Source organism: Tenrec ecaudatus, unplaced genomic scaffold, assembly GCF_050624435.1.
Source record: "Tenrec ecaudatus isolate mTenEca1 unplaced genomic scaffold, mTenEca1.hap1 Scaffold_204, whole genome shotgun sequence".
NCBI classification, from domain to species: domain Eukaryota; kingdom Metazoa; phylum Chordata; class Mammalia; order Afrosoricida; family Tenrecidae; genus Tenrec; species Tenrec ecaudatus.
In genome coordinates, this window is record NW_027458296.1 from 185,242 (window position 1) to 250,346 (window position 65,105).

The window sequence follows — 65,105 nt, forward strand, 5'->3', positions numbered from 1 at the left end:
AGGCTAAGGCTAGGGCTCCCCTAGCCTTCAGGCTAGGGCACCCCTAGGCTTCAGGCTAGGGCTCCCCTAGGCTAAGGCTAGGGCTCCCCTAGCCTTCAGGCTAGGGCAGCCCTAGGCTTCAGGCTAGGGCTCCCCTAGGCTAAGGCTAGGGCTCCCCTAGGCTAAGGCTAGGGCTCCCCTAGCCTTCAGGCTAGGGCAGCCCTAGGCTTCAGGCTAGGGCTCCCAGGCTAAGGCTAGGGCTCCCCTAGCCTTCAGGCTAGGGCAGCCCTAGGCTTCAGGCTAGGGCTCCCCTAGGCTAAGGCTAGGGCTCCCCTAGCCTTCAGGCTAGGGCACCCCTAGGCTTCAGGCTAGGGCTCCCCTAGGCTAAGGCTAGGGCTCCCCTAGCCTTCAGGCTAGGGCACCCCTAGGCTTCAGGCTAGGGCTCCCCTAGGCTAAGGCTAGGGCTCCCCTAGCCTTCAGGCTAGGGCACCCCTAGGCTTCAGGCTAGGGCTCCCCTAGGCTAAGGCTAGGGCTCCCCTAGCCTTCAGGCTAGGGCACCCCTAGGCTTCAGGCTAGGGCTCCCCTAGGCTAAGGCTAGGGCTCCCCTAGCCTTCAGGCTAGGGCACCCCTAGGCTTTAGGCTCCCCTAGGCTAAGGCTAGGGCTCGCCTAGCCTTCAGGCTAGGGCACCCCTAGGCTTTAGGCTCCCCTAGGCTAAGGCTAGGGCTCCCCTAGCCTTCAGGCTAGGGCACCCCTAGGCTTTAGGCTCCCCTAGGCTAAGGCTAGGGCTCCCCTCGCCTTCAGGCTAGGGCACCCCTAGGCTTTAGGCTCCCCTAGGCTAAGGCTAGGGCTCCCCTAGCCTTCAGGCTAGGTCACCCCTAGGCTTTAGGCTAGGGCTCCCCTAGGCTAAGGCTAGGGCTCCCCTAGCCTTCAGGCTAGGGCACCCCTAGGCTTTAGGCTCCCCTAGGCTAAGGCTAGGGCTTCCCTAGCCTTCAGGCTAGGGCACCCCTAGGCTTTAGGCTCCCCTAGGCTAAGGCTAGGGCTCCCCTAGCCTTCAGGCTAGGGCACCCCTAGTCTTTAGGCTCCCCTAGGCTAAGGCTAGAGCTCCCCTAGCCTTCAGGCTAGGGCACCCCTAGTCTTTAGGCTCCCCTAGGCTAAGGCTAGGGCTCCCCTAGCCTTCAGGCTAGGGCACCCCTAGTCTTTAGGCTCCCCTAAGCTAAGGCTAGGGCTCCCCTAGCCTTCAGGCTAGGGCACCCCTAGGATGTAGGCTAGGGCTCCCCTAGGCTAAGGCTAGGGCTCCCCAAGCCTTCAGGCTAGGGCACCCCTAGGCTTTAGGCTAGGGCTCCCCTAGGCTAAGGCTAGGGCTCCCCTAGCCTTCAGGCTAGGGCACCCCTAGGCTTTAGGCTAGGGCTTCCCTAGGCTAAGACTAGGGCTCCCCTAGCCTTCAGGCTAGGGCACCCCTAGGCTTTAGGCTAGGGCTCCCCTAGGCTAAGGCTAGGGCTCCCCTAGCCTTCAGGCTAGGGCACCCCTAGGCTTTAGGCTAGGGCTCCCCTAGGCTAAGGCTAGGGCTCCCCTAGCCTTCAGGCTAGGGCACCCCTAGGCTTTAGGCTAGGGCTCCCCTAGGCTAAGGCTAGGGCTCCCCTAGCCTTCAGGCTAGGGCACCCCTAGGCTTTAGGCTAGGGCTCCCCTAGGCTAAGGCTAGGGCTCCCCTAGCCTTCAGGCTAGGGCACCCCTAGGCTTTAGGCTAGGACTCCCCTAGGCTAAGGCTAGGGCTCCCCTAGCCTTCTGGCTAGGGCACCCCTAGGCTTTAGGCTAGGGCTCCCCTAGGCTAAGGCTAGGGCTCCCCTAGCCTTCAGGCTAGGGCACCCCTAGGCTTTAGGCTAGGGCTCCCCTAGGCTAAGGCTAGGGCTCCCCTAGCCTTCAGGCTAGGGCACCCCTAGGCTTTAGGCTAGGGCTCCCCTAGGCTAAGGCTTGGGCTCCCCTAGCCTTCAGGCTAGGGCACCCCTAGGCTTTAGGCTAGGGCTCCCCTAGGCTAAGGCTAGGGCTCCCCTAGCCTTCAGGCTAGGGCACCCCTGGCTTTAGGCTCCCCTAGGCTAAGGCTAGGGCTCCCCTAGCCTTCAGGTTAGGGCACCCCTAGGCTTTAGGCTCCCCTAGGCTAAGGCTAGGGCTCCCCTAGCCTTCAGGCTAGGGCACCCCTAGGCTTTAGGCTCCCCTAGGCTAAGGCTAGGGCTCCCCTAGCCTTCAGGCTAGGGCACCCCTAGGCTTTAGGCTCCCCTAGGCTAAGGCTAGGGCTCCCCTAGCCTTCAGGCTAGGGCACCCCTAGGCTTTAGGCTCCCCTAGGCTAAGGCTAGGGCTCCCCTAGCCTTCAGGCTAGGGCACCCCTAGGCTTTAGGCTAGGGCTCCCCTAGGCTAAGGCTTGGGCTCCCCTAGCCTTCAGGCTAGGGCCCCCCTAGGCTTTAGGCTAGGGCTCCCCTAGGCTAAGTTAGGGCTCCCCTAGCCTTCAGGCTAGGGCACCCCTAGGCTTTAGGCTAGGGCTCCCCTAGGCTAAGGCTAGGGCTCCCCTAGCCTTCAGGCTAGGGCACCCCTAGGCTTTAGGCTAGGGCTCCCCTAGGCTAAGGCTAGGGCTCCCCTAGCCTTCAGGCTAGGGCACCCCTAGGCTTTAGGCTAGGGCTCCCCTAGGCTAAGGCTTGGGCTCCCCTAGCCTTCAGGCTAGGGCACCCCTAGGCTTTAGGCTAAGGCTCCCCTAGGCTAAGGCTAGGGCTCCCCTAGCCTTCAGGCTGGGGCACCCCTAGGCTTTAGGCTAGGGCTCCCCTAGGCTAAGGCTAGGGCTCCCCTAGCCTTCAGGCTGGGGCACCCCTAGGCTTTAGGCTAGGGCTCCCCTAGGCTAAGGCTAGGGCTCCCCTAGCCTTCAGGCTGGGGCACCCCTAGGCTTTAGGCTAGGGCTCCCCTAGGCTAAGGCTAGGGCTCCCCTAGCCTTCAGGCTGGGGCACCCCTAGGCTTTAGGCTAGGGCTCCCCTAGGCTAAGGCTAGGGCTCCCCTAGCCTTCAGGCTAGGGCACCCCTAGGCTTTAGGCTAGGGCTCCCCTAGGCTAAGGCTAGGGCTCCCCTAGCCTTCAGGCTAGGGCACCCCTAGGCTTTAGGCTAGGGCTCCCCTAGGCTAAGGCTAGGGCTCCCCTAGCCTTCAGGCTAGGGCACCCCTAGGCTTTAGGCTCCCCTAGGCTAAGGCTAGGGCTCCCCTAGCCTTCAGGCTAGGGCACCCCTAGGCTTTAGGCTCCCCTAGGCTAAGGCTAGGGCTCCCCTAGCCTTCAGGCTAGGGCACCCCTAGGTTTTAGGCTCCCCTAGGCTAAGGCTAGGGCTCCCCTAGCCTTCAGGCTAGGGCACCCCTAGGCTTTAGGCTCCCCTAGGCTAAGGCTAGGGCTCCCCTAGCCTTCAGGCTAGGGCACCCCTAGGCTTTAGGCTAGGGCTCCCCTAGGCTAAGGCTAGGGCTCCCCTAACCTTCAGGCTAGGGCACCCCTAGGCTTTAGGCTAGGGCTCCCCTAGGCTAAGTTAGGGCTCCCCTAGCCTTCAGGCTAGGGCACCCCTAGGCTTTAGGCTAGGGCTCCCCTAGGCTAAGGCTAGGGCTCCCCTAGCCGTCAGGCTAGGGCTCCCCTAGGCTAAGGCTAGGGCTCCCCTAGCCTTCAGGCTAGGGCACCCCTAGGCTTTAGGCTAGGGCTCCCCTAGGCTAAGGCTAGGGCTCCCCTAGCCTTCAGGCTAGGGCACCCCTAGGCTTTAGGCTCCCCTAGGCTAAGGCTAGGGCTCCCCTAGCCTTCAGGCGAGGGCACCCCTTGGCTTTAGACTCCCCTAGGCTAAGGCTAGGGCTCCCCTAGCCTTCAGGCTAGGGCACCCCTAGGCTTTAGGCTCCCCTAGGCTAAGGCTAGGGCTCCCCTAGCCTTCAGGCTACGGCACCCCTAGGCTTTAGGCTCCCCTAGGCTAAGGCTAGGGCTCCCCTAGCCTTCAGGCTAGGGCACCCCTAGGCTTTAGGCTAGGGCTCCCCTAGGCTAAGGCTAGGGCTCCCCTAGCCTTCAGGCAAGGGCACCCCTAGGCTTTAGGCTAGGGCTTCCCTAGGCTAAGGCTAGGGCTCCCCTAGCCTTCAGGCTGGGGCACCCCTAGGCTTTAGGCTAGGGCTCCCCTAGGCTAAGGCTAGGGCTCCCCTAGCCTTCAGGCTTGGGGACCCCTAGGCTTTAGGCTAGGGCTCCCCTAGGCTAAGGCTAGGGCTCCCCTAGCCTTCAGGCTGGGGCACCCCTAGGCTTTAGGCTAGGGCTCCCCTAGGCTAAGGCTAGGGCTCCCCTAGCCTTCAGGCTGGGGCACCCCTAGGCTTTAGGCTAGGGCTCCCCTAGGCTAAGACTAGGGCTCCCCTAGCCTTCTGGCTGGGGCACCCCTAGGCTTTAGGCTAGGGCTCCCCTAGGCTAAGGCTAGGGCTACCCTAGCCTTCAGGCTGGGGCACCCCTAGGCTTTAGGCTAGGGCTCCCCTAGGCTAAGGCTAGGGCTCCCCTAGCCTTCAGGCTGGGGCACCCCTAGGCTTTAGGCTAGGGCCCCCTAGGCTAAGGCTAGGGCTCCCCTAGCCTTCAGGCTGGGGCACCCCAAGGCTTTAGGCTAGGGCTCCCCTAGGCTAAGGCTAGGGCTCCCCTAGCCTTCAGGCTAGGGCACCCGTAGGCTTTAGGCTAGGGCTCCCCTAGGCTAAGGCTAGGGCTCCCCTAGCCTTCAGGCTAGGGCACCCCTAGGATTTAGGCTCCCCTAGGCTAAGGCTAGGGCTCCCTAGCCTTCAGGCTAGAGCACCCCTAGGCTTTAGGCTCCCCTAGGCTAAGGCTAGGGCTCCCCTAGCCTTCAGGCTAGGGCACCCCTAGGCTTTAGGCTCCCCTAGGCTAAGGCTAGGGCTCCCCTAGCCTTCAGGCTAGGGCACCCCTAGGCTTTAGGCTCCCCTAGGCTAAGGCTAGGGCTCCCCTAGCCTTCAGGCTAGGGCACCCCTAGGCTTCAGGCTAGGGCTCCCCTAGGCTAAGGCTAGGGCTCCCCTAGCCTTCAGGCTAGGGCACCCCTAGGCTTCAGGCTAGGGCTCCCCTAGGCTAAGGCTAGGGCTCCCCTAGCCTTCAGGCTAGGGCACGCATAGACTTCAGGCTAGGGCTCCCCTAGGCTAAGGCTAGGGCTCCCCTAGCCTTCAGGCTAGGGCACCCCTAGGCTGTAGGCTAGGGCCCACCTAGGCTAAGGCTAGGGCTCCCCTAGCCTTCAGGCTAGGGCACCCCTAGGCTTTAGGCTAGGGCTCCCCTAGGCTAAGGCTAGGGCTCCCCTAGCCTTCAGGCTAGGGCACCCCTAGGCTTTAGGCTAGGGCTCCCCTAGGCTAAGGCTAGGGCTCCCCTAGCCTTCAGGCTAGGGCACCCCTAGGCTTTAGGCTCCCCTAGGCTAAGGCTAGGGCTCCCCTAGCCTTCAGGCTAGGGCACCCCTAGGCTTTAGGCTCCCCTAGGCTAAGGCTAGGGCTCCCCTAGCCTTCAGGCTGGGGCACCCCTAGGCTTTAGGCTAGGGCTCCCCTAGGCTAAGGCTAGGGCTCCCCTAGCCTTCAGGCTGGGGCACCCCTAGGCTTTAGGCTAGGGCTCCCCTAGGCTAAGGCTAGGGCTCCCCTAGCCTTCAGGCTGGGGCACCCCTAGGCTTTAGGCTAGGGCTCCCCTAGGCTAAGGCTAGGGCTCCCCTAGCCTTCAGGCTGGGGCACCCCTAGGCTTTAGGCTAGGGCTCCCCTAGGCTAAGGCTAGGGCTCCCCTAGCCTTCAGGCTGGGGCACCCCTAGGCTTTAGGCTAGGGCTCCCCTAGGCTAAGGCTAGGGCTCCCCTAGCCTTCAGGCTGGGGCACCCCTAGGCTTTAGGCTAGGGCTCCCCTAGGCTAAGGCTAGGGCACCCCTAGCCTTCAGGCTGGGGCACCCCTAGGCTTTAGGCTAGGGCTCCCCTAGGCTAAGGCTAGGGCTCCCCTAGCCTTCAGGCTGGGGCACCCCTAGGCTTTAGGCTAGGGCTCCCCTAGGCTAAGGCTAGGGCTCCCCTAGCCTTCAGGCTGGGGCACCCCTAGGCTTTAGGCTAGGGCTCCCCTAGGCTAAGGCTAGGGCTCCCCTAGCCTTCAGGCTGGGGCACCCCTAGGCTTTAGGCTAGGGCTCCCCTAGGCTAAGGCTAGGGCTCCCCTAGCCTTCAGGCTGGGGCACCCCTAGGCTTTAGGCTAGGGCTCCCCTAGGCTAAGGCTAGGGCTCCCCTAGCCTTCAGGCTGGGGCACCCCTAGGCTTTAGGATAGGGCTCCCCTAGGCTAAGGCTAGGGCTCCCCTAGCCTTCAGGCTGGGGCACCCCTAGGCTTTAGGCTAGGGCTCCCCTAGGCTAAGGCTAGGGCTCCCCTAGCCTTCAGGCTGGGGCACCCCTAGGCTTTAGGCTAGGGCTCCCCTAGGCTAAGGCTAGGGCTCCCCTAGCCTTCAGGCTGGGGCACCCCTAGGCTTTAGGCTAGGGCTCCCCTAGGCTAAGGCTAGGGCTCCCCTAGCCTTCAGGCTGGGGCACCCCTAGGCTTTAGGCCAGGGCTCCCCTACGCTAAGGCTAGGGCTCCCCTAGCCTTCAGGCTAGGGCACCCCTAGGCTTTAGGCTAGGGCTCCCCTAGGCTAAGGCAAGGGCTCCCCTAGCCTTCAGGCTAGGGCACCCCTAGGCTTTAGGCTCCCCTAGGCTAAGGCTAGGGCTCCCCTAGCCTTCAGGCTAGGGCACCCCTAGGCTTTAGGCTCCCCTAGGCTAAGGCTAGGGCTCCCCTAGCCTTCAGGCTATGGCACCCTTAGGCTTTAGGCTCCCCTAGGCTAAGGCTAGGGCTCCCCTAGCCTTCAGGCTAGGGCACCCCTAGGCTTTAGGCTAGGGCTCCCCTAGGCTAAGGCTAGGGCTCCCCTAGCCTTCAGGCAAGGGCACCCCTAGGCTTTAGGCTAGGGCTCCCCTAGGCTAAGGCTAGGGCTCCCCTAGCCTTCAGGCTGGGGCACCCCTAGGCTTTAGGCTAGGGTTCCACTAGGCTAAGGCTAGGGCTCCCCTAGCCTTCAGGCTGGGGCACCCCTAGGCTTTAGGCTAGGGCTCCCCTAGGCTAAGGCTAGGGCTCCCCTAGCCTTCAGGCTGGGGGACCCCTAGGCTTTAGGCTAGGGCTCCCTAGGCTAAGGCTAGGGCTCCCCTAGCCTTCAGGCTGGGGCACCCCTAGGCTTTAGGCTAGGGCTCCCCTAGGCTAAGGCTAGGGCTCCCCTAGCCTTCAGGCTGGGGCACCCCTAGGCTTTAGGCTAGGGCTCCCCTAGGCTAAGGCTAGGACTCCCCTAGCCTTCACCCTAGGGCACCCCTAGGCTTTAGGCTCCCCTAGGCTAAGGCTAGGGCTCCCCTAGCCTTCAGGCTAGGGCACCCCTAGGCTTTAGGCTCCCCTAGGCTAAGGCTAGGGCTCCCCTAGCCTTCAGGCTAGGGAACCCCTAGGCTTTAGGCTCCCCTAGGCTAAGGCTAGGGCTCCCCTAGCCTTCAGGCTGGGGCACCCCTAGGCTTAGGCTAGGGCTCCCCTAGGCTAAGGCTAGGGCTCCCCTAGCCTTCAGGCTGGGGCACCCCTAGGCTTTAGGCTAGGGCTCCCCTAGGCTAAGGCTAGGGCTCCCCTAGCCTTCAGGCTGGGGCACCCCTAGGCTTTAGGCTAGGGCTCCCCTAGGCTAAGGCTAGGGCTCCCCTAGCCTTCAGGCTGGGGCACCCCTAGGCTTTAGGCTAGGGCTCCCCTAGGCTAAGGCTAGGGCTCCCCTAGCCTTCAGGCTGGGGCACCCCTAGGCTTTCGGCTAGGGCTCCCCTTGGCTAAGGCTAGGGCTCCCCTAGCCTTCAGGCTGGGGCAACCCTAGGCGTTAGGCTAGGGCTCCCCTAGGCTAAGGCTAGGGCTCCCCTAGCCTTCAGGCTGGGGCACCCCTAGGCTCTAGGCTAGGGCTCCCCTAGGCTAAGGCTAGGGCTCCCCTAGCCTTCAGGCTGGGGCACCCCTAGGCTTTAGGCTAGGGCTCCCCTAGGCTAAGGCTAGGGCTCCCCTAGCCTTCAGGCTGCGGAACCCCTAGGCTTTAGGCTAGGGCTCCCCTAGGCTAAGGCTAGGGCTCCCCTAGCCTTCAGGCTGGGGCACCCCTAGGCTTTAGGCTAGGGCTCCCCTAGGCTAAGGCTAGGGCTCCCCTAGCCTTCAGGCTGGGGCACCCCTAGGCTTTAGGCTAGGGCTCCCCTAGGCTAAGGCTAGGGCTCCCCTAGCCTTCAGGCTGGGGCACCCCTAGGCTTTAGGCTAGGGCTCCCCTAGGCTAAGGCTAGGGCTCCCCTAGCCTTCAGGCTGGGGCACCCCTAGGCTTTAGGCTAGGGCTCCCCTAGGCTAAGGCTAGGGCTCCCCTAGGCTTTAGGCTAGGGCTCCCCTAGGCTAAGGCTAGGGCTCCCCTAGCCTTCAGGCTGGGGCACCCCTAGGCTTCAGGCTAGGGCTCCCCTAGGCTAAGGCTAGGGCTCCCCTAGCCTTCAGGCTGGGGCACCCCTAGGCTTTAGGCTCCCCTAGGCTAAGGCTAGGGCTCCCCTAGCCTTCAGGCTGGGGCACCCCTAGGCTTTAGGCTCCCCTAGGCTAAGGCTAGGGCTCCCCTAGCCTTCAGGCTGGGGCACCCCTAGGCTTTAGGCTCCCCTAGGCTAAGGCTAGGGCTCCCCTAGCCTTCAGGCTGGGGCACCCCTAGGCTTTAGGCTCCCCTAGGCTAAGGCTAGGGCTCCCCTAGCCTTCAGGCTAGGGCACCCCTAGGCTTTAGGCTCCCCTAGGCTAAGGCTAGGGCTCCCCTAGCCTTCAGGCTAGGGCACCCCTAGGCTTTAGGCTAGGGCTCCCCTAGGCTAAGGCTAGGGCTCCCCTAGCCTTCAGGCTGGGGCACCCCTAGGCTTTAGGCTAGGGCTCCCCTAGGCTAAGGCTAGGGCTCCCCTAGCCTTCAGGCTGGGGCACCCCTAGGCTTTCGGCTAGGGCTCCCCTAGGCTAAGGCTAGGGCTCCCCTAGCCTTCAGGCTGGGGCACCCCTAGGCTTTCGGCTAGGGCTCACCTTGGCTAAGGCTAGGGCTCCCCTAGCCTTCAGGCTGGGGCAACCCTAGGCGTTAGGCTAGGGCTCCCCTAGGCTAAGGCTAGGGCTCCCCTAGCCTTCAGGCTGGGGCACCCCTAGGCTCTAGGCTAGGGCTCCCCTAGGCTAAGGCTAGGGCTCCCCTAGCCTTCAGGCTGGGGCACCCCTAGGCTTTAGGCTAGGGCTCCCCTAGGCTAAGGCTAGGGCTCCCCTAGCCTTCAGGCTGGGGCACCCCTAGGCTTTAGGCTAGGGCTCCCCTAGGCTAAGGCTAGGGCTCCCCTAGGCTTTAGGCTAGGGCTCCCCTAGGCTAAGGCTAGGGCTCCCCTAGCCTTCAGGCTGGGGCAACCCTAGGCTTCAGGCTAGGGCTCCCCTAGGCTAAGGCTAGGGCTCCCCTAGCCTTCAGGCTGGGGCACCCCTAGGCTTTAGGCTCCCCTAGGCTAAGGCTAGGGCTCCCCTAGCCTTCAGGCTGGGGCACCCCTAGGCTTTAGGCTCCCCTAGGCTAAGGCTAGGGCTCCCCTAGCCTTCAGGCTGGGGCACCCCTAGGCTTTAGGCTCCCCTAGGCTAAGGCTAGGGCTCCCCTAGCCTTCAGGCTGGGGCACCCCTAGGCTTTAGGCTCCCCTAGGCTAAGGCTAGGGCTCCCCTAGCCTTCAGGCTGGGGCACCCCTAGGCTTTAGGCTCCCCTAGGCTAAGGCTAGGGCTCCCCTAGCCTTCAGGCTAGGGCACCCCTAGGCTTTAGGCTAGGGCTCCCCTAGGCTAAGGCTAGGGCTCCCCTAGCCTTCAGGCTAGGGCACCCCTAGGCTTTAGGCTAGGGCTCCCCTAGGCTAAGGCTAGGGCTCCCCTAGCCTTCAGGCTAGGGCACCCCTAGGCTTTAGGCTAGGGCTCCCCTAGGCTAAGGCTAGGGCTCCCCTAGCCTTCAGGCTAGGGCTCCCCTAGGCTTTAGGCTAGGGCTCCCCTAGGCTAAGGCTAGGGCTCCCCTAGCCTTCAGGCTAGGGCTCCCCTAGGCTTTAGGCTAGGGCTCCCCTAGGCTAAGGCTAGGGCTCCCCTAGCCTTCAGGCTAGGGCTCCCCTAGGCTTTAGGCTAGGGCTCCCCTAGGCTAAGGCTAGGGCTCCCCTAGCCTTCAGGCTAGGGCTCCCCTAGGCTTTAGGCTAGGGCTCCCCTAGGCTAAGGCTAGGGCTCCCCTAGCCTTCAGGCTAGGGCACCCCTAGGCTTTAGGCTAGGGCTCCCCTAGGCTAAGGCTAGGGCTCCCCTAGCCTTCAGGCTAGGGCACCCCTAGGCTTTAGGCTAGGGCTCCCCTAGGCTAAGGCTAGGGCTCCCCTAGCCTTCAGGCTAGGGCACCCCTAGGCTTTAGGCTAGGGCTCCCCTAGGCTAAGGCTAGGGCTCCCCTAGCCTTCAGGCTAGGGCACCCCTAGGCTTTAGGCTAGGGCTCCCCTAGGCTAAGGCTAGGGCTCCCCTAGCCTTCAGGCTAGGGCACCCCTAGGCTTTAGGCTAGGGCTCCCCTAGGCTAAGGCTAGGGCTCCCCTAGCCTTCAGGCTAGGGCACCCCTAGGCTTTAGGCTAGGGCTCCCCTAGGCTAAGGCTAGGGCTCCCCTAGCCTTCAGGCTAGGGCACCCCTAGGCTTTAGGCTAGGGCTCCCCTAGGCTAAGGCTAGGGCTCCCCTAGCCTTCAGGCTAGGGCACCCCTAGGCTTTAGGCTAGGGCTCCCCTAGGCTAAGGCTAGGGCTCCCCTAGCCTTCAGGCTAGGGCACCCCTAGGCTTTAGGCTAGGGCTCCCCTAGGCTAAGGCTAGGGCTCCCCTAGCCTTCAGGCTAGGGCACCCCTAGGCTTTAGGCTAGGGCTCCCCTAGGCTAAGGCTAGGGCTCCCCTAGCCTTCAGGCTAGGGCACCCCTAGGCTTTAGGCTAGGGCTCCCCTAGGCTAAGGCTAGGGCTCCCCTAGCCTTCAGGCTAGGGCACCCCTAGGCTTTAGGCTAGGGCTCCCCTAGGCTAAGGCTAGGGCTCCCCTAGCCTTCAGGCTAGGGCACCCCTAGGCTTTAGGCTCCCCTAGGCTAAGGCTAGGGCTCCCCTAGCCTTCGGGCTAGGGCACCCCTAGGCTTTAGGCTAGGGCTCCCCGAGGCTAAGGCTAGGGCTCCCCTAGCCTTCGGGCTAGGGCACCCCTAGGCTTTAGGCTAGGGCTCCCCGAGGCTAAGGCTAGGGCTCCCCTAGCCTTCGGGCTAGGGCACCCCTAGGCTTTAGGCTAGGGCTCCCCGAGGCTAAGGCTAGGGCTCCCCTAGCCTTCGGGCTAGGGCACCCCTAGGCTTTAGGCTAGGGCTCCCCGAGGCTAAGGCTAGGGCTCCCCTAGCCTTCGGGCTAGGGCACCCCTAGGCTTTAGGCTAGGGCTCCCCGAGGCTAAGGCTAGGGCTCCCCTAGCCTTCGGGCTAGGGCACCCCTAGGCTTTAGGCTAGGGCTCCCCGAGGCTAAGGCTAGGGCTCCCCTAGCCTTCGGGCTAGGGCACCCCTAGGCTTTAGGCTAGGGCTCCCCGAGGCTAAGGCTAGGGCTCCCCTAGCCTTCGGGCTAGGGCACCCCTAGGCTTTAGGCTAGGGCTCCCCGAGGCTAAGGCTAGGGCTCCCCTAGCCTTCGGGCTAGGGCACCCCTAGGCTTTAGGCTAGGGCTCCCCGAGGCTAAGGCTAGGGCTCCCCTAGCCTTCGGGCTAGGGCACCCCTAGGCTTTAGGCTAGGGCTCCCCGAGGCTAAGGCTAGGGCTCCCCTAGCCTTCGGGCTAGGGCACCCCTAGGCTTTAGGCTAGGGCTCCCCGAGGCTAAGGCTAGGGCTCCCCTAGCCTTCGGGCTAGGGCACCCCTAGGCTTTAGGCTAGGGCTCCCCGAGGCTAAGGCTAGGGCTCCCCTAGCCTTCGGGCTAGGGCACCCCTAGGCTTTAGGCTAGGGCTCCCCGAGGCTAAGGCTAGGGCTCCCCTAGCCTTCGGGCTAGGGCACCCCTAGGCTTTAGGCTAGGGCTCCCCGAGGCTAAGGCTAGGGCTCCCCTAGCCTTCGGGCTAGGGCACCCCTAGGCTTTAGGCTAGGGCTCCCCGAGGCTAAGGCTAGGGCTCCCCTAGCCTTCGGGCTAGGGCACCCCTAGGCTTTAGGCTAGGGCTCCCCGAGGCTAAGGCTAGGGCTCCCCTAGCCTTCGGGCTAGGGCACCCCTAGGCTTTAGGCTAGGGCTCCCCGAGGCTAAGGCTAGGGCTCCCCTAGCCTTCGGGCTAGGGCACCCCTAGGCTTTAGGCTAGGGCTCCCCGAGGCTAAGGCTAGGGCTCCCCTAGCCTTCGGGCTAGGGCACCCCTAGGCTTTAGGCTAGGGCTCCCCGAGGCTAAGGCTAGGGCTCCCCTAGCCTTCGGGCTAGGGCACCCCTAGGCTTTAGGCTAGGGCTCCCCGAGGCTAAGGCTAGGGCTCCCCGAGGCTAAGGCTAGGGCTCCCCTAGCCTTCAGGCTAGGGCACTCCTAGGCTTTAGGCTAGGGCTCCCCGAGGCTAAGGCTAGGGCTCCCCGAGGCTAAGGCTAGGGCTCCCCTAGCCTTCAGGCTAGGGCACCCCTAGGCTTTAGGCTAGGGCTCCCCGAGGCTAAGGCTAGGGCTCCCCTAGCCTTCAGGCTAGGGCACCCCTAGGCTTTAGGCTAGGGCTCCCCGAGGCTAAGGCTAGGGCTCCCCTAGCCTTCAGGCTAGGGCACCCCTAGGCTTTAGGCTAGGGCTCCCCGAGGCTAAGGCTAGGGCTCCCCTAGCCTTCAGGCTAGGGCACCCCTAGGCTTCAGGCTAGGGCACCCCTAGGCTTTAGGCTAGGGCTCCCCTAGCCTTCAGGCTAGGGCACCCCTAGCCTTCAGGCTAGGGCACCCCTAGGCTTTAGGCTCCCCTAGGCTAAGGCCAGGGCTCCCCTAGCCTTCAGTCTAGGGCACCCCTAGGCTTTAGGCTCCCCTAGGCTAAGGCTAGGGCTCCCCTAGCCTTCAGGCTAGGGCACCCCTAGGCTTTAGGCTCCCCTAGGCTAAGGCTAGGGCTCCCCTAGCCTTCAGGCTAGGGCACCCCTAGGCTTTAGGCTCCCCTAGGCTAAGGCTAGGGCTACCCTAGGCTAAGGCTAGGGCTACCCTAGCCTTCAGGCTAGTGCACCCCTAGGCTTTAGGCTCCCCTAGGCTAAGGCTAGGGCTCCCCTAGCCTTCAGGCTAGGGCACCCCTAGGATTTAGGCTCCCCTAGGCTAAGGCTAGGGCTCCCCTAGCCTTCAGGCTAGGGCACCCCTAGGTTTTAGTCTAGGGCTCCCCTAGGCTAAGGCTAGGGCTACCCTAGCCTTCAGGCTAGGGCACCCCTAGGCTTTAGGCTCCCCTAGGCTAAGGCTAGGGCTCCCCTAGGCTAAGGCTAGGGCTCCCCTAGCCTTCAGGTTAGGGCAACCCTAGGCTTTAGGCTCCCCTAGGCTAAGGCTAGGGCTCCCCTAGCCTTCAGGCTAGGGCACCCCTAGGCTTTAGGCAAGGGCTCCCCTAGGCTAAGGCTAGGGATCCCCTAGCCTTCAGGCTAGGGCACCCCTAGGCTTTAGGCTAGGGCTCCCCTAGGCTAAGGCTAGGGCTCCCCTAGCCTTCAGGCTAGGGCACCCCTAGGCTTTAGGCTAGGGCTCCCCTAGGCTAAGGCTAGGGCACCCCTAGGCTTTAGGCTAGGGCTCCCCTAGGCTAAGGCTAGGGCTCCCCTAGCCTTCAGGCTAGGGCACCCCTAGGCTTTAGGCTAGGGCTCCCCTAGGCTAAGGCTAAGGCTCCCCTAGCCTTCAGGCTAGGGCACCCCTAGGCTTTAGGCTAGGGCTCCCCTAGGCTAAGGCTAGGGCTCCCCTAGCCTTCAGGCTAGGGCACCCCTAGGCTTTAGGCTAGGGCTCCCCTAGGCAATGGCTAGGGCTCCCCTAGCCTTCAGGCTAGGGCACTCCTAGGCTTTAGGCTAGGGCTCCCCTAGGCTAAGGTTAGGGCTCCCCTAGCCTTCAGGCTAGGGCACCCCTAGGCTTTAGGCTCCCCTAGGCTAAGGCTAGGGGTCCCCTAGCCTTCAGGCTAGGGCATCCCTAGGTTTTAGGCTCCCCTAGGCTAAGGCTAGGGCTCCCCTAGCCTTCAGGCTAGGGCACCCCTAGGCTTTAGGCTCCCCTAGGCTAAGGCTAGGGCTACCCTAGGCTAAGGCTAGGGCTCCCCTAGCCTTCAGGCTAGGGCACCCCTAGGCTTTAGGCTCCCCTGGGTTAAGGCTAGGGCTCCCGTAGCCTTCAGGCTAGGGCACCCCTAGGCTTTAGGCTCCCCTAGGCTAAGGCTAGGGCTCCCCTAGCCTTCAGGCTAGGGCACCCCTAGGCTTTAGGCTCCCCTAGGCTAAGGCTAGGGCTACCCTAGGCTGAGGCTAGGGCTCCCCTAGCCTTCAGGCTAGGGCACCCCTAGGCTTTAGGCTCCCCTAGGCTAAGGCTAGGGCTCCCCTAGCCTTCAGGCTAGGGCACCCCTAGGCTGTAGGCTAGGGCTCCCCTAGGCTAAGGCTAGGGCTCCCCTAGCCTTCAGGCTAGGGCACCCGTAGGCTGTAGGCTAGGGCTCCCCTAGGCTAAGGCTAGGGCTCCCCTAGCCTTCAGGCTAGGGCACTCCTAGGCTGTAGGCTAGGGCTCCCCTAGGCTAAGGCTAGGGCTCCCCTAGCCTTCAGGCTAGGGCACCCCTAGGCTGTAGGTAGGGCTCCCCTAGGCTAAGGCTAGGGCTCCCCTAGCCTTCAGGCTAGGGCACCGCTAGGCTGTAGGCTAGGGCTCCCCTAGGCTAAGGCTAGGGCTCCCCTAGCCTTCAGGCTAGGGCACCCCTAGGCTGTAGGCTAGGGCTCCCCTAGGCTAAGGCTAGGGCTCCCCTAGCCTTCAGGCTAGGACACCCCTAGGCTGTAGGCTAGGGCTCCCCTAGGCTAAGGCTAGGGCTCCCCTAGCCTTCAGGCTAGGGCACCCCTAGGCTGTAGGCTAGGGCTCCCCTAGGCTAAGGCTAGGGCTCCCCTAGCCTTCAGGCTAGGGCACCCCTAGGCTGTAGGCTAGGGCTCCCCTAGGCTAAGGCTAGGGCTCCCCTAGCCTTCAGACTAGGGTACCCCTAGGCTGTAGGCTAGGGCTCCCCTAGGCTAAGGCTAGGGCTCCCCTAGCCTTCAGGCTAGGGCACCCCTAGGCTGTAGGCTAGGGCTCCCCTAGGCTAAGGCTAGGGCTCCCCTAGCCTTCAGGCTAGGGCACCCCTAGGCTGTAGGCTAGGGCTCCCCTAGGCTAAGGCTAGGGATCCCCTAGCCTTCAGGCTAGGGCACCCCTAGGCTGTAGGCTAGGGCTCCCCTAGGCTAAGGCTAGGGCTCCCCTAGCCTTCAGGCTAGGGCACCCCTAGGCTGTAGGCTAGGGCTCCCCTAGGCTAAGGCTAGGGCTCCCCTAGCCTTCAGGCTAGGGCACCCCTAGGCTATAGGCTAGGGCTCCCCTAGGCTAAGACTAGGGCTCCCCTAGCCTTCAGGCTAGGGCACCCCTAGGCTGTAGGCTAGGGCTCCCCTAGGCTAAGGCTAGGGCTCCCCTAGCCTTCAGGCTAGGGCACCCCTAGGCTTTAGGCTCCCCTAGGCTAAGGCTAGGGCTCCCCTAGCCTTCAGGCTGGGGCACCGCTAGGCTTTAGGCTAGGGCTCCCCTAGGCTAAGGCTAGGGCTCCCCTAGCCTTCAGGCTGGGGCACCCCTCGGCTTTAGGCTAGGGCTCCCCTAGTCTAAGGCTAGGGCTCCCCTAGCCTTCAGGCTGGGGCACCCCTCGGCTTTAGGCTAGGGCTCCCCTAGGCTAAGGCTAGGGCTCCCCTAGCCTTCAGGCTGGGGCACCCCTCGGCTTTAGGCTAGGGCTCCCCTAGGCTAAGGCTAGGGCTCCCCTAGCCTTCAGGCTGGGGCACCCCTCGGCTTTAGGCTAGGGCTCCCCTAGGCTAAGGCTAGGGCTCCCCTAGCCTTCAGGCTGGGGCACCCCTAGGCTTTAGGCTAGGGCTCCCCTAGGCTAAGGCTAGGGCTCCCCTAGCCTTCAGGCTGGGGCACCCCTAGGCTTTAGGCTAGGGCTCCCCTAGGCTACGGCTAGGGCTCCTCTAGCCTTCAGGCTGGGGCACCCCTAGGCTTTAGGCTAGGGCTCCCCAAGGCTAAGGCTAGGGCTCCCCTAGCCTTCAGGCTGGGGCACCCCTAGGCTTTAGGCTAGGGCTCCCCTAGGCTAAGGCTAGGGCTCCCCTAGCCTTCAGGCTGGGACACCCCTAGGATATAGGCTAGGGCTCCCCTAGGCTAAGGCTATGGCTCCCCTAGCCTTCAGGCTGGGGCACCCCTAGGCTTTAGGCTAGGGCTCCCCTAGGCTAAGGCTAGGGCTCCCCTAGCCTTCAGGCTGGGGCACCCCTAGGCTTTAGGCTAGGGCTCCCCTAGGCTAAGGCTAGGGCTCCCCTAGACTTCAGGCTGGGGCACCCCTAGGCTTTAGGCTAGGGCTCCCCTAGGCTAAGGCTAGGGCTCCCCTAGCCTTCAGGCTGGGGCACCCCTAGGCTTTAGGCTCCCCTAGGCTAAGGCTAGGGCTCCCCTAGCCTTCAGGCTGGGGCACCCCTAGGCTTTAGGCTCCCCTAGGCTAAGGCTAGGGCTCCCCTAGCCTTCAGGCTAGGGCACCCCTAGGCTTTAGGCTCCCCTAGGCTAAGGCTAGGGCTCCCCTAGGCTAATGCTAGGGCACCCCTAGGCTTTAGGCTAGGGCTCCCCTAGGCTAAGACTAGGGCTCCCCTAGCCTTTAGGCTAGGGCACCCCTAGGCTTTAGGCTAGGGCTCCCCTAGGCTAAGGCTAGGGCTCCCCTAGCCTTCAGGCTAGGGCACCCCTAGGCTTTAGGCTAGGGCTCCCCTAGGCTAAGGCTAGGGCTCCCCTAGCCTTCAGGCTAGGGCACCCCTAGGCTTTAGGCTAGGGCTCCCCTAGGCTAAGGCTAGGGCTCCCCTAGCCTTCAGGCTAGGGCACCCCTAGGCTTTAGGCTAGGGCTCCCCTAGGCTAAGGCTAGGGCTCCCCTAGCCTTCAGGCTAGGGCACCCCTAGGCTTTAGGCTAGGGCTCCCCTAGGCTAAGGCTAGGGCTCCCCTAGCCTTCAGGCTAGGGCACCCCTAGGCTTTAGGCTAGGGCTCCCCTAGGCTAAGGCTAGGGCTCCCCTAGCCTTCAGGCTAGGGCACCCCTAGGCTTTAGGCTCCCCTAGGCTAAGGCTAGGGCTCCCCTAGCCTTCAGGCTAGGGCATCCCTAGGCTTTAGGCTCCCCTAGGCTAAGGCTAGGGCTCCCCTAGCCTTCAGGCTAGGGCACCCCTAGGCTTTAGGCTCCCCTAGGCTAAGGCTAGGGCTACCCTAGGCTAAGGCTAGGGCTCCCCTAGCCTTCAGGCTAGGGCACCCCTAGGCTTTAGGCTCCCCTAGGCTAAGGCTAGGGCTCCCCTAGCCTTCAGGCTAGGGCACCCCTACGCTTTAGGCTCCCCTAGGCTAAGGCTAGGGCTCCCCTAGCCTTCAGGCTAGGGCACCCCTAGGCTTTAGGCTCCCCTAGGCTAAGGCTAGGGCTCCCCTAGCCTTCAGGCTAGGGCACCCCTAGGCTTTAGGCTCCCCTAGGCTAAGGATAGGGCTACCCTAGGCTGAGGCTAGGGCTCCCCTAGCCTTCAGGCTAGGGCACCCTTAGGCTTTAGGCTCCCCTAGGCTAAGGCTAGGGCTCCCCTAGCCTTCAGGCTAGGGCACCCCTAGGCTTTAGGCTCCCCTAGGCTAAGGCTAGGGCTCCCCTAGCCTTCAGGCTAGGGCACCCCTAGGCTTTAGGTTAGGGCTCCCCTAGGCTAAGGCTAGGGCTCCCCTAGCCTACAGGCTAGGGCACCCCTAGGCTTTAGGCTCCCCTAGGCTAAGGCTAGGGCTCCCCTAGCCTTCAGGCTAGGGCACCCCTAGGCTTTAGGCTCCCCTAGGCTAAGGCTAGGGCTCCCCTAGCCTTCATGCTAGGGCACCCCTAGGCTTTAGGCTAGGTCTCCCCTAGGCTAAGGCTAGGGCTCCCCTAGCCTTCAGGCTAGGGCACCCCTAGGCTTTAGGCTCCCCTAGGCTAAGGCTAGGGCACCCCTAGGCTTTAGGCTCCCCTAGGCTAAGGCTAGGGCTCCCCTAGCCTTCAGGCTAGGGCACCCCTAGGCTTTAGGCTAGGGCTCCCCTAGGCTAAGGCCAGGGCTCCCCTAGCCTTCAGGCTAGGGCACCCCTAGGCTTTAGGCTAGGGCTCCCCTAGGCTAAGGCCAGGGCTCCCCTAGCCTTCAGGCTAGGGCACCCCTAGGCTTTAGGCTAGGGCTCCCCTAGGCTAAGGCCACGGCTCCCCTAGCCTTCAGGCTAGGGCACCCCTAGGCTTTAGGCTAGGGCTCCCCTAGGCTAAGGCCAGGGCTCCCCTAGCCCTCAGGCTAGGGCACCCCTAGGCTTTAGGCTAGGGCTCCCCTAGGCTAAGGCCAGGGCTCCCCTAGCCTTCAGGCTAGGGCACCCCTAGGCTTTAGGCTAGGGCTCCCCTAGGCTAAGGACAGGGCTCCCCTAGCCTTCAGGCTAGGGCACCCCTAGGCTTTAGGCTAGGGCTCCCCTAGGCTAAGGCCAGGGCTCCCCTAGCCTTCAGGCTAGGGCACCCCTAGGCTTTAGGCTAGGGCTCCCCTAGGCTTAGGCCAGGGCTCCCATAGCCTTCAGGCTAGGGCACCCCTAGGCTTTAGGCTAGGGCTCCCCTAGGCTAAGGCCAGGGCTCCCCTAGCCTTCAGGCTAGGGCACCCCTAGGCTTTAGGCTAGGGCTCCCCTAGGCTAAGGCCAGGACTCCCCTAGCCTTCAGGCTAGGGCACCCCTAGGCTTTAGGCTAGGGCTCCCCTAGGCTAAGGCCAGGGCTCCCCTAGCCTTCAGGCTAGGGCACACCTAGCCTTCAGGCTAGGGCACCCCTAGGCTTTAGGCTAGGGCTCCCCTAGGCTAAGGCCAGGGCTCCCCTAGCCTTCAGGCTAGGGCACCCCTAGGCTTTAGGCTAGGGCTCCCCTAGGCTAAGGCCAGGGCTCCCCTAGCCTTCAGGCTAGGGCACCCCTAGGCTTTAGGCTAGGGCTCCCCTAGGCTAAGGCCAGGGCTCCCCTAGCCTTCAGGCTAGGGCACCCCTAGGCTTTAGTCTAGGGCTCCCCTAGGCTAAGGCCAGGGCTCCCCTAGCCTTCAGGCTAGGGCACCCCTAGGCTTTAGGCTAGGGCTCCCCTAGGCTAAGGCCAGGGCTCCCCTAGCCTTCAGGCTAGGGCAACCCTAGGCTTTAGGCTAGGGCTCCCCTAGGCTAAGGCCAGGTCTCCCCTAGCCTTCAGGCTAGGGGAGCCCTAGGCTTTAGGCTAGGGCTCCCCTAGGCTAAGGCCAGGGCTCCCCTAGCCTTCAGGCTAGGGCACCCCTAGACTTTAGGCTAGGGCTCCCCTAGGCTAAGGCCAGGGCTCCCCTAGCCTTCAGGCTAGGGCACCCCTAGGCTTTAGGCTCCCCTAGGCTAAGGCCAGGGCTCCCCTAGCCTTCAGGCTAGGGCACCCCTAGGCTTTAGGCTAGGGCTCCCCTAGGCTAAGGCCAGGGCTCCCCTAGCCTTCAGTATAGGGCACCCCTAGGCTTTAGGCTCCCCTAGGCTAAGGCCAGGGCTCCCCTAGCCTTCAGGCTAGGGCACCCCTAGGCTTTAGGCTAGGGCTCCCCTAGGCTAAGGCCAGGGCTCCCCTAGCCTTCAGGCTAGGGCACCCCTAAGCTTTAGGCTAGGGCTCCCCTAGGCTAAGGCCAGGGCTCCCCTAGCCTTCAGGCTAGGGCACCCCTAGGCTTTAGGCTAGGGCTCCCCTAGGCTAAGGCCAGGGCTCCCCTAGCCTTCAGGCTAGGGCACCCCTAGGCTTTAGGCTAGGGCTCCCCTAGGCTAAGGCCAGGGCTCCCCTAGCCTTCAGGCTAGGGCACCCCTAGGCTTTAGGCTAGGGCTCCACTAGGCTAAGGCCAGGGCTCCCCTAGCCTTCAGGCTAGGGCACCCCTAGGCTTTAGTCTAGGGCTCCCCTAGGCTAAGGCCAGGGCTCCCCTAGCCTTCAGGCTAGGGCACTCCTAGGCTTTAGGCTAGGGCTCCCCTAGGCTAAGGCCAGGGCTCGCCTAGCCTTCAGGCTAGGGCACCCCTAGGCTTTAGGCTAGGGCTCCCCTAGGCTAAGGCCAGGGCTCCCCTAGCCTTCATGCTAGGGCACCCCTAGGCTTTAGGCTAGGGCTCCCCTAGGCTAAGGCCAGGGCTCCCCTAGCCTTCAGGCTAGGGCACCCCTAGGCTTTAGGCTAGGGCTCCCCTAGGCTAAGACCAGGGCTCCCCTAGCCTTCAGGCTAGGGCACCCCTAGGCTTTAGGCTAGGGCTCCCCTAGGCTAAGGCCAGGGCTCCCCTAGCCTTCAGGCTAGGGCACCCCTAGGCTTTAGGCTCCCCTAGGCTAAGGCCAGGGCTCCCCTAGCCTTCAGGCTAGGGCACCCCTAGGCTTCAGGCTAGGGCTCCCCTAGGCTAAGGCCAGGGCTCCCCTAGCCTTCAGGCTAGGGCACCCCTAAGCTTTAGGCTAGGGCTCCCCTAGGCTAAGGCCAGGGCTCCCCTAGCCTTCAGGCTAGGGCACCCCTAGGCTTTAGGCTAGGGCTCCCCTAGGCTAAGGCCAGGGCTCCCCTAGCCTTCAGGCTAGGGCACCCCTAGGCTTTAGGCTAGAGCTCCCCTAGGCTAAGGCCAGGGCACCCCTAGCCTTCAGGCTAGGGCACCCCTAGGCTTTAGGCTAGGGCTCCCCTAGGCTAAGGCCAGGGCTCCCCTAGCCTTCAGGCTAGGGCACCCCTAGGCTTTAGTCTAGGGCTCCCCTAGGCTAAGGCCAGGGCTCCCCTAGCCTTCAGGCTAGGGCACCCCTAGGCTTTAGGCTAGGGCTCCCCTAGGCTAAGGCCAGGGCTCCCCTAGCCTTCAGGCTAGGGCACCCCTAGGCTTTAGGCTAGGGCTCCCCTAGGCTAAGGCCAGGGCTCCCCTAGCCTTCAGGCTAGGGCACCCCTAGGCTTTAGGCTAGGGCTCCCCTAGGCTAAGGCCAGTGCTCCCCTAGCCTTCAGGCTAGGGCACCCCTAGGCTTTAGGCTAGGGCTCCCCTAGGCTAAGGCCAGGGCTCCCCTAGCCTTCAGGCTAGGGCACCCCTAGGCTTTAGGCTAGGGCTCCCCTAGGCTAAGGCCATGGCTCCCCTAGGCTTCAGGCTAGGGCACCCCTAGGCTTTAGTCTAGGGCTCCCCTAGGCTAAGGCCAGGGCTCCCCTAGCCTTCAGGCTAGGGCACCCCTAGGCTTTAGGCTAGGGCTCCCCTAGGCTAAGGCCAGGGCTCCCCTAGCCTTCAGGCTAGGGCACCCCTAGGCTTTAGGCAAGGGCTCCCCTAGGCTAAGGCCAGGGCTCCCCTAGCCTTCAGGCTAGGGCACCCCTAGGCTTTAGACAAGGGCTCCCCTAGGCTAAGGCCAGGGCTCCCCTAGCCTTTAGGCTAGGGCACCCGTAGGCTTTAGGCAAGGGCTCCCCTAGGCTAAGGCCAGGGCTCCCCTAGCCTTCAGGCTAGGGCACCCCTAGGCTTTAGGCTAGGGATCCCCTAGGCTAAGGCCAGGGCTCCCCTAGCCTTCAGGCTAGGGCACCCCTAGGATTTAGGCTCCCCTAGGCTAAGGCTAGGGCTCCCCTAGCCTGCAGGCTAGGGTACCCCTAGGCTTTAGGCTCCCCTAGGCTAAGGCTAGGGCTACCCTAGGCTAAGGCTAGGGCTCCCCTAGCCTTCAGGCTAGGGCAACCCTAGGCTTTAGGCTCCCCTAGGCTAAGGCTAGGGCTCCCCTAGCCTTCAGGCTAGGGCACCCCTAGGCTTTAGGCAAGGGCTCCCCTAGGCTAAGGCTAGGGCTCCCCTAGCCTTCAGGCTAGGGCACCCCTAGGCTTTAGGCTAGGGCTCCCCTAGGCTAAGGCTAGGGCTCCCCTAGCCTTCAGGCTAGGGCACCCCTAGGCTTTAGGCTAGGGTTCCCCTAGGCTAAGGCTAGGGCACCCCTAGGCTTTAGGCTAGGGCTCCCCTAGGCTAAGGCTAGGGCTCCCCTAGCCTTCAGGCTAGGGCACCCCTAGGCTTTAGGCTAGGGCTCCCCTAGGCTAAGGCTAGGGCTTCCCTAGCCTTCAGGCTAGGGCACACCTAGGCTTTAGGCTAGGGCTCCCCTAGGCTAAGGCTAGGGCTCCCCTAGCCTTCAGGCTAGGGCACCCCTAGGCTTTAGGCTAGGGCTCCCCTAGGCTAAGGCTAGGGCTCCCCTAGCCTTCAGGCTCGGGCACCCCTAGGCTTTAGGCTAGGGCTCCCCTAGGCTAAGGCTAGGGCTCCCCTAGCCTTCAGGCTCGGGCACCCCTAGGCTTTAGGCTAGGGCTCCCCTAGGCTAAGGCTAGGGCTCCCCTAGCCTTCAGGCTAGGGCACCCCTAGGCTTTAGGCTCCCCTAGGCTAAGGCTAGGGCTCCCCTAGCCTTCAGGCTAGGGCACCCCTAGGCTTTAGGCTCCCCTAGGCTAAGGCAAGGGCTCCCCTAGCCTTCAGGCTAGGGCACCCCTAGGCTTTAGGCTCCCCTAGGCTAAGGCCAGGGCTCCCCTAGCCTTCAGGCTAGGGCACCCCTAGGCTTTAGGCTAGGGCTCCCCTAGGCTAAGGCCAGGGCTCCCCTAGCCTTCAGGCTAGGGCACCCCTAGGCTTTAGGCTCCCCTAGGCTAAGGCCAGGGCTCCCCTAGCCTTCAGGCTAGGGCACCCCTAGGCTTTAGGCTAGGGCTCCCCTAGGCTAAGGCCAGGGCTCCCCTAGCCTTCAGGCTAGGGCACCCCTAAGCTTTAGGCTAGGGCTCCCCTAGGCTAAGGCCAGGGCTCCCCTAGCCTTCAGGCTAGGGCACCCCTAGGCTTTAGGCTAGGGCTCCCCTAGGCTAAGGCCAGGGCTCCCCTAGCCTTCAGGCTAGGGCACCCCTAGGCTTTAGGCTAGGGCTCCCCTAGGCTAAGGCCAGGGCTCCCCTAGCCTTCAGGCTAGGGCACCCCTAGGCTTTAGGCTAGGGCTCCCCTAGGCTAAGGCCAGGGCTCCCCTAGCCTTCAGGCTAGGGCACCCCTAGGCTTTAGGCTAGGGCTCCCCTAGGCTAAGGCCAGGGCTCCCCTAGCCTTCAGGCTAGGGCACCCCTAGGCTTTAGTCTAGGGCTCCCCTAGGCTAAGGCCAGGGCTCCCCTAGCCTTCAGGCTAGGGCACCCCTAGGCTTTAGGCTAGGGCTCCCCTAGGCTAAGGCCAGGGCTCCCCTAGCCTTCAGGCTAGGGCACCCCTAGGCTTTAGGCTAGGGCTCCCCTAGGCTAAGGCCAGGGCTCCCCTAGCCTTCAGGCTAGGGCACCCCTAGGCTTTAGGCTAGGGCTCCCCTAGGCTAAGGCCAGGGCTCCCCTAGCCTTCAGGTTAGGGCACCCCTAGGCTTTAGGCTAGGGCTCCCCTAGGCTAAGGCCAGGGCTCCCCTAGCCTTCAGGCTAGGGCACCCCTAGGCTTTAGGCTAGGGCTCCCCTAGGCTAAGGCCAGGGCTCCCCTAGCCTTCAGGCTAGGGCACCCCTAGGCTTTAGGCTCCCCTAGGCTAAGGCCAGGGCTCCCCTAGCCTTCAGGCTAGGGCACCACTAGGCTTTAGGCTAGGGCTCCCCTAGGCTAAGGCCAGGGCTCCCCTAGCCTTCAGGCTAGGGCACCCCTAGGCTTTAGGCTAGGGCTCCCCTAGGCTAAGGCCAGGGCTCCCCTAGCCTTCAGGCTAGGGCACCCCTAGGCTTTAGGCTAGGGCTCCCCTAGGCTAAGGCCAGGGTTCCCCTAGCCTTCAGGCTAGGGCACCCCTAGGCTTTAGGCTAGGGCTCCCCTAGGCTAAGGCCAGGGCTCCCCTAGCCTTCAGGCTAGGGCACCTCTAGGCTTTAGGCTAGGGCTCCCCTAGGCTAAGGCCAGGGCTCCCCTAGCCTTCAGGCTAGGGCACCCCTAGGCTTTAGGCTAGGGCTCCCCTAGGCTAAGGCCAGGGCTCCCCTAGCCTTCAGGCTAGGGCACCCCTAGGCTTTAGGCTAGGGCTCCCCTAGGCTAAGGCCAGGGCTCCCCTAGCCTTCAGGCTAGGGCACCCCTAGGCTTTAGGCTAGGGCTCCCCTAGGCTAAGGCCAGGGTTCCCCTAGCCTTCAGGCTAGGGCACCCCTAGGCTTAGGCTAAGGCCAGGGCTCCCCTAGCCTTCAGGCTAGGGCACCCCTAGGCTTTAGGCTAGGGCTCCCCTAGGCTTAGGCCAGGGCTCCCCTAGCCTTCAGGCTAGGGCACCCCTAGGCTTTAGGCTAGGGCTCCCCTAGGCTAAGGCCAGGGCTCCCCTAGCCTTCAGGCTAGGGCACCCCTAGGCTTTAGGCTAGGGCTCCCCTAGGCTAAGGCCAGGGCTCCCCTAGCCTTCAGGCTAGGCCACCCCTAGGCTTTAGGCTAGGGCTCCCCTAGGCTAAGGCCAGGGCTCCCCTAGCCTTCAGGCTAGGGCACACCTAGCCTTCAGGCTAGGGCACCCCTAGGCTTTAGGCTAGGGCTCCCCTAGGCTAAGGCCAGGGCTCCCCTAGCCTTCAGGCTAGGGCACCCCTAGGCTTTAGGCTAGGGCTCCCCTAGGCTAAGGCCAGGGCTCCCCTAGCCTTCAGGCTAGGGCACCCCTAGGCTTTAGGCTAGGGCTCCCCTAGGCTAAGGCCAGGGCTCCCCTAGCCTTCAGGCTAGGGCACCCCTAGGCTTTAGGCTAGGGCTCCCCTAGGCTAATTCCAGGGCTCCCCTAGCCTTCAGGCTAGGGCACCCCTAGGCTTTAGGCTAGGGCTCCCCTAGGCTAAGGCCAGGGCTCCCCTAGCCTTCAGGCTAGGGCAACCCTAGGCTTTAGGCTAGGGCTCCCCTAGGCTAAGGCCAGGTCTCCCCTAGCCTTCAGGCTAGGGGACCCCTAGGCTTTAGGCTAGGGCTCCCCTAGGCTAAGGCCAGGGCTCCCCTAGCCTTCAGGCTAGGGCACCCCTAGACTTTAGGCTAGGGCTCCCCTAGGCTAAGGCCAGGGCTCCCCTAGCCTTCAGGCTAGGGCACCCCTAGGCTTTAGGCTCCCCTAGGCTAAGGCCAGGGCTCCCCTAGCCTTCAGGCTAGGGCACCCCTAGGCTTTAGGCTAGGGCTCCCCTAGGCTAAGGCCAGGGCTCCCCTAGCCTTCAGTATAGGGCACCCCTAGGCTTTAGGCTCCCCTAGGCTAAGGCCAGGGCTCCCCTAGCCTTCAGGCTAGGGCACCCCTAGGCTTTAGGCTAGGGCTCCCCTAGGCTAAGGCCAGGGCTCCCCTAGCCTTCAGGCTAGGGCACCCCTAAGCTTTAGGCTAGGGCTCCCCTAGGCTAAGGCCAGGGCTCCCCTAGCCTTCAGGCTAGGGCACCCCTAGGCTTTAGGCTAGGGCTCCCCTAGGCTAAGGCCAGGGCTCCCCTAGCCTTCAGGCTAGGGCACCCCTAGGCTTTAGGCTAGGGCTCCCCTAGGCTAAGGCCAGGGCTCCCCTAGCCTTCAGGCTAGGGCACCCCTAGGCTTTAGGCTAGGGCTCCACTAGGCTAAGGCCAGGGCTCCCCTAGCCTTCAGGCTAGGGCACCCCTAGGCTTTAGTCTAGGGCTCCCCTAGGCTAAGGCCAGGGCTCCCCTAGCCTTCAGGCTAGGGCACTCCTAGGCTTTAGGCTAGGGCTCCCCTAGGCTAAGGCCAGGGCTCGCCTAGCCTTCAGGCTAGGGCACCCCTAGGCTTTAGGCTAGGGCTCCCCTAGGCTAAGGCCAGGGCTCCCCTAGCCTTCAGGCTAGGGCACCCCTAGGCTTTAGGCTAGGGCTCCCCTAGGCTAAGGCCAGGGCTCCCCTAGCCTTCAGGTTAGGGCACCCCTAGGCTTTAGGCTAGGGCTCCCCTAGGCTAAGGCCAGGGCTCCCCTAGCCTTCAGGCTAGGGCACCCCTAGGCTTTAGGCTAGGGCTCCCCTAGGCTAAGGCCAGGGCTCCCCTAGCCTTCAGGCTAGGGCACCCCTAGGCTTTAGGCTCCCCTAGGCTAAGGCCAGGGCTCCCCTAGCCTTCAGGCTAGGGCACCCCTAGGCTTCAGGCTAGGGCTCCCCTAGGCTAAGGCCAGGGCTCCCCTAGCCTTCAGGCTAGGGCACCCCTAAGCTTCAGGCTAGGGCTCCCCTAGGCTAAGGCCAGGGCTCCCCTAGCCTTCAGGCTAGGGCACCCCTAGGCTTTAGGCTAGGGCTCCCCTAGGCTAAGGCCAGGGCTCCCCTAGCCTTCAGGCTAGGGCACCCCTAGGCTTTAGGCTAGAGCTCCCCTAGGCTAAGGCCAGGGCTCCCCTAGCCTTCAGGCTAGGGCACCCCTAGGCTTTAGGCTAGGGCTCCCCTAGGCTAAGGCCAGGGCTCCCCTAGCCTTCAGGCTAGGGCACCCCTAGGCTTTAGTCTAGGGCTCCCCTAGGCTAAGGCCAGGGCTCCCCTAGCCTTCAGGCTAGGGCACCCCTAGGCTTTAGGCTAGGGCTCCCCTAGGCTAAGGCCAGGGCTCCCCTAGCCTTCAGGCTAGGGCACCCCTAGGCTTTAGGCTAGGGCTCCCCTAGGCTAAGGCCAGGGCTCCCCTAGCCTTCAGGCTAGGGCACCCCTAGGCTTTAGGCTAGGGCTCCCCTAGGCTAAGGCCAGGGCTCCCCTAGCCTTCAGGCTAGGGCACCCCTAGGCTTTAGGCTAGGGCTCCCCTAGGCTAAGGCCAGGGCTCCCCTAGCCTTCAGGCTAGGGCACCCCTAGGCTTTAGGCTAGGGCTCCCCTAGGCTAAGGCCAGGGCTCCCCTAGCCTTCAGGCTAGGGCAACCCTAGGCTTTAGGCTAGGGCTCCCCTAGGCTAAGGCCAGGTCTCCCCTAGCCTTCAGGCTAGGGGACCCCTAGGCTTTAGGCTAGGGCTCCCCTAGGCTAAGGCCAGGGCTCCCCTAGCCTTCAGGCTAGGGCACCCCTAGACTTTAGGCTAGGGCTCCCCTAGGCTAAGGCCAGGGCTCCCCTAGCCTTCAGGCTAGGGCACCCCTAGGCTTTAGGCTCCCCTAGGCTAAGGCCAGGGCTCCCCTAGCCTTCAGGCTAGGGCACCCCTAGGCTTTAGGCTAGGGCTCCCCTAGGCTAAGGCCAGGGCTCCCCTAGCCTTCAGTATAGGGCACCCCTAGGCTTTAGGCTCCCCTAGGCTAAGGCCAGGGCTCCCCTAGCCTTCAGGCTAGGGCACCCCTAGGCTTTAGGCTAGGGCTCCCCTAGGCTAAGGCCAGGGCTCCCCTAGCCTTCAGGCTAGGGCACCCCTAGGCTTTAGGCTAGGGCTCCACTAGGCTAAGGCCAGGGCTCCCCTAGCCTTCAGGCTAGGGCACCCCTAGGCTTTAGTCTAGGGCTCCCCTAGGCTAAGGCCAGGGCTCCCCTAGCCTTCAGGCTAGGGCACTCCTAGGCTTTAGGCTAGGGCTCCCCTAGGCTAAGGCCAGGGCTCGCCTAGCCTTCAGGCTAGGGCACCCCTAGGCTTTAGGCTAGGGCTCCCCTAGGCTAAGGCCAGGGCTCCCCTAGCCTTCATGCTAGGGCACCCCTAGGCTTTAGGCTAGGGCTCCCCTAGGCTAAGGCCAGGGCTCCCCTAGCCTTCAGGCTAGGGCACCCCTAGGCTTTAGGCTAGGGCTCCCCTAGGCTAAGACCAGGGCTCCCCTAGCCTTCAGGCTAGGGCACCCCTAGGCTTTAGGCTAGGGCTCCCCTAGGCTAAGGCCAGGGCTCCCCTAGCCTTCAGGCTAGGGCACCCCTAGGCTTTAGGCTCCCCTAGGCTAAGGCCAGGGCTCCCCTAGCCTTCAGGCTAGGGCACCCCTAGGCTTCAGGCTAGGGCTCCCCTAGGCTAAGGCCAGGGCTCCCCTAGCCTTCAGGCTAGGGCACCCCTAAGCTTTAGGCTAGGGCTCCCCTAGGCTAAGGCCAGGGCTCCCCTAGCCTTCAGGCTAGGGCACCCCTAGGCTTTAGGCTAGGGCTCCCCTAGGCTAAGGCCAGGGCTCCCCTAGCCTTCAGGCTAGGGCACCCCTAGGCTTTAGGCTAGAGCTCCCCTAGGCTAAGGCCAGGGCACCCCTAGCCTTCAGGCTAGGGCACCCCTAGGCTTTAGGCTAGGGCTCCCCTAGGCTAAGGCCAGGGCTCCCCTAGCCTTCAGGCTAGGGCACCCCTAGGCTTTAGTCTAGGGCTCCCCTAGGCTAAGGCCAGGGCTCCCCTAGCCTTCAGGCTAGGGCACCCCTAGGCTTTAGGCTAGGGCTCCCCTAGGCTAAGGCCAGGGCTCCCCTAGCCTTCAGGCTAGGGCACCCCTAGGCTTTAGGCTAGGGCTCCCCTAGGCTAAGGCCAGGGCTCCCCTAGCCTTCAGGCTAGGGCACCCCTAGGCTTTAGGCTAGGGCTCCCCTAGGCTAAGGCCAGTGCTCCCCTAGCCTTCAGGCTAGGGCACCCCTAGGCTTTAGGCTAGGGCTCCCCTAGGCTAAGGCCAGGGCTCCCCTAGCCTTCAGGCTAGGGCACCCCTAGGCTTTAGGCTAGGGCTCCCCTAGGCTAAGGCCATGGCTCCCCTAGGCTTCAGGCTAGGGCACCCCTAGGCTTTAGTCTAGGGCTCCCCTAGGCTAAGGCCAGGGCTCCCCTAGCCTTCAGGCTAGGGCACCCCTAGGCTTTAGGCTAGGGCTCCCCTAGGCTAAGGCCAGGGCTCCCCTAGCCTTCAGGCTAGGGCACCCCTAGGCTTTAGGCAAGGGCTCCCCTAGGCTAAGGCCAGGGCTCCCCTAGCCTTCAGGCTAGGGCACCCCTAGGCTTTAGACAAGGGCTCCCCTAGGCTAAGGCCAGGGCTCCCCTAGCCTTTAGGCTAGGGCACCCGTAGGCTTTAGGCAAGGGCTCCCCTAGGCTAAGGCCAGGGCTCCCCTAGCCTTCAGGCTAGGGCACCCCTAGGCTTTAGGCTAGGGATCCCCTAGGCTAAGGCCAGGGCTCCCCTAGCCTTCAGGCTAGGGCACCCCTAGGATTTAGGCTCCCCTAGGCTAAGGCTAGGGCTCCCTTAGCCTGCAGGCTAGGGTACCCCTAGGCTTTAGGCTCCCCTAGGCTAAGGCTAGGGCTACCCTAGGCTAAGGCTAGGGCTCCCCTAGCCTTCAGGCTAGGGCAACCCTAGGCTTTAGGCTCCCCTAGGCTAAGGCTAGGGCTCCCCTAGCCTTCAGGCTAGGGCACCCCTAGGCTTTAGGCAAGGGCTCCCCTAGGCTAAGGCTAGGGCTCCCCTAGCCTTCAGGCTAGGGCACCCCTAGGCTTTAGGCTAGGGCTCCCCTAGGCTAAGGCTAGGGCTCCCCTAGCCTTCAGGCTAGGGCACCCCTAGGCTTTAGGCTAGGGTTCCCCTAGGCTAAGGCTAGGGCACCCCTAGGCTTTAGGCTAGGGCTCCCCTAGGCTAAGGCTAGGGCTCCCCTAGCCTTCAGGCTAGGGCACCCCTAGGCTTTAGGCTAGGGCTCCCCTAGGCTAAGGCTAGGGCTTCCCTAGCCTTCAGGCTAGGGCACACCTAGGCTTTAGGCTAGGGCTCCCCTAGGCTAAGGCTAGGGCTCCCCTAGCCTTCAGGCTAGGGCACCCCTAGGCTTTAGGCTAGGGCTCCCCTAGGCTAAGGCTAGGGCTCCCCTAGCCTTCAGGCTCGGGCACCCCTAGGCTTTAGGCTAGGGCTCCCCTAGGCTAAGGCTAGGGCTCCCCTAGCCTTCAGGCTCGGGCACCCCTAGGCTTTAGGCTAGGGCTCCCCTAGGCTAAGGCTAGGGCTCCCCTAGCCTTCAGGCTAGGGCACCCCTAGGCTTTAGGCTCCCCTAGGCTAAGGCTAGGGCTCCCCTAGCCTTCAGGCTAGGGCACCCCTAGGCTTTAGGCTCCCCTAGGCTAAGGCAAGGGCTCCCCTAGCCTTCAGGCTAGGGCACCCCTAGGCTTTAGGCTCCCCTAGGCTAAGGCCAGGGCTCCCCTAGCCTTCAGGCTAGGGCACCCCTAGGCTTTAGGCTAGGGCTCCCCTAGGCTAAGGCCAGGGCTCCCCTAGCCTTCAGGCTAGGGCACCCCTAGGCTTTAGGCTCCCCTAGGCTAAGGCCAGGGCTCCCCTAGCCTTCAGGCTAGGGCACCCCTAGGCTTTAGGCTAGGGCTCCCCTAGGCTAAGGCCAGGGCTCCCCTAGCCTTCAGGCTAGGGCACCCCTAAGCTTTAGGCTAGGGCTCCCCTAGGCTAAGGCCAGGGCTCCCCTAGCCTTCAGGCTAGGGCACCCCTAGGCTTTAGGCTAGGGCTCCCCTAGGCTAAGGCCAGGGCTCCCCTAGCCTTCAGGCTAGGGCACCCCTAGGCTTTAGGCTAGGGCTCCCCTAGGCTAAGGCCAGGGCTCCCCTAGCCTTCAGGCTAGGGCACCCCTAGGCTTTAGGCTAGGGCTCCCCTAGGCTAAGGCCAGGGCTCCCCTAGCCTTCAGGCTAGGGCACCCCTAGGCTTTAGGCTAGGGCTCCCCTAGGCTAAGGCCAGGGCTCCCCTAGCCTTCAGGCTAGGGCACCCCTAGGCTTTAGTCTAGGGCTCCCCTAGGCTAAGGCCAGGGCTCCCCTAGCCTTCAGGCTAGGGCACCCCTAGGCTTTAGGCTAGGGCTCCCCTAGGCTAAGGCCAGGGCTCCCCTAGCCTTCAGGCTAGGGCACCCCTAGGCTTTAGGCTAGGGCTCCCCTAGGCTAAGGCCAGGGCTCCCCTAGCCTTCAGGCTAGGGCACCCCTAGGCTTTAGGCTAGGGCTCCCCTAGGCTAAGGCCAGGGCTCCCCTAGCCTTCAGGTTAGGGCACCCCTAGGCTTTAGGCTAGGGCTCCCCTAGGCTAAGGCCAGGGCTCCCCTAGCCTTCAGGCTAGGGCACCCCTAGGCTTTAGGCTAGGGCTCCCCTAGGCTAAGGCCAGGGCTCCCCTAGCCTTCAGGCTAGGGCACCCCTAGGCTTTAGGCTCCCCTAGGCTAAGGCCAGGGCTCCCCTAGCCTTCAGGCTAGGGCACCACTAGGCTTTAGGCTAGGGCTCCCCTAGGCTAAGGCCAGGGCTCCCCTAGCCTTCAGGCTAGGGCACCCCTAGGCTTTAGGCTAGGGCTCCCCTAGGCTAAGGCCAGGGCTCCCCTAGCCTTCAGGCTAGGGCACCCCTAGGCTTTAGGCTAGGGCTCCCCTAGGCTAAGGCCAGGGTTCCCCTAGCCTTCAGGCTAGGGCACCCCTAGGCTTTAGGCTAGGGCTCCCCTAGGCTAAGGCCAGGGCTCCCCTAGCCTTCAGGCTAGGGCACCTCTAGGCTTTAGGCTAGGGCTCCCCTAGGCTAAGGCCAGGGCTCCCCTAGCCTTCAGGCTAGGGCACCCCTAGGCTTTAGGCTAGGGCTCCCCTAGGCTAAGGCCAGGGCTCCCCTAGCCTTCAGGCTAGGGCACCCCTAGGCTTTAGGCTAGGGCTCCCCTAGGCTAAGGCCAGGGCTCCCCTAGCCTTCAGGCTAGGGCACCCCTAGGCTTTAGGCTAGGGCTCCCCTAGGCTAAGGCCAGGGTTCCCCTAGCCTTCAGGCTAGGGCACCCCTAGGCTTTAGGCTAGGGCTCCCCTAGGCTAAGGCCAGGGCTCCCCTAGCCTTCAGGCTAGGGCACCCCTAGGCTTTAGGCTAGGGCTCCCCTAGGCTTAGGCCAGGGCTCCCCTAGCCTTCAGGCTAGGGCACCCCTAGGCTTTAGGCTAGGGCTCCCCTAGGCTAAGGCCAGGGCTCCCCTAGCCTTCAGGCTAGGGCACCCCTAGGCTTTAGGCTAGGGCTCCCCTAGGCTAAGGCCAGGGCTCCCCTAGCCTTCAGGCTAGGCCACCCCTAGGCTTTAGGCTAGGGCTCCCCTAGGCTAAGGCCAGGGCTCCCCTAGCCTTCAGGCTAGGGCACACCTAGCCTTCAGGCTAGGGCACCCCTAGGCTTTAGGCTAGGGCTCCCCTAGGCTAAGGCCAGGGCTCCCCTAGCCTTCAGGCTAGGGCACCCCTAGGCTTTAGGCTAGGGCTCCCCTAGGCTAAGGCCAGGGCTCCCCTAGCCTTCAGGCTAGGGCACCCCTAGGCTTTAGGCTAGGGCTCCCCTAGGCTAAGGCCAGGGCTCCCCTAGCCTTCAGGCTAGGGCACCCCTAGGCTTTAGGCTAGGGCTCCCCTAGGCTAAGGCCAGGGCTCCCCTAGCCTTCAGGCTAGGGCACCCCTAGGCTTTAGGCTAGGGCTCCCCTAGGCTAAGGCCAGGGCTCCCCTAGCCTTCAGGCTAGGGCAACCCTAGGCTTTAGGCTAGGGCTCCCCTAGGCTAAGGCCAGGTCTCCCCTAGCCTTCAGGCTAGGGGACCCCTAGGCTTTAGGCTAGGGCTCCCCTAGGCTAAGGCCAGGGCTCCCCTAGCCTTCAGGCTAGGGCACCCCTAGACTTTAGGCTAGGGCTCCCCTAGGCTAAGGCCAGGGCTCCCCTAGCCTTCAGGCTAGGGCACCCCTAGGCTTTAGGCTCCCCTAGGCTAAGGCCAGGGCTCCCCTAGCCTTCAGGCTAGGGCACCCCTAGGCTTTAGGCTAGGGCTCCCCTAGGCTAAGGCCAGGGCTCCCCTAGCCTTCAGTATAGGGCACCCCTAGGCTTTAGGCTCCCCTAGGCTAAGGCCAGGGCTCCCCTAGCCTTCAGGCTAGGGCACCCCTAGGCTTTAGGCTAGGGCTCCCCTAGGCTAAGGCCAGGGCTCCCCTAGCCTTCAGGCTAGGGCACCCCTAAGCTTTAGGCTAGGGCTCCCCTAGGCTAAGGCCAGGGCTCCCCTAGCCTTCAGGCTAGGGCACCCCTAGGCTTTAGGCTAGGGCTCCCCTAGGCTAAGGCCAGGGCTCCCCTAGCCTTCAGGCTAGGGCACCCCTAGGCTTTAGGCTAGGGCTCCCCTAGGCTAAGGCCAGGGCTCCCCTAGCCTTCAGGCTAGGGCACCCCTAGGCTTTAGGCTAGGGCTCCACTAGGCTAAGGCCAGGGCTCCCCTAGCCTTCAGGCTAGGGCACCCCTAGGCTTTAGTCTAGGGCTCCCCTAGGCTAAGGCCAGGGCTCCCCTAGCCTTCAGGCTAGGGCACTCCTAGGCTTTAGGCTAGGGCTCCCCTAGGCTAAGGCCAGGGCTCGCCTAGCCTTCAGGCTAGGGCACCCCTAGGCTTTAGGCTAGGGCTCCCCTAGGCTAAGGCCAGGGCTCCCCTAGCCTTCAGGCTAGGGCACCCCTAGGCTTTAGGCTAGGGCTCCCCTAGGCTAAGGCCAGGGCTCCCCTAGCCTTCAGGTTAGGGCACCCCTAGGCTTTAGGCTAGGGCTCCCCTAGGCTAAGGCCAGGGCTCCCCTAGCCTTCAGGCTAGGGCACCCCTAGGCTTTAGGCTAGGGCTCCCCTAGGCTAAGGCCAGGGCTCCCCTAGCCTTCAGGCTAGGGCACCCCTAGGCTTTAGGCTCCCCTAGGCTAAGGCCAGGGCTCCCCTAGCCTTCAGGCTAGGGCACCCCTAGGCTTCAGGCTAGGGCTCCCCTAGGCTAAGGCCAGGGCTCCCCTAGCCTTCAGGCTAGGGCACCCCTAAGCTTCAGGCTAGGGCTCCCCTAGGCTAAGGCCAGGGCTCCCCTAGCCTTCAGGCTAGGGCACCCCTAGGCTTTAGGCTAGGGCTCCCCTAGGCTAAGGCCAGGGCTCCCCTAGCCTTCAGGCTAGGGCACCCCTAGGCTTTAGGCTAGAGCTCCCCTAGGCTAAGGCCAGGGCTCCCCTAGCCTTCAGGCTAGGGCACCCCTAGGCTTTAGGCTAGGGCTCCCCTAGGCTAAGGCCAGGGCTCCCCTAGCCTTCAGGCTAGGGCACCCCTAGGCTTTAGTCTAGGGCTCCCCTAGGCTAAGGCCAGGGCTCCCCTAGCCTTCAGGCTAGGGCACCCCTAGGCTTTAGGCTAGGGCTCCCCTAGGCTAAGGCCAGGGCTCCCCTAGCCTTCAGGCTAGGGCACCCCTAGGCTTTAGGCTAGGGCTCCCCTAGGCTAAGGCCAGGGCTCCCCTAGCCTTCAGGCTAGGGCACCCCTAGGCTTTAGGCTAGGGCTCCCCTAGGCTAAGGCCAGGGCTCCCCTAGCCTTCAGGCTAGGGCACCCCTAGGCTTTAGGCTAGGGCTCCCCTAGGCTAAGGCCAGGGCTCCCCTAGCCTTCAGGCTAGGGCACCCCTAGGCTTTAGGCTAGGGCTCCCCTAGGCTAAGGCCAGGGCTCCCCTAGCCTTCAGGCTAGGGCAACCCTAGGCTTTAGGCTAGGGCTCCCCTAGGCTAAGGCCAGGTCTCCCCTAGCCTTCAGGCTAGGGGACCCCTAGGCTTTAGGCTAGGGCTCCCCTAGGCTAAGGCCAGGGCTCCCCTAGCCTTCAGGCTAGGGCACCCCTAGACTTTAGGCTAGGGCTCCCCTAGGCTAAGGCCAGGGCTCCCCTAGCCTTCAGGCTAGGGCACCCCTAGGCTTTAGGCTCCCCTAGGCTAAGGCCAGGGCTCCCCTAGCCTTCAGGCTAGGGCACCCCTAGGCTTTAGGCTAGGGCTCCCCTAGGCTAAGGCCAGGGCTCCCCTAGCCTTCAGTATAGGGCACCCCTAGGCTTTAGGCTCCCCTAGGCTAAGGCCAGGGCTCCCCTAGCCTTCAGGCTAGGGCACCCCTAGGCTTTAGGCTAGGGCTCCCCTAGGCTAAGGCCAGGGCTCCCCTAGCCTTCAGGCTAGGGCACCCCTAAGCTTTAGGCTAGGGCTCCCCTAGGCTAAGGCCAGGGCTCCCCTAGCCTTCAGGCTAGGGCACCCCTAGGCTTTAGGCTAGGGCTCCCCTAGGCTAAGGCCAGGGCTCCCCTAGCCTTCAGGCTAGGGCACCCCTAGGCTTTAGGCTAGGGCTCCCCTAGGCTAAGGCCAGGGCTCCCCTAGCCTTCAGGCTAGGGCACCCCTAGGCTTTAGGCTAGGGCTCCACTAGGCTAAGGCCAGGGCTCCCCTAGCCTTCAGGCTAGGGCACCCCTAGGCTTTAGTCTAGGGCTCCCCTAGGCTAAGGCCAGGGCTCCCCTAGCCTTCAGGCTAGGGCACTCCTAGGCTTTAGGCTAGGGCTCCCCTAGGCTAAGGCCAGGGCTCGCCTAGCCTTCAGGCTAGGGCACCCCTAGGCTTTAGGCTAGGGCTCCCCTAGGCTAAGGCCAGGGCTCCCCTAGCCTTCAGGCTAGGGCACCCCTAGGCTTTAGGCTAGGGCTCCCCTAGGCTAAGGCCAGGGCTCCCCTAGCCTTCAGGTTAGGGCACCCCTAGGCTTTAGGCTAGGGCTCCCCTAGGCTAAGGCCAGGGTTCCCCTAGCCTTCAGGCTAGGGCACCCCTAGGCTTTAGGCTAGGGCTCCCCTAGGCTAAGGCCAGGGCTCCCCTAGCCTTCAGGCTAGGGCACCCCTAGGCTTTAGGCTCCCCTAGGCTAAGGCCAGGGCTCCCCTAGCCTTCAGGCTAGGGCACCCCTAGGCTTCAGGCTAGGGCTCCCCTAGGCTAAGGCCAGGGCTCCCCTAGCCTTCAGGCTAGGGCACCCCTAAGCTTCAGGCTAGGGCTCCCCTAGGCTAAGGCCAGGGCTCCCCTAGCCTTCAGGCTAGGGCACCCCTAGGCTTTAGGCTAGGGCTCCCCTAGGCTAAGGCCAGGGCTCCCCTAGCCTTCAGGCTAGGGCACCCCTAGGCTTTAGGCTAGAGCTCCCCTAGGCTAAGGCCAGGGCTCCCCTAGCCTTCAGGCTAGGGCACCCCTAGGCTTTAGGCTAGGGCTCCCCTAGGCTAAGGCCAGGGCTCCCCTAGCCTTCAGGCTAGGGCACCCCTAGGCTTTAGTCTAGGGCTCCCCTAGGCTAAGGCCAGGGCTCCCCTAGCCTTCAGGCTAGGGCACCCCTAGGCTTTAGGCTAGGGCTCCCCTAGGCTAAGGCCAGGGCTCCCCTAGCCTTCAGGCTAGGGCACCCCTAGGCTTTAGGCTAGGGCTCCCCTAGGCTAAGGCCAGGGCTCCCCTAGCCTTCAGGCTAGGGCACCCCTAGGCTTTAGGCTAGGGCTCCCCTAGGCTAAGGCCAGTGCTCCCCTAGCCTTCAGGCTAGGGCACCCCTAGGCTTTAGGCTAGGGCTCCCCTAGGCTAAGGCCAGGGCTCCCCTAGCCTTCAGGCTAGGGCACCCCTAGGCTTTAGGCTAGGGCTCCCCTAGGCTAAGGCCATGGCTCCCCTAGGCTTCAGGCTAGGGCACCCCTAGGCTTTAGTCTAGGGCTCCCCTAGGCTAAGGCCAGGGCTCCCCTAGCCTTCAGGCTAGGGCACCCCTAGGCTTTAGGCTAGGGCTCCCCTAGGCTAAGGCCAGGGCTCCCCTAGCCTTCAGGCTAGGGCACCCCTAGGCTTTAGGCAAGGGCTCCCCTAGGCTAAGGCCAGGGCTCCCCTAGCCTTCAGGCTAGGGCACCCCTAGGCTTTAGGCAAGGGCTCCCCTAGGCTAAGGCCAGGGCTCCCCTAGCCTTTAGGCTAGGGCACCCGTAGGCTTTAGGCAAGGGCTCCCCTAGGCTAAGGCCAGGGCTCCCCTAGCCTTCAGGCTAGGGCACCCCTAGGCTTTAGGCTAGGGATCCCCTAGGCTAAGGCCAGGGCTCCCCTAGCCTTCAGGCTAGGGCACCCCTAGGATTTAGGCTCCCCTAGGCTAAGGCTAGGGCTCCCCTAGCCTGCAGGCTAGGGTACCCCTAGGCTTTAGGCTCCCCTAGGCTAAGGCTAGGGCTACCCTAGGCTAAGGCTAGGGCTCCCCTAGCCTTCAGGCTAGGGCAACCCTAGGCTTTAGGCTCCCCTAGGCTAAGGCTAGGGCTCCCCTAGCCTTCAGGCTAGGGCACCCCTAGGCTTTAGGCAAGGGCTCCCCTAGGCTAAGGCTAGGGCTCCCCTAGCCTTCAGGCTAGGGCACCCCTAGGCTTTAGGCTAGGGCTCCCCTAGGCTAAGGCTAGGGCTCCCCTAGCCTTCAGGCTAGGGCACCCCTAGGCTTTAGGCTAGGGTTCCCCTAGGCTAAGGCTAGGGCACCCCTAGGCTTTAGGCTAGGGCTCCCCTAGGCTAAGGCTAGGGCTCCCCTAGCCTTCAGGCTAGGGCACCCCTAGGCTTTAGGCTAGGGCTCCCCTAGGCTAAGGCTAGGGCTCCCCTAGCCTTCAGGCTAGGGCACACCTAGGCTTTAGGCTAGGGCTCCCCTAGGCTAAGGCTAGGGCTCCCCTAGCCTTCAGGCTAGGGCACCCCTAGGCTTTAGGCTAGGGCTCCCCTAGGCTAAGGCTAGGGCTCCCCTAGCCTTCAGGCTCGGGCACCCCTAGGCTTTAGGCTAGGGCTCCCCTAGGCTAAGGCTAGGGCTCCTCTAGCCTTCAGGCTCGGGCACCCCTAGGCTTTAGGCTAGGGCTCCCCTAGGCTAAGGCTAGGGCTCCCCTAGCCTTCAGGCTAGGGCACCCCTAGGCTTTAGGCTCCCCTAGGCTAAGGCTAGGGCTCCCCTAGCCTTCAGGCTAGGGCACCCCTAGGCTTTAGGCTCCCCTAGGCTAAGGCAAGGGCTCCCCTAGCCTTCAGGCTAGGGCACCCCTAGGCTTTAGGCTCCCCTAGGCTAAGGCCAGGGCTCCCCTAGCCTTCAGGCTAGGGCACCCCTAGGCTTTAGGCTAGGGCTCCCCTAGGCTAAGGCCAGGGCTCCCCTAGCCTTCAGGCTAGGGCACCCCTAGGCTTTAGGCTCCCCTAGGCTAAGGCCAGGGCTCCCCTAGCCTTCAGGCTAGGGCACCCCTAGGCTTTAGGCTAGGGCTCCCCTAGGCTAAGGCCAGGGCTCCCCTAGCCTTCAGGCTAGGGCACCCCTAAGCTTTAGGCTAGGGCTCCCCTAGGCTAAGGCCAGGGCTCCCCTAGCCTTCAGGCTAGGGCACCCCTAGGCTTTAGGCTAGGGCTCCCCTAGGCTAAGGCCAGGGCTCCCCTAGCCTTCAGGCTAGGGCACCCCTAGGCTTTAGGCTAGGGCTCCCCTAGGCTAAGGCCAGGGCTCCCCTAGCCTTCAGGCTAGGGCACCCCTAGGCTTTAGGCTAGGGCTCCCCTAGGCTAAGGCCAGGGCTCCCCTAGCCTTCAGGCTAGGGCACCCCTAGGCTTTAGGCTAGGGCTCCCCTAGGCTAAGGCCAGGTCTCCCCTAGCCTTCAGGCTAGGGCACCCCTAGGCTTTAGTCTAGGGCTCCCCTAGGCTAAGGCCAGGGCTCCCCTAGCCTTCAGGCTAGGGCACCCCTAGGCTTTAGGCTAGGGCTCCCCTAGGCTAAGGCCAGGGCTCCCCTAGCCTTCAGGCTAGGGCACCCCTAGGCTTTAGGCTAGGGCTCCCCTAGGCTAAGGCCAGGGCTCCCCTAGCCTTCAGGCTAGGGCACCCCTAGGCTTTAGGCTAGGGCTCCCCTAGGCTAAGGCCAGGGCTCCCCTAGCCTTCAGGTTAGGGCACCCCTAGGCTTTAGGCTAGGGCTCCCCTAGGCTAAGGCCAGGGCTCCCCTAGCCTTCAGGCTAGGGCACCCCTAGGCTTTAGGCTAGGGCTCCCCTAGGCTAAGGCCAGGGCTCCCCTAGCCTTCAGGCTAGGGCACCCCTAGGCTTTAGGCTCCCCTAGGCTAAGGCCAGGGCTCCCCTAGCCTTCAGGCTAGTGCACCACTAGGCTTTAGGCTAGGGCTCCCCTAGGCTAAGGCCAGGGCTCCCCTAGCCTTCAGGCTAGGGCACCCCTAGGCTTTAGGCTAGGGCTCCCCTAGGCTAAGGCCAGGGCTCCCCTAGCCTTCAGGCTAGGGCACCCCTAGGCTTTAGGCTAGGGCTCCCCTAGGCTAAGGCCAGGGCTCCCCTAGCCTTCAGGCTAGGGCACCCCTAGGCTTTAGGCTAGGGCTTCCCTAGGCTAAGGCCAGGGTTCCCGTAGCCTTCAGGCTAGGGCACCCCTAGGCTTTAGGCTAGGGCTCCCCTAGGCTAAGGCCAGGGCTCCCCTAGCCTTCAGGCTAGGGCACCCCTAGGCTTTAGGCTAGGGCTCCCCTAGGCTAAGGCCAGGGCTCCCCTAGCCTTCAGGCTAGGGCACCCCTAGGCTTTAGGCTAGGGCTCCCCTAGGCTAAGGCCAGGGCTCCCCTAGCCTTCAGGCTAGGGCACCCCTAGGCTTTAGGCTAGGGCTCCCCTAGGCTAAGGCCAGGGCTCCCCTAGCCTTCAGGCTAGGGCACCCGTAGGCTTTAGGCTAGGGCTCCCCTAGGCTAAGGCCAGGGTTCCCCTAGCCTTCAGGCTAGGGCACCCCTAGGCTTTAGGCTAGGGCTCCCCTAGGCTAAGGCCAGGGCTCCCCTAGCCTTCAGGCTAGGGCACCCCTAGGCTTTAGGCTAGGGCTCCCCTAGGCTAAGGCCAGGGCTCCCCTAGGCTTCAGGCTAGGGCACCCCTAGGCTTTAGTCTAGGGCTCCCCTAGGCTAAGGCCAGGGCTCCCCTAGCCTTCAGGCTAGGGCACCCCTAGGCTTTAGGCTAGGGCTCCCCTAGGCTAAGGCCAGGGCTCCCCTAGCCTTCAGGCTAGGGCACCCCTAGGCTTTAGGCAAGGGCTCCCCTAGGCTAAGGCCAGGGCTCCCCTAGCCTTTAGGCTAGGGCACCCCTAGGCTTTAGGCAAGGGCTCCCCTAGGCTAAGGCCAGGGCTCCCCTAGCCTTTAGGCTAGGGCACCCCTAGGCTTTAGGCAAGGGCTCCCCTAGGCTAAGGCCAGGGCTCCCCTAGCCTTCAGGCTAGGGCACCCCTAGGCTTTATGCTAGGGATCCCCTAGGCTAAGGCCAGGGCTCCCCTAGCCTTCAGGCTAGGGCACCCCTAGGCTTTAGGCTCCCCTATGCTAAGGCTAGGGCTCCCCTAGCCTTCAGGCTAGGGTACCCCTAGGCTTTAGGCTCCCCTAGGCTAAGGCTAGGGCTACCCTAGGCTAAGGCTAGGGCTCCCCTAGCCTTCAGGCTAGGGCAACCCTAGGCTTTATGCTCCCCTAGGCTAAGGCTAGGGCTCCCCTAGCCTTCAGGCTAGGGCACCCCTAGGCTTTAGGCAAGGGCTCCCCTAGGCTAAGGCTAGGGCTCCCCTAGCCTTCAGGCTAGGGCACCCCTAGGCTTTAGGCTAGGGCTCCCCTAGGCTAAGGCTAGGGCTCCCCTAGCCTTCAGGCTAGGGCACCCCTAGGCTTTAGGCTAGGGCTCCCCTAGGCTAAGGCTAGGGCACCCCTAGGCTTTAGGCTAGGGCTCCCTTAGGCTAAGGCTAGGGCTCCCCTAGCCTTCAGGCTAGGGCACCCCTAGGCTTTAGGCTAGGGCTCCCCTAGGCTAAGGCTAGGGCTCCCCTAGCCTTCAGGCTAGGGCACACCTAGGCTTTAGGCTAGGGCTCCCCTAGGCTAAGGCTAGGGCTTCCCTAGCCTTCAGGCTAGGGCACCCCTAGGCTTTAGGCTAGGGCTCCCCTAGGCTAAGGCTAGGGCTCCCCTAGCCTTCAGGCTCGGGCACCCCTAGGCTTTAGGCTAGGGCTCCCCTAGGCTAAGGCTAGGGCTCCCCTAGCCTTCAGGCTAGGGCACCCCTAGGCTTTAGGCTCCCCTAGGCTAAGGCTAGGGCTCCCCTAGCCTTCAGGCTAGGGCACCCCTAGGCTTTAGGCTCCCCTAGGCTAAGGCCAGGGCTCCCCTAGCCTTTAGGCTAGGGCACCCCTAGGCTTTAGGCAAGGGCTCCCCTAGGCTAAGGCCAGGGCTCCCCTAGCCTTCAGGCTAGGGCACCCCTAGGCTTTAGGCTAGGGCTCCCCTAGGCTAAGGCCAGGGCTCCCCTAGCCTTCAGGCTAGGGCACCCCTAGGCTTTAGGCTAGGGCTCCCCTAGGCTAAGGCCAGGGCTCCCCTAGCCTTCAGGCTAGGGCACCCCTAGGCTTTAGGCTCCCCTAGGCTAAGGCCAGGGCTCCCCTAGCCTTCAGGCTAGTGCACCACTAGGCTTTAGGCTAGGGCTCCCCTAGGCTAAGGCCAGGGCTCCCCTAGCCTTCAGGCTAGGGCACCCCTAGGCTTTAGGCTAGGGCTCCCCTAGGCTAAGGCCAGGGCTCCCCTAGCCTTCAGGCTAGGGCACCCCTAGGCTTTAGGCTAGGGCTCCCCTAGGCTAAGGCCAGGGCTCCCCTAGCCTTCAGGCTAGGGCACCCCTAGGCTTTAGGCTAGGGCTCCCCTAGGCTAAGGCCAGGGTTCCCGTAGCCTTCAGGCTAGGGCACCCCTAGGCTTTAGGCTAGGGCTCCCCTAGGCTAAGGCCAGGGCTCCCCTAGCCTTCAGGCTAGGGCACCCCTAGGCTTTAGGCTAGGGCTCCCCTAGGCTAAGGCCAGGGCTCCCCTAGCCTTCAGGCTAGGGCACCCCTAGGCTTTAGGCTAGGGCTCCCCTAGGCTAAGGCCAGGGCTCCCCTAGCGTTCAGGCTAGGGCACCCCTAGGCTTTAGGCTAGGGCTCCCCTAGGCTAAGGCCAGGGCTCCCCTAGCCTTCAGGCTAGGGCACCCCTAGGCTTTAGGCTAGGGCTCCCCTAGGCTAAGGCCAGGGTTCCCCTAGCCTTCAGGCTAGGGCACCCCTAGGCTTTAGGCTAGGGCTCCCCTAGGCTAAGGCCAGGGCTCCCCTAGCCTTCAGGCTAGGGCACCCCTAGGCTTTAGGCTAGGGCTCCCCTAGGCTAAGGCCAGGGCTCCCCTAGGCTTCAGGCTAGGGCACCCCTAGGCTTTAGTCTAGGGCTCCCCTAGGCTAAGGCCAGGGCTCCCCTAGCCTTCAGGCTAGGGCACCCCTAGGCTTTAGGCTAGGGCTCCCCTAGGCTAAGGCCAGGGCTCCCCTAGCCTTCAGGCTAGGGCACCCCTAGGCTTTAGGCAAGGGCTCCCCTAGGCTAAGGCCAGGGCTCCCCTAGCCTTTAGGCTAGGGCACCCCTAGGCTTTAGGCAAGGGCTCCCCTAGGCTAAGGCCAGGGCTCCCCTAGCCTTTAGGCTAGGGCACCCCTAGGCTTTAGGCAAGGGCTCCCCTAGGCTAAGGCCAGGGCTCCCCTAGCCTTCAGGCTAGGGCACCCCTAGGCTTTATGCTAGGGATCCCCTAGGCTAAGGCCAGGGCTCCCCTAGCCTTCAGGCTAGGGCACCCCTAGGCTTTAGGCTCCCCTATGCTAAGGCTAGGGCTCCCCTAGCCTTCAGGCTAGGGTACCCCTAGGCTTTAGGCTCCCCTAGGCTAAGGCTAGGGCTACCCTAGGCTAAGGCTAGGGCTCCCCTAGCCTTCAGGCTAGGGCAACCCTAGGCTTTATGCTCCCCTAGGCTAAGGCTAGGGCTCCCCTAGCCTTCAGGCTAGGGCACCCCTAGGCTTTAGGCAAGGGCTCCCCTAGGCTAAGGCTAGGGCTCCCCTAGCCTTCAGGCTAGGGCACCCCTAGTTTTAGGCTAGGGCTCCCCTAGGCTAAGGCTAGGGCTCCCCTAGCCTTCAGGCTAGGGCACCCCTAGGCTTTAGGCTAGGGCTCCCCTAGGCTAAGGCTAGGGCACCCCTAGGCTTTAGGCTAGGGCTCCCTTAGGCTAAGGCTAGGGCTCCCCTAGCCTTCAGGCTAGGGCACCCCTAGGCTTTAGGCTAGGGCTCCCCTAGGCTAAGGCTAGGGCTCCCCTAGCCTTCAGGCTAGGGCACACCTAGGCTTTAGGCTAGGGCTCCCTTAGGCTAAGGCTAGGGCTTCCCTAGCCTTCAGGCTAGGGCACCCCTAGGCTTTAGGCTAGGGCTCCCCTAGGCTAAGGCTAGGGCTCCCCTAGCCTTCAGGCTCGGGCACCCCTAGGCTTTAGGCTAGGGCTCCCCTAGGCTAAGGCTAGGGCTCCCCTAGCCTTCAGGCTAGGGCACCCCTAGGCTTTAGGCTCCCCTAGGCTAAGGCTAGGGCTCCCCTAGCCTTCAGGCTAGGGCATCCCTAGGCTTTAGGCTCCCCTAGGCTAAGGCTAGGGCTCCCCTAGCCTTCAGGCTAGGGCACCCCTAGGCTTTAGGCTCCCCTAGGCTAAGGCTAGGGCTACCCTAGGCTAAGGCTAGGGCTCCCCTAGCCTTCAGGCTAGGGCACCCCTAGGCTTTAGGCTCCCCTAGGCTAAGGCTAGGGCTCCCCTAGCCTTCAGGCTAGGGCACCCCTAGGCTTTAGGCTAGGGCTCCCCTAGGCTAAGGCTAGGGCTCCCCTAGCCTTCAGGCTAGGGCACCCCTAGGCTTTAGGCTCCCCTAGGCTAAGGCTAGGGCTCCCCTTGCCTTCAGGCTAGGGCACCCCTAGGCTTTAGGCTCCCCTAGGCTAAGGCTAGGGCTCCCCTAGCCTTCATGCTAGGGCACCCCTAGGCTTTAGGCTAGGGCTCCCCTAGGCTAAGGCTAGGGCTCCCCTAGCCTTCAGGCTGGGGCACCCCTAGGCTTTAGGCTCCCCTAGGCTGAGGCCAGGGCTCCCCGAGCCCTCAGGCGGGGGCACCCCTGGGCTTTAGGCTAGGGCTCCCCTAGGCTGAGGCCAGGGCTCCCCGAGCCCTCAGGCGGGGGCAGCCCTGGGCTTTAGGCTAGGGCTCCCCTAGGCTGAGGCCAGGGCTCCCTGAGCCCTCAGGCGGGGGCAGCCCTGGGCTTTAGGCTAGGGCTCCCCTAGGCTGAGGCCAGGGCTCCCCGAGCCCTCAGGCGGGGGCAGCCCTGGGCTTTAGGCTAGGGCTCCCCTAGGCTGAGGCCAGGGCTCCCCGAGCCCTCAGGCGGGGGCAGCCCTGGGCTTTAGGCTAGGGCTCCCCTAGGCTGAGGCCAGGGCTCCCCGAGCCCTCAGGCGGGGGCAGACCTGGGCTTTAGGCTAGGGCTCCCCTAGGCTGAGGCCAGGGCTCCCCGAGCCCTCAGGCGGGGGCAGCCCTGGGCTTTAGGCTAGGGCTCCCCTAGGCTGAGGCCAGGGCTCCCCGAGCCCTCAGGCGGGGGCAGCCCTGGGCTTTAGGCTAGGGCTCCCCTAGGCTGAGGCCAGGGCTCCCCGAGACCTCAGGCGGGGGCAGCCCTGGGCTTTAGGCTAGGGCTCCCCTAGGCTGAGGCCAGGGCTCCCCGAGACCTCAGGCGGGGGCAGCCCTGGGCTTTAGGCTAGGGCTCCCCTAGGCTGAGGCCAGGGCTCCCCTAGCCTTCAGGCTAGGGCACCCCTAGGCTTTAGGCTAGGGCTCCCCTAGGCTAAGGCTAGGGCTCCCCTAGCCTTCAGGCTAGGGCACCCCTAGGCTTTAGGCTAGGGCTCCCCTAGGCTAAGGCTAGGGCTCCCCTAGCCTTCAGGCTAGGGCACCCCTAGGCTTTAGGCTCCCCTAGGCTAAGGCTAGGGCTCCCCTAGCCTTCAGGCTAGGGCACCCCTAGGCTTTAGGCTAGGGCTCCCCTAGGCTAAGGCTAGGGCTCCCCTAGCCTTCAGGCTAGGGCACCCCTAGGCTTTAGGCTCCCCTAGGCTAAGGCTAGGGCTCCCCTAGCCTTCAGGCTAGGGCACCCCTAGGCTTAGGGCTCCCCTAGGCTAAGGCTAGGGCTCCCCTAGCCTTCAGGCTAGGGCACCCCTAGGCTTAGGGCTCCCCTAGGCTAAGGCTAGGGCTCCCCTAGCCTTCAGGCTAGGGAACCCCTAGGCTTAGGGCTCCCCTAGGCTAAGGTTAGGGCACCCCTAGGCTTAGGGCTCCACTAGGCTAAGGCAAGGGCTCCCCTGGCCTTCAGGCTAGGGCACCCCTAGGCTTTGGGCTCCCCTAGGCTAAGGCTAGGGCTCCCCTAGGCTAAGGCTAGGGCTCCCCTAGCCTTCAGGCTAGGGCACCCCTAGGCTTTAGGCTCCCCTAGGCTAAGGCTAGGGCTCCCCTCGCCTTCAGGCTAGGGCACCCCTAGGCTTTAGGCTAGGGCTCCCCTAGGCTAAGGCTAGGGCTCCCCTAGCCTTCAGGCTAGGGCACCCCTAGGCTTTAGGCTCCCCTAGGCTAAGGCTAGGGCTCCCCTAGTCTTCAGGCTAGGGCACCCCTAGGCTTTAGGCTCCCCTAGGCTAAGGCTAGGGCTCCCCTAGCCTTCAGGCTAGGGCACCCCTAGGCTTTAGGCTAGGGCTCCCCTAGGCTAAGGCTAGGGCTCCCCTAGCCTTCAGGCTAGGGCACCCCTAGGCTTTAGGCTCCCCTAGGCTAAGGCTAGGGCTCCCCTAGCCTTCAGGCTAGGGCACCCCTAGGCTTTAGGCTAGGGCTCCCCTAGGCTAAGGCTAGGGCTCCCCTAGCCTTCAGGCTAGGGCACCCCTAGGCTTTAGGCTCCCCTAGGCTAAGGCTAGGGCTCCCCTAGCCTTCAGGCTAGGGCACCCCTAGGCTTTAGGCTCCCCTAGGCTAAGGCTAGGGCTCCCCTAGCCTTCAGGCTAGGGCACCCCTAGGCTTTAGGCTAGGGCTCCCCTAGGCTAAGGCTAGGGCTCCCCTAGCCTTCAGGCTAGGGCACCCCTAGGCTTTAGGCTCCCCTAGGCTAAGGCTAGGGCTCCCCTAGCCTTCAGGCTAGGGCACCCCTAGGCTTTAGGCTCCCCTAGGCTAAGGCTAGGGCTCCCCTAGCCTTCAGGCTAGGGCACCCCTAGGCTTTAGGCTAGGGCTCCCGTAGGCTAAGGCTAGGGCTCCCCTAGCCTTCAGGCTAGGGCACCCTTAGGCTTTAGGCTCCCCTAGGCTAAGGCTAGGGCTCCCCTAGCCTTCAGGCTAGGGCACCCCTAGGCTTTAGGCTAGGGCTCCCCTAGGCTAAGGCTAGGGCTCCCCTAGCCTTCAGGCTAGGGCACCCCTAGGCTTTAGGCTAGGGCTCCCCTAGGCTAAGGCTGGGGCTCCCCTAGCCTTCAGGCTAGGGCACCCCTAGGCTTTAGGCTAGGGCTCCCCTAGGCTAAGGTTGGGGCTCCCCTAGCCTTCAGGCTAGGGCACCCCTAGGCTTTAGGCTCCCCTAGGCTAAGGCTAGGGCTCCCCTAGCCTTCAGGCTAGGGCACCCCTAGGCTTTAGGCTAGGGCTCCCCTAAGCTAAGGCTAGGGCTCCCCTAGCCTTCAGGCTAGGGCACCCCTAGGCTTTAGGCTCCCCTAGGCTAAGGCTAGGGCTCCCCTAGCCTTCAGGCTAGGGCACCCCTAGGCTTAGGGCTCCCCTAGGCTAAGGCTAGGGCTCCCCTAGCCTTCAGGCTAGGACACCCCTAGGCTTAGGGCTCCCCTAGGCTAAGGCTAGGGCTCCCCTAGGCTTAGGGCTTCCCTAGGCTAAGGCTAGGGCTCCCCTGGCCTTCAGGCTAGGGCACCCCTAGGCTTTGGGCTCCCCTAGGCTAAGGCTAGGGCTCCCCTAGCCTCCAGGCTAGGGCACCCCTAGGCTTTGGGCTCCCCTAGGCTAAGGCTAGGGCTCCCCTAGCCTCCAGGCTAGGGCACCCCTAGGCTTTGGGCTCCCCTAGGCTAAGGCTAGGGCTCCCCTAGCCTCCAGGCTAGGGCACCCCTAGGCTTTGGGCTCCCGTAGTCTAAGGCTAGGGCTCCCCTAGCCTCCAGGCTAGGGCACCCCTAGGCTTTGGGCTCCCCTAGGCTAAGGCTAGGGCTCCCCTAGCCTCAAGGCTAGGGCACCCCTAGGCTTTGGGCACCCCTAGGCTAAGGCTAGGGCTCCCCTAGCCTCCAGGCTAGGGCACCCCTAGGCTTTGGGCTCCCCTAGGCTAAGGCTAGGGCTCCCCTAGCCTCCAGGCTAGGGCACCCCTAGGCTTTGGGCTCCCCTAGGCTAAGGCTAGGGCTCCCCTAGCCTCCAGGCTAGGGCACCCCTAGGCTTTGGGCTCCCCTAGGCTAAGGCTAGGGCTCCCCTAGCCTCCAGGCTAGGGCACCCCTAGGCTTTGGGCTCCCCTAGGCTAAGGCTAGGGCTCCCCTAGCCTCCAGGCTAGGGCACCCCTAGGCTTTGGGCTCCCCTAGGCTAAGGCTAGGGCTCCCCTAGCCTCCAGGCTAGGGCACCCCTAGGCTTTGGGCTCCCCTAGGCTAAGGCTAGGGCTCCCCTAGCCTCCAGGCTAGGGCACCCCTAGGCTTTGGGCTCCCCTAGTCTAAGGCTAGGGCTCCCCTAGCCTCCAGGCTAGGGCACCCCTAGGCTTTGGGCTCCCCTAGGCTAAGGCTAGGGCTCCCCTAGCCTCCAGGCTAGGGCACCCCTAGGCTTTGGGCTCCCCTAGGCTAAGGCTAGGGCTCCCCTAGCCTCCAGGCTAGGGCACCCCTAGGCTTTGGGCTCCCCAAGGCTAAGGCTAGGGCTCCCCTAGCCTCCAGGCTAGGGCACCCCTAGGCTTTGGGCTCCCCTAGGCTAAGGCTAGGGCTCCCCTAGCCTCCAGGCTTGGGCACCCCTAGGCTTTGGGCTCCCCTAGGGTAAGGCCAGGGCTCCCCTAGCCTTCAGGCTAGGGCACCCCTAGGCTTTAGGCTAGGGCTCCCCTAGGCTAAGGCCAGGGCTCCCCTAGCCTTCAGGCTAGGGCACCCCTAGGCTTTAGGCAAGGGCTCCCCTAGGCTAAGGCCAGGGCTCCCCTAGCCTTCAGGCTAGGGCACCCCTAGGCTTTAGGCAAGGGCTCCCCTAGGCTAAGGCCAGGGCTCCCCTAGCCTTCAGGCTAGGGCACCCCTAGGCTTTAGGCTAGGGCTCCCCTAGGCTAAGGCCAGGGCTCCCCTAGCCTTCAGGCTAGGGCACCCCTAGGCTTTAGGCTAGGGCTCCCCTAGGCTAAGGCCAGGGCTCCCCTAGCCTTCAGGCTAGGGCACCCCTAGGCTTTAGGCTAGGGCTCCCCTAGGCTAAGGCTAGGGCTCCCCTAGCCTTCAGGCTAGGGCACCCCTAGGCATTAGGCTCCCCTAGGCTAAGGCTAGGGCTCCCCTAGCCTTCAGGCTAGGGCACCCCTAGGCTTTAGGCTCCCCTAGGCTAAGGCTAGGGCTCCCCTAGCCTTCAGGCTAGGGCACCCCTAAGCGTTAGGCTCCCCTAGGCTAAGGCTACGGCTACCCTAGGCTAAGGCTAGGGCTCCCCTAGCCTTCAGGCTAGGGCACCCCTAGGCTTTAGGCTAGGGATCCCCTAGGCTAAGGACAGGGCTCCCCTAGCCTTCAGGCTAGGGCACCCCTAGGCTTTAGGCTAGGGATCCCCTAGGCTAAGGCCAGGGCTCCCCTAGCCTTCAGGCTAGGGCACCCCTAGGCTTTAGGCTAGGGCTCCCCTAGGCTAAGGCCAGGGCTCCCCTAGCCTTCAGGCTAGGGCACCCCTAGGCTTTAGGCTCCCCTAGGCTAAGGCTAGGGCTCCCCTAGCCTTCAGGCTAGGGCACCCCTAGGCTTTAGGCTCCCCTAGGCTAAGGCTAGGGCTCCCCTAGCCTTCAGGCTAGGGCACCCCTAAGCTTTAGGCTCCCCTAGGCTAAGGCTACGGCTACCCTAGGCTAAGGCTAGGGCTCCCCTAGCCTTCAGGCTAGGGCACCCCTAGGCTTTAGGCACCCTAGGCTTAGGCTAGGGCTCCCCTAGCCTTCAGGCTAGGGCACCCCTAGGCTTTAGGCTCCCCTAGGCTAAGGCTAGGGCTCCCCTAGCCTTCAGGCTAGGGCACCCCTAGGCTTTAGGCTAGGGCTCCCCTAGGCTAAGGCTAGGGCTCCCCTAGCCTTCAGGCTAGGGCACCCCTAGGCTTTAGGCTCCCCTAGGCTAAGGCTAGGGCTACCCTAGGCTAAGGCTAGGGCTCCCCTAGCCTTCAGGCTAGGGCACCCCTAGGCTTTAGGCTCCCCTAGGCTAAGGCTAGGGCTCCCCTAGCCTTCAGGCTAGGGCACCCCTAGGCTTTAGGCTAGGGCTCCCCTAGGCTAAGGCTAGGGCTCCCCTAGCCTTCAGGCTAGGGCACCCCTAGGCTTTAGGCTAGGGCTCCCCTAGGCTAAGGCTAGGGCTCCCCTAGCCTTCAGGCTAGGGCACCCCTAGGCTTTAGGCTAGGGCTCCCCTAGGCTAAGGCTAGGGCTCCCCTAGCCTTCAGGCTAGGGCACCCCTAGGCTTTAGGCTAGGGCTCCCCTAGGCTAAGGCTAGGGCTCCCCTAGCCTTCAGGCTCAGGCACCCCTAGGCTTTAGGCTAGGGCTCCCCTAGGCTAAGGCTAGGGCTCCCCTAGCCTTCAGGCTAGGGCACCCCTAGGCTTTAGGCTCCCCTAGGCTAAGGCTAGGGCTCCCCTAGCCTTCAGGCTAGGGCATCCCTAGGCTTTAGGCTCCCCTAGGCTAAGGCTAGGGCTCCCCTAGCCTTCAGGCTAGGGCACCCCTAGGCTTTAGGCTCCCCTAGGCTAAGGCTAGGGCTACCCTAGGCTAAGGCTAGGGCTCCCTTAGCCTTCAGGCTAGGGCACCCCTAGGCTTTAGGCTCCCCTAGGCTAAGGCTAGGGCTCCCCTAGCCTTCAGGCTAGGGCACCCCTAGGCTTTAGGCTCCCCTAGGCTAAGGCTAGGGCTCCCCTAGCCTTCAGGCTAGGGCACCCCTAGGCTTTAGGCTCCCCTAGGCTAAGGCTAGGGCTACCCTAGGCTGAGGCTAGGGCTCCCCTAGCCTTCAGGCTAGGGCACCCCTAGGCTTTAGGCTCCCCTAGGCTAAGGCTAGGGCTCCCCTAGCCTTCAGGCTAGGGCACCCCTAGGCTTTAGGCTCCCCTAGGCTAAGGCTAGGGCTCCCCTAGCCTTCAGGCTAGGGCACCCCTAGGCTTTAGGCTAGGGCTCCCCTAGGCTAAGGCTAGGGCTCCCCTAGCCTTCAGGCTAGGGCACCCCTAGGCTTTAGGCTCCCCTAGGCTAAGGCTAGGGCTCCCCTAGCCTTCAGGCTAGGGCACCCCTAGGCTTTAGGCTCCCCTAGGCTAAGGCTAGGGCTCCCCTAGCCTTCATGCTAGGGCACCCCTAGGCTTTAGGCTAGGGCTCCCCTAGGCTAAGGCTAGGGCTCCCCTAGGCTGAGGCCAGGGCTCCCCGAGCCCTCAGGCGGGGGCAGCCCTGGGCTTTAGGCTAGGGCTCCCCTTGGCTGAGGCCAGGGCTCCCTGAGCCCTCAGGCGGGGGCAGCCCTGGGCTTTAGGCTAGGGCTCCCCTAGGCTGAGGCCAGGGCTCCCCGAGCCCTCAGGCGGGGGCAGCCCTGGGCTTTAGGCTAGGGCTCCCCTAGGCTGAGGCCAGGGCTCCACGAGCCCTCAGGCGGGGGCAGCCCTGGGCTTTAGGCTAGGGCTCCCCTAGGCTGAGGCCAGGGCTCCCCGAGCCCTCAGGCGGGGGCAGCACTGGGCTTTAGGCTAGGGCTCCCCTAGGCTGAGGCCAGGGCTCCCCGAGCCCTCAGGCGGGGGCAGCCCTGGGCTTTAGGCTAGGGCTCCCCTAGGCTGAGGCCAGGGCTCGCCGAGCCCTCAGGCGGGGGCAGCCCTGGGCTTTAGGCTAGGGCTCCCCTAGGCTGAGGCCAGGGCTCCCCGAGCCCTCAGGCGGGAGCAGCCCTGGGCTTTAGGCTAGGGCTCCCCTAGGCTGAGGCCAGGGCTCCCCGAGCCCTCAGGCGGGGGCAGCCCTGGGCTTTAGGCTAGGGCTCCCCTAGGCTGAGGCCAGGGCTCCCCGAGCCCTCAGGCGGGGGCAGCCCTGGGCTTTAGGCTAGGGCTCCCCTAGGCTGAGGCCAGGGCTCCCCGAGCCCTCAGGCGGGGGCAGCCCTGGGCTTTAGGCTAGGGCTCCCCTAGGCTGAGGCCAGGGCTCCCCGAGCCCTCAGGCGGGGGCAGCCCTGGGCTTTAGGCTAGGGCTCCCCTAGGCTGAGGCCAGGGCTCCCCGAGCCCTCAGGCGGGGGCAGCCCTGGGCTTTAGGCTAGGGCTCCCCTAGGCTGAGGCCAGGGCTCCCCGAGCCCTCAGGCGGGGGCAGCCCTGGGCTTTAGGCTAGGGCTCCCCTAGGCTGAGGCCAGGGCTCCCCGAGCCTTCAGGCTAGGGCACCCCTAGGCTTTAGGCTAGGGCTCCCCTAGGCTGAGGCCAGGGCTCCCCTAGCCTTCAGGCTAGGGCACCCCTAGGCTTTAGGCTAGGGCTCCCCTAGGCTAAGGCTAGGGCTCCCCTAGCCTTCAGGCTAGGGCACCCCTAGGCTTTAGGCTAGGGCTCCCCTAGGCTAAGGCTAGGGCTCCCCTAGCCTTCAGGCTAGGGCACCCCTAGGCTTTAGGCTCCCCTAGGCTAAGGCTAGGGCTCCCCTAGCCTTCAGGCTAGGGCACCCCTAGGCTTTAGGCTAGGGCTCCCCTAGGCTAAGGCTAGGGCTCCCCTAGCCTTCAGGCTAGGGCACCCCTAGGCTTTAGGTTCCCCTAGGCTAAGGCTAGGGCTCCCCTAGGCTTCAGGCTAGGGCACCCCTAGGCTTAGGGCTCCCCTAGGCTAAGGCTAGGGCTCCCCTAGCCTTCAGGCTAGGGCACCCCTAGGCTTAGGGCTCCCCTAGGCTAAGGCTAGGGCTCCCCTAGCCTTCAGGCTAGGGCACCCCTAGGCTTAGGGCTCCCCTAGGCTAAGGCTAGGGCTCCCCTAGCCTTCAGGCTAGGGCACCCCTAGGCTTAGGGCTCCCCTAGGCTAAGGTTAGGGCACACCTAGGCTTAGGGCTCCCCTAGGCTAAGGCTAGGGCTCCCCTGGCCTTCAGGCTAGGGCACCCCTAGGCTTTGGGCTCCCCTAGGCTAAGGCTAGGGCTCCCCTAGGCTAAGGCTAGGGCTCCCCTAGCCTTCAGGCTAGGGCACCCCTAGGCTTTAAGCTCCCCTAGGCTAAGGCCAGGGCTCCCCGAGCCTTCAGGCTAGGGCACCCCTAGGCTTTAGGCTAGGGCTCCCCTAGGCTAAGGCTAGGGCTCCCCTAGCCTTCAGGCTAGGGCACCCCTAGGCTTTAGGCTCCCCTAGGCTAAGGCTAGGGCTCCCCTAGCCTTCAGGCTAGGGCACCCCTAGGCTTTAGGCTCCCCTAGGCTAAGGCTAGGGCTCCCCTAGCCTTCAGGCTAGGGCACCCCTAGGCTTTAGGCTAGGGCTCCCCTAGGCTAAGGCTAGGGCTCCCCTAGTCTTCAGGCTAGGGCACCCCTAGGATTTAGGCTCCCCTAGGCTAAGGCTAGGGCTCCCCTAGCCTTCAGGCTAGGGCACCCCTAGGCTTTAGGCTAGGGCTCCACTAGGCTAAGGCTAGGGCTCCCCTAGCCTTCAGGCTAGGGCACCCCTAGGCTTTAGGCTCCCCTAGGCTAAGGCTAGGGCTCCCCTAGCCTTCAGGCTAGGGCACCCCTAGGCTTTAGGCTAGGGCTCCCCTAGGCTAAGGCTAGGGCTCCCCTAGCCTTCAGGCTTGGGCACCCCTATGCTTTAGGCTCCCCTAGGCTAAGGCTAGGGCTCCCCTAGCCTTCAGGCTAGGGCACCCCTAGGCTTTAGGCTCCCCTAGGCTAAGGCTAGGGCTCCCCTAGCCTTCAGGCTAGGGCACCCCTAGGCTTTAGGCTAGGGCTCCCCTAGGCTAAGGCTAGGGCTCCCTAGCCTTCAGGCTAGGGCACCCCTAGGCTTTAGGCTCCCCTAGGCTAAGGCTAGGGCTCCCCTAGCCTTCAGGCTAGGGCACCCCTAGGCTTTAGGCTCCCCTAGGCTAAGGCTAGGGCTCCCCTAGCCTTCAGGCTAGGGCACCCCTAAGCTTTAGGCTAGAGCTTCCCTAGGCTAAGGCTAGGGCACCCCTAGCCTTCAGGCTAGGGCACCCCTAGGCTTTAGGCTCCCCTAGGCTAAGGCTAGGGCTCCCCTAGCCTTCAGGCTAGGGCACTTCTAGGCTAAGGCTAGGGCTCCCCTAGCCTTCAGGCTAGGGCACCCCTAGGCTTTAGGCTAGGGCTCCCCTAGGCTAAGGCTAGGGCTCCCCTAGCCTTCAGGCTAGGGCACCCCTAGGCTTTAGGCTAGGGCTCCCCTAGGCTAAGGCTAGGGCTCCCCTAGCCTTCAGGCTAGGGCACCCCTAGGCTTTAGGCTAGGGCTCCCCTAGGCTAAGGCTAGGGCTCCCCTAGCCTTCAGGCTAGGGCACCCCTAGGCTTTAGGCTAGGGCTCCCCTAGGCTAAGGCTAGGGCTCCCCTAGCCTTCAGGCTAGGGCACCCCTAGGCTTTAGGCTAGGGCTCCCCTAGGCTAAGGCTAGGGCTCCCCTAGCCTTCAGGCTAGGGCACCCCTAGGCTTTAGGCTAGGGCTCCCCTAGGCTAAGGCTAGGGCTCCCCTAGCCTTCAGGCTAGGGCACCCCTAGGCTTTAGGCTAGGGCTCCCCTAGGCTAAGGCTAGGGCTCCCCTAGCCTTCAGGCTAGGGCACCCCTAGGCTTTAGGCTAGGGCTCCCCTAGGCTAAGGCTAGGGCTCCCCTAGCCTTCAGGCTAGGGCACCCCTAGGCTTTAGGCTAGGGCTCCCCTAGGCTAAGGCTAGGGCTCCCCTAGCCTTCAGGCTAGGGCACCCCTAGGCTTTAGGCTAGGGCTCCCCTAGGCTAAGGCTAGGGCTCCCCTAGCCTTCAGGCTAGGGCACCCCTAGGCTTTAGGCTAGGGCTCCCCTAGGCTAAGGCTAGGGCTCCCCTAGCCTTCAGGCTAGGGCACCCCTAGGCTTTAGGCTCCCCTAGGCTAAGGCTAGGGCTCCCCTAGCCTTCAGGCTAGGGCACCCCTAGGCTTAGGGCTCCCCTAGGCTAAGGCTAGGGCTCCCCTAGCCTTCAGGCTAGGGCACCCCTAGGCTTAGGGCTCCCCTAGGCTAAGGCTAGGGCTCCCCTAGCCTTCAGGCTAGGGCACCCCTAGGCTTAGGGCTCCCCTAGGCTAAGGCTAGGGCACCCCTAGGCTTAGGGCTCCCCTAGGCTAAGGCTAGGGCTCCCCTGGCCTTCAGGCTAGGGCACCCCTAGGCTTTGGGCTCCCCTAGGCTAAGGCTAGGGCTCCCCTGGCCTCCAGGCTAGGGCACCCTAGGCTTTGGGCTCCCCTAGGCTAAGGCTAGGGCTCCCCTAGCCTCCAGGCTAGGGCACCCCTAGGCTTTGGGCTCCCCTAGGCTAAGGCTAGGGCTCCCCTAGCCTCCAGGCTAGGGCACCCCTAGGCTTTGGGCTCCCCTAGGCTAAGGCTAGGGCTCCCCTAGCCTCCAGGCTAGGGCACCCCTAGGTTGGGCTCCCCTAGGCTAAGGCTAGGGCTCCCCTAGCCTCCAGGCTAGGGCACCCCTAGGCTTTGGGCTCCCCTAGGCTAAGGCTAGGGCTCCCCTAGCCTCCAGGCTAGGGCACCCCTAGGCTTTGGGCTCCCCTAGGCTAAGGCTAGGGCTCCCCTAGCCTCCAGGCTAAAGCACCCCTAGGCTTTGGGCTCCCCTAGGCTAAGGCTAGGGCTCCCCTAGCCTCCACGCTAGGGCACCCCTAGGCTTTGGGCTCTCCTTGGCTAAGGCTAGGGCTCCCCTAGCCTCCAGGCTAGGGCACCCCTAGGCTTTGGGCTCCCCTAGGCTAAGGCCAGGGCTCCCCTAGCCTCCAGGCTAGGGCACCCCTAGGCTTTGGGCTCCCCTAGGCTAAGGCCAGGGCTCCCCTAGCCTCCAGGCTAGGGCACCCCTAGGCTTTGGGCTCCCCTAGGCTAAGGCCAGGGCTCCCCTAGCCTCCAGGCTAGGGCACCCCTAGGCTTTGGGCTCCCCTAGGCTAAGGCCAGGGCTCCCCTAGCCTCCAGTCTAGGGCACCCCTAGGCTTTGGGCTCCCCTAGGCTAAGGCCAGGGCTCCCCTAGCCTCCAGGCTAGGGCACCCCTAGGCTTTGGGCTCCCCAAGGCTAAGGCCAGGGCTCCCCTAGCCTCCAGGCTAGGGCACCCCTAGGCTTTGGGCTCCCCTAGGCTAAGGCCAGGGCTCCCCTAGCCTCCAGGCTAGGGCACCCCTAGGCTTTGGGCTCCCCTAGGCTAAGGCCAGGGCTCCCCTAGCCTCCAGGCTAGGGCACCCCTAGGCTTTGGGCTCCCCTAGGCTAAGGCCAGGGCTCCCCTAGCCTCCAGGCTAGGGCACCCCTAGGCTTTGGGCTCCCCTAGGCTAAGGCCAGGGCTCCCCTAGCCTCCAGGCTAGGGCACCCCTAGGCTTTGGGCTCCCCTAGGCTAAGGCCAGGGCTCCCCTTGCCTCCAGGCTAGGGCACCCCTAGGCTTTGGGCTCCCCTAGGCTAAGGCTAGGGCTCCCCTAGCCTCCAGGCTAGGGCATCCCTAGGCTTTGGGCTCCCCTAGGCTAAGGCTAGGGCTCCCCTAGCCTCAAGGCTAGGGCACCTCTAGGCTTTGGGCTCCCCTAGGCTAAGGCTAGGGCTCCCCTAGCCTCCAGGCTAGGGCACCCCTAGGCTTTGGGCTCCCCTAGGCTAAGGCTAGGGTTCCCCTAGCCTCCAGGCTAGGGCACCCCTAGGCTTTGGGCTCCCCTAGGCTAAGGCTAGGGCTCCCCTAGCCTCCAGGCTAGGGCACCCCTAGGCTTTGGGCTCCCCTAGGCTAAGGCTAGGGCTCCCCTAGCCTCCAGGCTAGGGCACCCCGAGCCTTTGGGCTCCCCTAGGCTAAGGCTAGGGCTCCCCTAGCCTCCAGGCTAGGGCACCCCGAGGCTTTGGGCTCCCGTAGGCTAAGGCTAGGGCTCCCCTAGCCTCCAGGCTAGGGCACCCCGAGGCTTTGGGCTCCCCTAGGCTAAGGCTAGGGCTCCCCTAGCCTCCAGGCTAGGGCACCCCGAGGCTTTGGGCTCCCCTTGGCTAAGGCTAGGGCTCCCCTAGCCTCCAGGCTAGGGCACCCCGAGGCTTTGGGCTCCCCTAGGCTAAGGCTAGGGCTCCCCTAGCCTCCAGGCTAGGGCACCCAGAGGCTTTGGGCTCCCCTAGGCTAAGGCTAGGGCTCCCCTAGGCTCCAGGCTAGGGCACCCCGAGGCTTTGGGCTCCCCTGGCTAAGGCTAGGGCTCCCGTAGCCTCCAGGCTAGGGCACCCCGAGGCTTTGGGCTCCCCTAGGCTAAGGCTAGGGCTCCCCTAGCCTCCAGGCTAGGGCACCCCGAGGCTTTGGGCTCCCCTAGGCTAAGGCTAGGGCTCCCCTAGCCTCCAGGCTAGGGCACCCCGAGGCTTTGGGCTCCCCTAGGCTAAGGCTAGGGCTCCCCTAGGCTAAGGCTAGGGCTCCCCTAGCCTCCAGGCTAGGGCACCCCGAGGCTTTGGGCTCCCCTAGGCTAAGGCTAGGGCTCCCCTAGCCTCCAGGCTAGGGCACCCCGAGGCTTTCGGCTCCCCTAGGCTAAGGCTAGGGCTCCCCTAGCCTCCAGGCTAGGGCACCCCTAGGCTTTGGGCTCCCCTAGGCTAAGGCTAGGGCTCCCCTAGCCTCCAGGCTAGGGCACCCCTAGGCTTTGGGCTCCCCTAGGCTAAGGCTAGGGCTCCCCTAGCCTCCAGGCTAGGGCACCCCTAGGCTTTGGGCTCCCCTAGGCTAAGGCTAGGGCTCCCCTAGCCTCCAGGCTAGGGCACCCCTAGGCTTTGGGCTCCCCTAGGCTAAGGCTAGGGCTCCCCTAGCCTCCAGGCTAGGGCACCCCTAGGCTTTGGGCTCCCCTAGGCTAAGGCTAGGGCTCCCCTAGCCTCCAGGCTAGGGCACCCCTAGGCTTTGGGCTCCCCTAGGCTAAGGCTAGGGCTCCCGTAGCCTCCAGGCTAGGGCACCCCTAGGCTTTGGGCTCCCCTAGGCTAAGGCTAGGGCTCCCCTAGCCTCCAGGCTAGGGCACCCCTAGGCTTTGGGCTCCCCTAGGCTAAGGCTAGGGCTCCCCTAGCCTCCAGGCTAGGGCACCCCGAGGCTTTGGGCTCCCCTAGGCTAAGGCTAGGGCTCCCCTAGCCTCCAGGCTAGGGCACCCCGAGGCTTTGGGCTCCCCTAGGCTAAGGCTAGGGCTCCCCTAGCCTCCAGGCTAGGGCACCCCGAGGCTTTGGGCTCCCCTAGGCTAAGGCTAGGGCTCCCCTAGCCTCCAGGCTAGGGCACCCCGAGGCTTTGGGCTCCCCTAGGCTAAGGCTAGGGCTCCCCTAGGCTCCAGGCTAGGGCACCCCGAGGCTTTGGGCTCCCCTGGCTAAGGCTAGGGCTCCCGTAGCCTCCAGGCTAGGGCACCCCGAGGCTTTGGGCTCCCCTAGGCTAAGGCTAGGGCTCCCCTAGCCTCCAGGCTAGGGCACCCCGAGGCTTTGGGCTCCCCTAGGCTAAGGCTAGGGCTCCCCTAGCCTCCAGGCTAGGGCACCCCGAGGCTTTGGGCTCCCCTAGGCTAAGGCTAGGGCTCCCCTAGGCTAAGGCTAGGGCTCCCCTAGCCTCCAGGCTAGGGCACCCCGAGGCTTTGGGCTCCCCTAGGCTAAGGCTAGGGCTCCCCTAGCCTCCAGGCTAGGGCACCCCGAGGCTTTCGGCTCCCCTAGGCTAAGGCTAGGGCTCCCCTAGCCTCCAGGCTAGGGCACCCCGAGGCTTTGGGCTCCCCTAGGCTAAGGCTAGGGCTCCCCTAGCCTCCAGGCTAGGGCACCCCTAGGCTTTGGGCTCCCCTAGGCTAAGGCTAGGGCTCCCCTAGCCTCCAGGCTAGGGCACCCCTAGGCTTTGGGCTCCCCTAGGCTAAGGCTAGGGCTCCCCTAGCCTCCAGGCTAGGGCACCCCTAGGCTTTGGGCTCCCCTAGGCTAAGGCTAGGGCTCCCCTAGCCTCCAGGCTAGGGCACCCCTAGGCTTTGGGCTCCCCTAGGCTAAGGCTAGGGCTCCCGTAGCCTCCAGGCTAGGGCACCCCTAGGCTTTGGGCTCCCCTAGGCTAAGGCTAGGGCTCCCCTAGCCTCCAGGCTAGGGCACCCCTAGGCTTTGGGCTCCCCTAGGCTAAGGCGAGGGCTCCCCTAGCCTCCAGGCTAGGGCACCCCTAGGCTTTGGGCTCCCCTAGGCTAAGGCTAGGGCTCCCCTAGCCTCCAGGCTAGGGCACTCCTAGGCTTTGGGCTCCCCTAGTCTAAGGCTAGGGCTCCCCTAACCCTCAGGCTAGGGCACCCCTAGGCTTTGGGCTCCCCTAGGCTAAGGCTAGGGCTCCCCTAGCCCTCAGGCTAGGGCACCCCTAGGCTTTGGGCTCCCCTAGGCTAAGGCTAGGGCTCCCCTAGCCCTCAGGCTAGGGCACCCCTAGGCTTTGGGCTCCCCTAGGCTAAGGCTAGGGCTCCCCTAGCCCTCAGGTAGGGCACCCCTAGGCTTTAGGCTCCCCTAGGCTAAGGCTAGGGCTCCCCTAGCCCTCAGGCTAGGGCACCCCTAGGCTTTAGGCTCCCCTAGGCTAAGGCTAGGGCTCCTCTAGCCCTCAGGCTAGGGCACCCCTAGGCTTTAGGCTCCCCTAGGCTAAGTCTAGGGCTCCCCTAGCCCTCAGGCTAGGGCACCCCTAGGCTTTAGGCTCCCCTAGGCTAAGGCTAGGGCTCCCCTAGCCCTCAGGCTAGGGCACCCCTAGGCTTTGGGCTCCCCTAGGCTAAGGCTAGGGCTCCCCTAGCCTCCAGGCTAGGGCACCCCGAGGCTTTGGGCTCCCCTAGGCTAAGGCTAGGGCTCCCCTAGCCTCCAGGCTAGGGCACCCCTAGGCTTTGGGCTCCCCTAGGCTAAGGCTAGGGCTCCCCTAGCCTCCAGGCTAGGGCACCCCTAGGCTTTGGGCTCCCCTAGGCTAAGGCTAGGGCTCCCCTAGCCTCCAGGCTAGGGCACCCCTAGGCTTTGGGCTCCCCTAGGCTAAGGCTAGGGCTCCCCTAGCCTCCAGGCTAGGGCACCCCTAGGCTTTGGGCTCCCCTAGGCTAAGGCTAGGGCTCCCCTAGCCTCCAGGCTAGGGCACCCCTAGGCTTTGGGCTCCCCTAGGCTAAGGCTAGGGCTCCCGTAGCCTCCAGGCTAGGGCACCCCTAGGCTTTGGGCTCCCCTAGGCTAAGGCTAGGGCTCCCCTAGCCTCCAGGCTAGGGCACCCCTAGGCTTTGGGCTCCCCTAGGCTAAGGCTAGGGCTCCCCTAGCCTCCAGGCTAGGGCACCCCTAGGCTTTGGGCTCCCCTAGGCTAAGGCTAGGGCTCCCCTAGCCTCCAGGCTAGGGCACTCCTAGGCTTTGGGCTCCCCTAGTCTAAGGCTAGGGCTCCCCTAACCCTCAGGCTAGGGCACCCCTAGGCTTTGGGCTCCCCTAGGCTAAGGCTAGGGCTCCCCTAGCCCTCAGGCTAGGGCACCCCTAGGCTTTGGGCTCCCCTAGGCTAAGGCTAGGGCTCCCCTAGCCCTCAGGCTAGGGCACCCCTAGGCTTTGGGCTCCCCTAGGCTAAGGCTAGGGCTCCCCTAGCCCTCAGGTAGGGCACCCCTAGGCTTTAGGCTCCCCTAGGCTAAGGCTAGGGCTCCCCTAGCCCTCAGGCTAGGGCACCCCTAGGCTTTAGGCTCCCCTAGGCTAAGGCTAGGGCTCCTCTAGCCCTCAGGCTAGGGCACCCCTAGGCTTTAGGCTCCCCTAGGCTAAGTCTAGGGCTCCCCTAGCCCTCAGGCTAGGGCACCCCTAGGCTTTAGGCTCCCCTAGGCTAAGGCTAGGGCTCCCCTAGCCCTCAGGCTAGGGCACCCCTAGGCTTTGGGCTCCCCTAGGCTAAGGCTAGGGCTCCCCTAGCCTCCAGGCTAGGGCACCCCGAGGCTTTGGGCTCCCCTAGGCTAAGGCTAGGGCTCCCCTAGCCTCCAAGCTAGGGCACCCCTAGGCTTTGGGCTCCCCTAGGCTAAGGCTAGGGCTCCCCTAGCCTCCAGGCTAGGGCACCCCTAGGCTTTGGGCTCCCCTAGGCTAAGGCTAGGGCTCCCCTAGCCTCCAGGCTAGGGCACCCCTAGGCTTTGGGCTCCCCTAGGCTAAGGCTAGGGCTCCCCTAGCCTCCAGGCTAGGGCACCCCTAGGCTTTGGGCTCCCCTAGGCTAAGGCTAGGGCTCCCGTAGCCTCCAGGCTAGGGCACCCCTAGGCTTTGGGCTCCCCTAGGCTAAGGCTAGGGCTCCCCTAGCCTCCAGGCTAGGGCACCCCTAGGCTTTGGGCTCCCCTAGGCTAAGGCTAGGGCTCCCCTAGCCTCCAGGCTAGGGCACCCCTAGGCTTTGGGCTCCCCTAGGCTAAGGCTAGGGCTCCCCTAGCCTCCAGGCTAGGGCACCCCTAGGCTTTGGGCTCCCCTAGGCTAAGGCTAGGGCTCCCCTAACCCTCAGGCTAGGGCACCCCTAGGCTTTGGGCTCCCCTAGGCTAAGGCTAGGGCTCCCCTAGCCCTCAGGCTAGGGCACCCCTAGGCTTTGGGCTCCCCTAGGCTAAGGCTAGGGCTCCCCTAGCCCTCAGGCTAGGGCACCCCTAGGCTTTGGGCTCCCCTAGGCTAAGGCTAGGGCTCCCCTAGCCCTCAGGTAGGGCACCGCTAGGCTTTAGGCTCCCCTAGGCTAAGGCTAGGGCTCCCCTAGCCCTCAGGCTAGGGCACCCCTAGGCTTTAGGCTCCCCTAGGCTAAGGCTAGGGCTCCCCTAGCCCTCAGGCTAGGGCACCCCTAGGCTTTAGGCTCCCCTAGGCTAAGGCTAGGGCTCCCCTAGCCCTCAGGCAAGGGCACCCCTAGGCTTTAGGCTCCCCTAGGCTAAGGCTAGGGCTCCCTTAGCCCTCAGGCTGGGCACCCCTAGGCTTTAGGCTCCCCTAGGCTAAGGCTAGGGCTCCCCTAGACCTCAGGCTAGGGCACCCCTAGGCTTTAGGCTCCCCTAGGCTAAGGCTAGGGCTCCCCTAGCCTTCAGGCTAGGGCACCCCTAGGCTTTAGGCTCCCCTAGGCTAAGGCTAGGGCTCCCCTAGCCTTCAGGCTAGGGCACCCCTAGGCTTCAGGCTCCCCTAGGCTAAGGCTAGGGCTCCCCTAGCCTTCAGGCTAGGGCACCCCTAGGCTTTAGGCTTCCCTAGCCTAAGGCTAGGGCTCCCCTAGCCTTCAGGCTAGGGCACCCCTAGGCTTTAGGCTCCCCTAGGCTAAGGCTAGGGCTCCCCTAGCCTTCAGGCTAGGGCACCCCTAGGCTTTAGGCTCCCCTAGGCTAAGGTTAGGGCTCCCCTAGCCTTCAGGCTAGGGCACCCCTAGGCTTTAGGCTAGGGCTCCCCTAGGCTAAGGCTAGGGCTCCCCTAGCCTTCAGGCCAGGGCACCCCTAGGCTTTAGGCTCCCCTAGGCTAAGGCTAGGGATCCCCTAGCCTTCAGGCTAGGGCACCCCTAGGCTTTAGGCTAGGGCTCCCCTAGGCTAAGGCTAGGGCTCCCCTAGCCTTCAGGCTAGGGCACCCCTAGGCTTTAGGCTCCCCTAGGCTAAGGCTAGGGCTCCCCTAGCCTTCAGGCTAGGGCACCCCTAGGCTTTAGGCTCCCCTAGGCTAAGGCTAGGGCTCCCCTAGCCTTCAGGCTAGGGCACCCCTAGGCTTTAGGCTAGGGCTCCCCTAGGCTAAGGCTAGGGCTCCCCTAGCCTTCAGGCTAGGGCACCCCTAGGCATTAGGCTCCCCTAGGCTAAGGCTAGGGCTCCCCTAGCCTTCAGGCTAGGGCACCCCTAGGCTTTAGGCTAGGTTTCCCCTAGGCTAAGGCTAGGGCTCCCCTAGCCTTCAGGCTAGGGCACCCCTAGGCTTTAGGCTCCCCTAGGCTAAGGCTAGGGCTCCCCTAGCCTTCAGGCTAGGGCACCCCTAGGCTTTAGGCTAGGGCTCCCCTAGGCTAAGGCTAGGGCTCCCCTAGCCTTCAGGCTAGGGCACCCCTAGGCTTTAAGCTCCCCTAGGCTAAGGCTAGGGCTCCCCTAGCCTTCAGGCTAGGGCACCCCTAGGCTTTAGGCTAGGGCTCCCCTAGGCTAAGGCTAGGGCTCCCCTAGCCTTCAGGCTAGGGCACCCCTAGGCTTTAGGCTAGGGCTCCCCTAGGCTAAGGCTAGGGCTCCCCTAGCCTTCAGGCTAGGGCACCCCTAGGCTTTAGGCTCCCCTAGGCTAAGGCTAGGGCTCCCCTAGCCTTCAGGCTAGGGCACCCCTAGGCTTTAGGCTACGGCTCCCCTAGGCTAAGGCTAGGGCTCCCTAAGCCTTCAGGCTAGGGCACCCATAGGCTTTAGGCTCCCCTAGGCTAAGGCTAGGGCTCCCCTAGCCTTCAGGCTAGGGCACCCCTAGGCTTAGGGCTCCCCTAGGCTAAGACTAGGGCTCCCCTAGCCTTCAGGCTAGGGCACCCCTAGGCTTAGGGCTCCCCTAGGCTAAGGCTAGGGCACCCCTAGGCTCTGGGCTCCCCTAGGCTCAGGCTAGGGCTCCCCTAGCCTCCAGGCTAGGGCACCCCTAGGCTTAGGGCTCCCCTAGGCTAAGACTAGGGCTCCCCTAGCCTTCAGGCTAGGGCACCCCTAGGCTTAGGGCTCCCCTAGGCTAAGGCTAGGGCACCCCTAGGCTCTGGGCTCCCCTAGGCTAAGGCTAGGGCTCCCCTAGCCTCCAGGCTAGGGCACCCCGAGGCTTTGGGCTCCCCTAGTCTAAGGCTAGGGCTCCCCTAGCCTCCAGGCTAGGGCACCCCGAGGCTTTGGGCTCCCCTAGGCTAAGGCTAGGGCTCCCCTAGCCTCCAGGCTAGGGCACCCCGAGGCTTTGGGCTCCCCTAGGCTAAGGCTAGGGCTCCCCTAGGCTAAGGCTAGGGCTCCCCTAGCCTCCAGGCTAGGGCACCCCGAGGCTTTGGGCTCCCCTAGGCTAAGGCTAGGGCTCCCCTAGCCTCCAGGCTAGGGCACCCCGAGGCTTTCGGCTCCCCTAGGCTAAGGCTAGGGCTCCCCTAGCCTCCAGGCTAGGGCACCCCTAGGCTTTGGGCTCCCCTAGGCTAAGGCTAGGGCTCCCGTAGCCTCCAGGCTAGGGCACCCCTAGGCTTTGGGCTCCCCTAGGCTAAGGCTAGGGCTCCCCTAGCCTCCAGGCTAGGGCACCCCTAGGCTTTGGGCTCCCCTAGGCTAAGGCTAGGGCTCCCCTAGCCTCCAGGCTAGGGCACCCCTAGGCTTTGGGCTCCCCTAGGCTCAGGCTAGGGCTGCCCTAGCCTCCAGGCTTGGGCACCCCTAGGCTCTGGGCTCCCCAAGGCTCAGGCTAGGGCTCCCCTAGCCTCCAGGCTTGGGCACCCCTAGGCTCTGGGCTCCCCAAGGCTCAGGCTCGGGCTCCCCTAGCCTCCAGGCTAGGGCACCCCTAGGCGTCAGGCTAGGGCTCCCCTAGGCTCAGGCTAGGGCTGCCCTAGCCTCCAGGCTAGGGCACCCCTAGGCTTTAGGCTAGGGCTCCCCTAGGCTCAGGCTAGGGCTGCCCTAGCCTCCAGGCTAGGGCACCCCTAGGCTTTAGGCTAGCGCTCCCCTAGGCTCAGGCTAGGGCTGCCCTAGCCTCCAGGCTAGGGCACCCCTAGGCGTCAGGCTAGGGCTCCCCTAGGCTCAGGCTAGGGCTGCCGTAGCCTCCAGGCTAGGGCACCCCTAGGCGTCAGGCTAGGGCTCCCCTAGGCTCAGGCTAGGGCTGCCGTAGCCTCCAGGCTAGGGCACCCCTAGGCGTCAGGCTAGGGCTTCCCTAGGCTCAGGCTAGGGCTGCCCTAGCCTCCAGGCTAGGGCACCCCTAGGCGTCAGGCTAGGGCTCCCCTAGGCTCAGGCTAGGGCTGCCCTAGCCTCCAGGCTAGGGCACCCCTAGGCGTCAGGCTAGGGCTCCCCTAGGCTCAGGCTAGGGCTGCCCTAGCCTCCAGGCTAGGGCACCCCTAGGCGTCAGGCTAGGGCTCCCCTAGGCTCAGGCTAGGGCTGCCCTAGCCTCCAGGCTAGGGCACCCCTAGGCGTCAGGCTAGGGCTCCCCTAGGCTCAGGCTAGGGCTGCCCTAGCCGCCAGGCTAGGGCACCCCTAGGCATCAGGCTAGGGCACCCCTAGGCTTCAGGCTAGGGCTCCCCTAGGCTCAAGCTAGGGCTGCCCTAGCCTCCAGGCTAGGGCACCCCTAGGCTTCAGGCTAGGGCTCCCCTAGGCTCAGGCTAGGGCTCCCCTAGGCTCAGGCTAGGGCTGCCCTAGCCTCCAGGCTAGGGCACCCCTAGGCTTCAGGCTAGGGCTCCCCTAGGCTCAGGCTAGGGCTGCCCTAGCCTCCAGTCTAGGGCACCCCTAGGCTTCAGGCTAGGGCTCCCCTAGGCTCAGGCTAGGGCTGCCCTAGCCTCCAGGCTAGGGCACCCCTAGGCTTCAGGCTAGGGCTCCCCTAGGCTCAGGCTAGGGCTGCCCTAGCCTTCAGGCTAGGGCACCCCTAGGCTTCAGGCTACGGCTCCCCTAGGCACAGGCTAGGGCTGCCCTAGCCTCCAGGCTAGGGCACCCCTAGGCTTCAGGCTAGGGCTCCCCTAGGCTCAGGCTAGGGCTGCCCTAGCCTCCAGGCTAGGGCACCCCTAGGCTTCAGGCTAGGGCTCCCCTAGGCTCAGGCTAGGGCTCCCCTAGCCTCCAGGCTAGGGCACCCCTAGGCTTCAGGCTAGGGCTCCCCTAGGCTCAGGCTAGGGCTCCTCTAGCCTCCAGGCTAGGGCACCCCTAGGCTTCAGGCTAGGGCTCCCCTAGGCTCAGGCTAGGGCTCCCCTAGCCTCCAGGCTAGGGCACCCCTAGGCTACAGGCTAGGGCTCCCCTAGGCTCAGGCTAGGGCTCCCCTAGCCTCCAGGCTAGGGCACCCCTAGGCTTCAGGCTAGGGCTCCCCTAGGCTCAGGCTAGGGCTCCCCTAGCCTCCAGGCTAGGGCACCCCTAGGCTTCAGGCTAGGGCTCCCCTAGGCTCAGGCTAGGGCTCCCCTAGCCTGCAGGCTAGGGCACCCCTTGGCTTCAGGCTAGGGCTCCCCTAGGCTCAGGCTAGGGCTCCCCTAGCCTCCAGGCTAGGGCACCCCTAGGCTTCAGGCTAGGGCTCCCCTAGGCTCAGGCTAGGGCTCCCCTAGCCTCCAGGCTAGGGCACCCCTAGGCTTCAGGCTAGGGCTCCCCTAGGCTCAGGCTAGGGCTCCCCTAGCCTCCAGGCTAGGGCACCCCTAGGCTTCAGGCTAGGGCTCCCCTAGGCTCAGGCTAGGGCTCCCCTAGCCTCCAGGCTAGGGCACCCCTAGGCTTCAGGCTAGGGCTCCCCTAGGCTCAGGCTAGGGCTCCCCTAGCCTCCAGGCTAGGGCACCCCTAGGCTTCAGGCTAGGGCTCCCCTAGGCTCAGTCTAGGGCTCCCCTAGCCTCCAGGCTAGGGCACCCCTAGGCTTCAGGCTAGGGCTCCCCTAGGCTCAGGCTCGGGCTCCCCTAGCCTCCAGGCTAGGGCACCCCTAGGCTTCAGGCTAGGGCTCCCCTAGGCTCAGGCTAGGGCTCCCCTAACCTCCAGGCTAGGGCACCCCAAGGCTTCAGGTTAGGGCTCCCCTAGGCTCAGGCTAGGGCTCCCCTAGCCTCCAGGCTAGGACACCCCTAGGCTTCAGGCTAGGGCTCCCCTAGGCTCAGGCTAGGGCTCCCCTAGCCTCCAGGCTAGGGCACCCCTAGGCTTCAGGCTAGGGCTCCCCTAGGTTCAGGCTAGGGCTCCCCTAGCCTCCAGGCTAGGGCACCCCTAGGCTTCAGGCTAGGGCACCCCTAGGCTCAGGCTAGGGCTCCCCTAGCCTCCAGG